The following is a 72089-nucleotide window of genomic DNA, read 5'->3' as shown; positions in this document are numbered from 1 at the left end:
TGAACAAGTGGTTGTAGCTAAAGGAGCTCAAGTGTTTCGATTAGTTTGCTATAACAAGTTTGTAAAGTTGTATAAATAGCTCACTTAGATTTATTGGGTTGTAATTATTGGGATTTTTGTAAGCCTTAACACTCGACAAGTTGTTGAGTGTGGCGGTAATACCTCCGATTTAGGTGTATGCTTCCGCAAATTTTATTTAAAGATCGTTTATTTTCCTTAAATTCTTGTTTATTATTAATTAGTAAATCGGGGGTGTTACAATTGGATTTGTGCAATCCAAACAGGATTATTCTTAGTTCACCAGAAGATTAGATGGTGAATTTCTGGTTATTTTGGTTTATGTTGATGACATGTTGCTGACTGGAACTTCAAGTGTTCAGATAAATGGTGTGAAGAAGGTGCTTGATGATGCTTTCACTATCAAGAACTTGGGAGAACTGAAATATTTTCTTGGGATAGAAATTTCCAGGTCTTCTAAAGGTACTTTTTTGTCCCAAAGAAAGTACATAAAGGATATCCTCACAGATGTTGGTATGGAGGAATGTGAACCTGCTGTTACTCCTTTATCTACTAGTTTGAAATCGTCAGCTGATGTAGGGGATGTTCTGGATGAACCTGATGTTTACAGAAGATTGGTTGGCAGGTTACTATATCTTGGAATTACAAGGCCAGATTTGTCATATGTTGTTCAACATTTGAGTCAATTTATGCATAATCCAAGAGCTACACACCTTAGAGCTGCTTTACATGTACTAAGATATTTGAAGGGTTCTATGGACTCAGGCCTATGGTATACTGCAGACACAGATCTAAATTTGTTAGCCTATAGTGATGCAGACTGGAGTGGTTGTCAGTTTAGCAGCAGATCCCTAAGTGCATACACAATCTTTCTTAATTTGGTTTCTTGGAAGACTAAGAAGCAGATATCAGTGAGTCACTCTTTTGCTGAAGCAGAGTATAGAAGCATGACTGTCACTACTTGTGAACTTGTTTGGTTGCATAGATTATTAGAAGATTTGCAAATACAAGTTCAACTACCTATTTCTCTGATATGTGATAATGTTTCAGCTGAACATTTAGCACAAAATACTATGTTTCATGATAAGACTAAGCACCTAAAGAGATATATGCATTATGTAAGGGAACAAGTTGAAGAAGGCTTCATAAAGATTGTACATGTTTCTTCAGAGAATCAGTTAGCAGACTTACTTACAAAGCCTCTGGTTTCTCATCGACATCAGACACTTTGTTCCAAGCTTGGACTTCTCTCATCGTGTCCAGCTTGAAGGGGGTGTATTAAATATATTATTTTCATTTATGATGTCAGGTAGTTAGTTGTAACTAACTTGTATATAAATAGCTTAGTCTTCATTTATTCTGACTTTTGTACAATACAATTCTAATACTTCAATATACAATTTTTCTCTCGTTTTCCTCACATTCTCTCTACATTTCTATAGCAACACTACCAATTTTCCAATCTTCACTTACTCCTTTATTTCTCTGAATAAAACTTTCTATCGGTAAATATTTAACATGTTATCACCACCAGTTCTAGTCAGGCATATTTATACCTACTTCTAAAAATCTATAACAATTAATATTATCTACTTTTAAATGTTTTGAGGTGTATTGCTCTATAGTTATTATTTTTCTTACTTTTACATACTTTTGTATTTCTTTCTGTTTTCGAACCTATGATCTTTTTTAGATATTAGGGCTCTCAGACCACTTTGACTTGCATTCCCATTGTGATAACCTTGTACAATTATAAATATATATATTTGGACTATAATTTTTGTCAGTATATTAGATTATTATATGATATTTTTACAGGTGTATACAATAGTAACGGATAAACCTACCTCTATAAAAGGCAGATTTTCCCCCCAATTTCACCACAAATCTCTTATCCCTTCCTACCTTTATCCAAAAATCACCTAAAATCACCCCTTCTTCTCCGATATGTTCTACGACACCAAAACACTCACACCTTCACTTTTGAGGAATATTTAATGAAGATAAAACAATAATTCCTTTTAATTACGGCGCTTATAGCTTTATTAGTAGCAATATTAATTTTTATCATTATGTAGAAGTAAAACTCACTTATTTTGTCGTTTTAATTAGTAGATTAAAAGCTTGCTTTTGTTTTATTATGTTGGCTTGTTGTTATTAATCATCATTGTATAATATTACCGTTATCATTATAATTACTGATTAGGGGATTTTTATCCACCAATCACCGTCTGACAAGTGGATCAACCAGGTTCCGCCACGTGTCCTTCACGTAGGCCAATAGGAGCTTGCCACGTGTCAATCACAGATATGTCCTCTACGGACCAATTGAGACACGCCACGTGTCCACCCATGCCAAATGGGAAAACCGGCCACCAAGGCCCAATCCTGTTATGAGGCCCAGTCAGCCCTAGGTTTACCCTAAACCTAGATACTGGCACGCTTCCCGAGGATATAAATACTCCTCTTAATCCTCATTAAGAAAAAGGACTCGAATAACACACGGATTATACATTAAACACTCTCACCTAGAGAGACAATCACTTTAATTTCCGCACTTATTACTCCTTAAACAAGTACTAACTTGACCGTTGGAGGCGGAGCTCCCAGGAGTCTCCGTTATTTTGCAGGTACAGGCGGCCGGTTCCAGTCTCGGTGTTGTAACTCTCCCGCAGGACATCAGAAAACCCCGAAACATTTGGCGCCGTCTGTGGGGAGAGTACTTCAGAGATGGCATCCAAGTCTGTACCGACTCCTGAAGAGAGGCGTCCCATAAACGACCCTCAAGTTCAGTCGGACCATGACACCGAAAGTGAATTTGAAGTTGAAACTCATACAGCTTCAGACGGGACCCTAAGGGCCCGACGTACCCGTCATACCGAAAGGAGGGAACGGGAGCATCTTCAAACAGGAAGCGAGCCGGCAGGCGCACCGCCTGTTCGGCAACAGCCGACTGATGGGTCTGCTCCCATCACAAGGAACGAACTCATAACCTTCATGAGGGACTTCAAGGGAGAGATTCAAGAGTTGCTTAATAAGAAGCCTGTTCCGGCCAAGGAACAGTCGGCTAAGAAACCATCCACTTCACTGAAAAAGAAGCCAGTTCAAGGGCGGGAGGCGACTCCTCATCCTAAATCAAGGAAGCAGGAGCCGCCTGCTCTTGATTTCACAAAATTCCGTTTTCCTACAGGAAGTAGGAAACCTGTTCGTCACATTCAGGCGGACGGGTCGAAGAAAACATATACAGACGCTCGTCTGCTGTTAGAACAGAAGAAGAGTGACCGACTGTCAGAGTCGGCCTCTACTTCAAATTTTCAAGAAAGTTTACAAAATACCTCGATGAGGCATACCCAGTCGTATCATGAGAGTCAGTCAGGCGGCACCTCCCGTCAGTCAGGCTTTCAGAGCGACCAGGCGGTATCAAACCTACCGTTTGTACCACAGCAACAGTATTTTATGCAGCCACCTCCGTTTGGTGGACACGCAGCTAAAAATGTCCAACCTTTGGACTGGCAGCTACGGTTGCTTAGACTTGGTGAACAGCCGTCGGCCTTCTCCAAAGAAATCACTGAAGCCGCTCAGCCGGCCAAAGTGAAAAATGTGTTAGTAGGCGCCTATGATGGCACTACTAACCCAGAAGATCATCTGATGGCATTCTCCAACCTAATGTACCTTCAGGGGTTGGATGATCCCACTTGGTGCAAGTGTTTTCCAGCGACTCTCAAAGGAATTGCACAACAATGGTTCGGCAACCTGCCGACTGGTTGTGTAAACAACTTCAGGACGCTTGCTTACTTGTTCACCTCCAACTTTGCCATGAACATCCCTGCGAAGAAAACGACCCTTGATTTGGGAACAATTCAGCAGGGCGAGAAGGAGGGGCTTCGTTCTTACATCAGGCGGTTTAACCTGATGAGAATACAGATTCAAGGGTTACCAGATGAGGTAGCTTATACTGACTTTTTCAGGGGTCTCAAAGACGGGTCGACCTTCAAATTTGATCTGGTTCGAAAGAGGGTGGCGACTCTTCAGGAGGCTTTGATTGAAGCAGAAGCCTATATACAGGCAACTGATCTTTGTAGTACAGTGAAACAGTCGGACGGGAAAAAGTTCGACAGAAAAGAAGGACGACAGATACAGTCGTCAAACAAAGAAAAGAAGAGAAAAGAGGTCTGGGCGGCTGATTCCTCTAAACAGCCGGCCCAGAAGAAGAAAAAAGAATTCAAACCATACTCCCCAAAGTATGCGTTTATCAAGGATAACCAGTTTATCCTAAAAGAAATCAAGGGACGAATCTCTATTGAGAAGCCGGTCCCCATGAAGGGTTCTGCAAGCAACCGGAACCAAGATAAATTCTGTGATTATCATGAAGACGTTGGTCATCACACCAACGAATGCATCAGTCTCATGCGGTACCTAGACCGCCTGGCTGAGCAAGGTGATCTTGACTCTTTTGTCAAGAAATCCAAGGGGAGCACTTCCTCGAAAAAACAGTCGGCCAAAAAGTATCAACAGGCCGACAGCTCTGATACAGATGATGCAGTCGTCTACACTATTGCAGGCGGCTTCTCAGGAGGCGGTCCCACTATTAGGGGCAACAAAGATAATATAAGGCGGTTAGATGTAAATTCCGTTCACCAAGAACGACCGTCCAATTATACATTTCCTGAGATTGTCATCACTGAAGAAGATCTAGGAGGGGTAAGGGGGCCGCATGACGACCCTCTCGTTATTGAATGTAAAGTGGCCAACCAGAGAGTTGGCCGAATCCTCATAGATACTGGGAGCTCCTCAGATCTCATCAGCAGCAAATGTCTGTCGAAATTGAAATATCAGACAGACTGCATACATCCGGCCTCCCACCCTTTAATAGGGTTTGGAGGAGGAGTCGTCCACCCACTGGGACGAGTGGATCTACCCATTCGCCTGGGCGAAAAAGGGGAAGGACGACACATGGTAGTCCGGTTCCTAGTAATAGAGGAACTCTCGGCCTACAACATGATTCTGGGTCGACCAACCCTGAATAATTCCAAGGCTGTTATAATCCCATCTCTTATGTTGCTCAAGTTTGAGAGGGACAATGGAACAGTCGGCTCCCTAAGGGGAGATCAGAGGATGGCCCGAGAGTGCTATCTCTTGGATATCAAGCCCACCGTTATGGCCACTGGGTCAAGCGGTGAAAAAACAGACCCTGACAATGTCAAGGACAGTGCGCCTGTTCAAAAAGCAGGCGGCAAGAAAAGAAAGGCATCCCAGATGGGGGCCGCAAGAAAAGATAAAAAATAGCAATCATTGGCAGAGGAGCGGTCAGATGAATTCCGCCCTCAGCCGGATGGTGAGCATACGGACCTGATCCTAGATGTCTCCCGTCCTGACAGAACAGTCAAAGTTGGGACGACTGCTCTGGGGGTCCTAGGTGCTGACTTTCACAATCTGTTGAAAGAATACAAGGACATCTTTGCATTTGAAGTCCATGAAATGCCAGGAATTAATCATGATCTGGCGGTACATAAACTCGCCGTGGATCCAAAAAAGAAGCCGGTACGGCAAAAGAAGCGGAACCATGGTGAAGAAAGAAGTCAGGCGGCAGCCGCCGAAGTTAAAAAATTACTTGATGCAGGATTCATTCGGCAATGTTACTTCCCAGACTGGGTTGCAAATGTTGTGCTTGTTAAAAAGCTGAATGGTACCTGGCGAATGTGTGTAGACTACACAGACTTGAATAAGGCGTGCCCCAAAGACAGTTACCCTCTGCCTAAAATTGATAGCCTGGTCGACTCAACAGCCGGCCATGCTTTGATGAGCTTTATGGACGCCTACTCTGGTTTCCATCAAATTCCTTTATGGAAGAAAGATCAGGAAAAGACGGCCTTCGTCACTGATCAGGGGTTATACTGTTACACGGTCATGCCGTTTGGTCTTAAGAATGCCCCGGCTACCTTCCAGCGAATGATAAACACTGTGTTCTTTGATCAGATTGGGAGAAACGTCGAGGCATACATTGATGATATGATTTTCAAGACTAAACTTCAGAAATATCATCTGTCGGACCTCCGAGAAACTTTCGCCACACTCAGGCGGCACCATGTCATGCTCAATCCCAAGAAATGTGTATTTGGAGTTGAGTCTGGGAAATTTCTCGGATTCCTTATCAATCAGAGAGGAATAGAGGCGAACCCTGAGAAGGTGCAGGCGGTCATTGACATGCAGTCGCCTCGTACCATCCGAGAGGTTCAGAAGTTAACAGGTTGTCTGGCGGCCTTAGGAAGATTTCTAAGCCGATCAGGCGACAAATGCCTATACTTTTTCCAGGCAATCAAGAAAAAGGCGAGGTTTGTATGGGGGACGGATGCTGAGGCCGCCTTCCAGAAATTGAAAATTCACTTGCATTCCTTGCCGAGGCTGGTCAGCCCTTTGCCCAAAGAAGTACTCTACATGTACCTGGCCGTCTCTGATCATGCGTTAAGCGCTGTTCTCCTTGCTGAGAGAGACGGCTGTCAGCTCCCGGTCTACTTTGTCAGTCACGTACTGAAAAATGCCGAGTTGAGGTATCCCCTAGTGGAGAAATTTGGTCTTGCACTCTTCATGGCTGTTAAAAAATTGAAGCCCTACTTTTTGGCACATGCAGTCGTCGTGTATACAGACCAACCTATCAAGCGACCACTGACCATCATGGAGTCGTCAGGCCGAATGATCAAATGGGCTATAGAAATACAGAGCCTCGAAGTTACCTTCGAGCCTAGAAAAGCAGTGAAGGGGCAAGCCTTTGCTGACTTTATTGTTGAGATGACTCGTCCTCCTGACTCTCAAGTTCCAGACCAAGTCTGGAAGGTATATGTGGACGGAAGCTCTACTTCAAATGGTTGTGGAGCAGGCGTCATATGTCAGTCGCCAGAAGGCGACAGGTACGAGTATGCTCTACGCTTCAGTTTTCAGGCTTCAAACAATGAGGCAGAATATGAAGCTTTACTAGCTGGAATCTGCATGTGCAAGGCGGCAGGGGCAAGAAAAATAGACGCCTGTTCCGATTCACAATTAATAGTGAGTCAGTACAATGGCGAATACGAAGCGACCCATCCGGCCATGATCAAGTATTTACAGGCGGTCCGTCAAGCAGTCGGCTCCCTTGAGGATTTCCATCTGGCCCAAGTGCCGAGATCAGAGAATAACCAAGCGGATGCACTTTCAAAATTAGCATCATCCGCCTCCTGTGATACTCCTCGAACCGTTTTTTGGGAAGTAGTGGAGAAGAGAAGCATTGAGGGAGACCCTATTGGAATCTTAGACAGAAGCCCAACCTGGATGGATCCAATCAGGGCATATCTGACAAACAGTACCCTGCCGGATGATCATCAACAGGCGGCCGTTCTGAAAAGACGAGCCACCAATTTTGAAATGATAAAGGGAGAACTTCACAAAAGGGGGTACCTACAACCCTTCTTAAAGTGCGTTACTCCAGAAAAGGGACGAGAGATACTAGACGATCTCCACTCTGGTTACTGTGCTTCACATATAGGTGGAAGGACGCTTGCTCAACGGGCAAGGCGCCAGGGCTACTTCTGGCCTACCTTAGAAGCTGATGCTATGGAGATGGTGAAAAAGTGTGACAAGTGCCAAAGGTTTGGCAAACTAATTCACCGTCCGGCTACTGACCTCACTACTATTCACAGCCCACTACCGTTTGCTAAGTGGGGCATGGACATTCTGGGTCCATATACGCCTGCTACAGGCGGCAGGAGGTACATACTTGTTGCCGTCGACTACTTCACTAAATGGGTAGAGGCGGAGGCTGTAAAGGGAATCAAGACGAAAGATGTAATTTCATTCATTTGGAAAAATGTCATCACTCGGTTCGGGGTTCCCATGTCTATGGTTTTTGATAATGGTCCCCAATTTGAGACGCCTGTTCTCAAAAGCTGGTTGGGTGACCAAGGAATTGCAAGCTACTTTGCATCTGTCGGCCGTCCACAAGCAAACGGCCAGGTAGAAGCCTTTAATAAAATCATCTCAGACGGTCTCAAGAAAAAGATTGAACGAGCAGGCGGCCTATGGGCGGATGAACTACCACATGTTCTCTGGTCCATTAGGACGACTGAAAAAGGAGCGACTGGAGAAACTCCATTCCTCCTAACTTATGGTGCGGAAGCTGTTCTTCCAATAGAGCACTACGAGCCGACTCTTCGAGTAATGCTATATGACGAAGAGGCAAACTGGGAAGCCATGCGCCTGGCGTTAGACTCCCTCCCTGAAAAGAGAGGCAATGCTGTCTTACGCCATGAGATTTACCGCCTGAGAATGACTAGATCATACAACAAAAAAGTACACAGGCGTCCACTCAAAGTAGGGGACTTTGTACTTAGAAAAATGGAAGCAGTTGGTAGGGCTAATGAGTCTGGCAAACTAACTCCAAACTGGGAAGGACCCTACCGAATCTATGAGGAAGTCAGGGACGGTACCTATCGTCTGGAAACACCAGACGGCCAGCCGTTACCTCGAACTTGGAACATAGATAATCTTAAGAAATATTTCTTTTGAAAAAATGTAAAGTCAAGGACTAATATTCAATCTTGTATCAAGAGGGGCATGCCAACTGACCAACAGTCGGCTACTCTCCATTTTTATATTCATTTTTATTTTAAGAGGGGCATGCCAACTGACCAACAGTCGGCTACTCTCCATTTTTACATTTTTATTTAAAGAGGGGCATGCCGTCTGTACCTTTACGGTCGGCTACTCTCCATTGAGTTTTACACTCTATCTTCAGAGGGGCATGCCGTCTGTACCTTTACAGTCGGCTACTCTCCATTGAGTATTTCACTCACAATAGGGGCATGTCGCCTGGACATATAGTCGGCTACTCTCCATAAGAAGATGGCCGACTGGTTCCAAGCACATAGCCACCCCCCTAATACTTAGCTAAAAAGATTAGGGCCTGGCCGACCCTGTGCCTAACAGGCGGCTACCCTTCTTTTACTTAGCACCTACGTTCACCAAGAACTTACCAAGGACACAGGCCGAATGATCAGACCAGGCGCCAAGCCAACTGATCAAATCTACAAAACTAATACGACCTGTCCCAACATCATAGCAGGCGTCCGACGGCATCCCTCCGGATGAAATTCGTCGCAGAGAGCAGCTCCCTTTTGGGTGGAACATTGTTCTATAAACTAATTACACGGCACCTATACGACTGTCCCCAAGGGCAACCACGTAGCCGTTTTTGAGACAAGGATAACTTTATCACTAACCAAACTTGTGGCAACAGTTGACATCTGAGTCGGATTACCGCCTGTATTACTTGGGATAAATGCAGGGGGTACCTCTTGAGTTAATAGCCAACAAACATTGGCGAATCAAAAGGTTCAGCCGGCCTCCGCCGCCTGGTACCTTTACTACTCAAGCAGGAGTGACGGCGACTGAGTAACACCAAAGTTAACTCATAGTCACTCTCTCAAACTTAGTATGGAGCCTAAAGGGTATGAGTCGTCCGCCTGTTTCTAGCAAACAGGGGCTCTCAACCACTACTCCTGCTAGGTTAACAACTTTTGAGTTAATAGCCAACAAACATTGGCGAATCAAGGGGTCCAGCCGGCATCTGCCGCTTGATACCTCTACTACTCAATCTAGAATGAGGACGACTGAGTAACACCAACGTTAACTTACAGTCTCTCTCCCAAACTTGGTATGGAACCTAAAAAGTTTGAATAGACCACCTGTTTTTTGGCAAACAAGGGCATTCAAACTACTATTCCTACCAGGTTTCCCTTCGAGTTAATAGCCAACAAACATTGGCGAATAAAGGGGAACAAACGGTGCCCACCGCTTGATACCTCTACTACTCAATCACTCGGCGATTAGGACCGCCTGCCTAAGGGTAATCCAGTCATAGACTGCCTACAAGTCTAAGTAAGAAAACCCTTTGGTTAATTTTACTAATAACAGGACCGCCTGCCTAAAGGTAATCCAATCTTTTAAACGGGAACAATACCGATTCATTAAATGGCCGACTGATCGCCCAGCTTGGAAACAGACAACCAGTCGTCCAGGGGCATAGGCGGACCATCCGTACCTGTCTACAATCGGCCATGCAAAACAGTCGATATAGTGTACAATGCAATATCAAATATTCAAAGCCTAGACAAATTTCTGGCAAAAAATGATTTCATTAATGAAGTTAAAAATATTCAGAACCCCGGCCCCCTGGCCGGGTAAATACAAAGCAAACGGCACGCAGGCCGTGGAAAGAATACATTAAGCTTAAGAAGGGGGCAGTTCGGTATTAGCAGCTGCCGCCTGGTCAGCACTCTTCTTGCTAGACTCGGCTTCAGCTGCATCCTTTTTTGATGCCTTACCCCCAAGTGGCACAAGCGCCACAACTGGTTCCTCCTCCTCCTCCAACGCTTCTCCCAACGCCTCTTCTTCAGCAGCCGCCAGGATCTCTTGATTATATGTTTCCGAACACTGGCGGTACGTTCTTTCCCAAGAGGCAAAGTCGGCACTGGGGAAGAGGCGGCTCCAGGTCATGCGCTGGATCTGGGAAGAGTCTTCAATCATCTCTCGGACGAGCTCTCTCTTCTCTTGCTCAGCCTTCTCCGAGAGCTCTTTAGTTAGACTCTTCTCCTGGGTCACCAGGCGTTCCTTCACATTAGCAAGGATTTCCATGCATCGTATGAGAGTATCTTTTGGCGGAGAGGTTTAAGCTCGGCCTTGAGATTGGAGACGGTCGCCTCCAGCTCGCTGTTCCTCTTCTGGGCCGCCTCTAACTGAGCCCGAACAACGGCGGTAGCCTGCGCCTGATAATAAAGAATATCAATGGTCAGTACTTCATTTCGGGCAATTTGAAACATTGCCTTATCACAGTCAGAGGCGGCCATAGCTTTTGCAGCCTTTACCTCCTTGTTCTTCCGATCAATCGGCTTGCGAAGGCCGTTAACTCGGAGCATGGCCTAAGTAAAAAAATAGGCGTCAGTTTCCAAACAAAAAAGATGACAGGCGTCCTGTAATTCAAATACTCAAAAATATGCCAAGTATACCTCAGCAAGGACCCCTGCAATCCCATCAAGGTCAAGGGTGCCGACACCCCTGACCGCCTCCTTTTCAGAAGGAGGAACTGCTTTGATCATGGACTTGGCTACCTCTACCAAGTCAGGCTCCTGAGGGCCGGCTGCATCAAGCGTAAAAAAGCAAGTTAGACCTACTCAAGAAGGAAGCAAGTGAGTTTTTACAAGTAATTGTCCATACTTCTAGGCGGCCCCGCCGGAGTTTTAGAAGAAGTGGCCGGCTGCTTCTCAGCCGCCACTGTTTTCCTGGAAGACCCAGGAGAGCTTGCAACAGTCGTCCTCCGGGCCTTGGGGTCCGGCTGTTGCGAGGAAGAAGCTCTTGGAGTGCCCGACTGAAAAAAAAAAAAAAAAAAAAAAAAAAAAAAGAGTTAGTATATGCATAAGACAACAACTCCTAAAAGAGGAAGAGTTTCGAGGCCTACCAAGGATGCCCCCTTGTTGGGGGAGTCGGTACAGGACTGTTGCATGAGAGAGGCCCGCAACATGGCCGCCGCAGTCTTGGATGCTGTTATTTTACTCATGGCGTCAGCTGCAAAAAATAAACAGCAAAGTTAGTAAAAATCCCAAGTAAACAAGGCGTGAAAAAAGTATTTGTCAGGCCGGCTACCTCTAGAGCACCGACTGCTGAGGCCACAGGCGGCCAAAAAGTACTCGTCATAGAGCCACTTGAAGCTCGGGACGCAGTTCAGGGGTACTTGCTCTCGTACCCCTGAAGTAGAGTTCACCCTAGTCTCTACTTTGAAGAGTCCTTTGTCTAGGATCTCTTTTTTAGCCTTTGGGGGAACAGGCGGCATGCTGCGGCCGCCTGCGAGAAGAGGCGGATCCCTATTCCACTTGTTAAAGCGTTTGTTCAGCTCCGTGTCTGAACCCTCGATGATAAGGAAGGTGTTCCGCCAATCCTTCCATTTGTTCGCCTTACCTCTCGTCATGAGGTAGCCCCTATGGCTTGTTAATTGATACCAGCCGGTACCTCCCGACTTAGGGGTCCGGCTGAGATAGTTCATGTGGGCGAAAGCCTCAAAGTTTGGCTCCACCCCGTACATTTCGCACCCGGCCACATAGCCGAGTACGTTTACCCAAGAGTTGGGGGCTAACTGCCATAACCCCAAATCATACCCATCTAAAATCCGCTGAACAGCCGGATGTAATGGGAAGCGCAGTCCAGCTTTGATGGCCGCCTCATAGCAGCCAAAGCAGCCGCCATCATAGCTGGTACCAGCCGGCCAGACAACAGTGTCTTCTGGATCCGGCACGAACAGTAAAAATCCGGGGCCCATTCTGTGGTTAGCTATAAAGCTCTCCACTTTGTCTTTCATGGCCGCGATCCGGCCCCGGGGTACCGTGCAGTAGTAGGGGGTGTTTTCCTCTCTGTAAGAGGCGGACGGCTCCGCCCAATTGCTCCCCTTCTCAACTGCATGAGAAAGCCTCGCCTCTTGTAGGCGGCTGTTTCTTTCTTCTGAGCCTGGAGAATCGTGGCCAGAAGAGCTGGACTCGGACTCATCCTCTGACGAGTCCGAAGAGGACGACTCCTCCCCTCTCCCAGAGGGGCCCGCCTCCTCTCCCTTAGAAGGAGCGGGAGAAAAGTTAGACATATCAACGGTAAAACGGGAAGGGACCGCCTTGCCCCCTCCCACAGAACTGTCGGCTTGGCAGCCGCCTTGTTTCCTTTCTACATCTGGCGCTTGGTCAGATGTTTCACTAATGGGCACCCTTTGGGAGGAGCCGTCCGAGTTTGAGATCCTAGCAGTCTTCTTTGTTCTGGCCATCACGTTCTGCATAGACACAGATACAGTCGGACTTTGTATAAAGGGCAAAGATGGGTCCAGAAAAGGGCAGGCGGCACTCCTAGTCCTAGATTCAGCCGTCCCCGGTGACCGGCTGATCACTAACTTAGGTCGTGTCGTGTGCTTCCATGGTGCCATTTCAAAAAATAATAATAAGAAAAAAAAATTAAGAATAAGAGAACCGACGGTTACCTGAACGAGTGACGACTGATGAAGTTCTGAAATCCCTTGCAAACGGCTTGTCAGAGCAGGCGGTAGGCAACAAAAGTGTCAGAGCAAGTTCAGGGGTCCGAATGTTCTCGCAAAGTTCTCAAATGTGAAAATGACCGAAGTCAGCACCTCCTTATATAGGCAAAGTGAGAAGGCGAAGGGTCGCTTCCAAATTCAAAATTTGGGCGGGAAAATCTCTCGGCCATTTGCAAGGTGACACCTGTAGCAGGCCGTCGCCTGTCATCGTGCGGCACCTGTCACAGGTGACACGTGACCAGTCACGTGCCACCTGTGAGGGGCAAATGATTAGGGGATTTTTATCCACCAATCACCGTCTGACAAGTGGACCAACCAGGTTCCGCCACGTGTCCTTCACGTAGGCCAATAGGAGCTTGCCACGTGTCAATCACAGATACGTCCTCTACGGACCAATTGAGACACGCCACGTGTCCACCCATGCCAAATGGGAAAACCGGCCACCAAGGCCCAATCTTGTTATGAGGCCCAGTCAGCCCTAGGTTTACCCTAAACCTAGATACTGGCACGCTTCCCGAGGATATAAATACTCCTCTTAATCCTCATTAAGAAAAAGGACTCGAATAACACACGGATTATACATTAAACACTCTCACCTAGAGAGACAATCACTTTAATTTCCGCACTTATTACTCCTTAAACAAGTACTAACTTGACCGTTGGAGGCGGAGCTCCCAGGAGTCTCCGTTATTTTGCAGGTACAGGCGGCCGGTTCCAGTCTCGGTGTTGTAACTCTCCCGCAGGACATCAGAAAACCCCGAAACAATTACTATTACAACTGTTATTGTTGTCATTTTGCTTTTTTTTTTCAACTAACATGATTAATTTTTGCTTAATCATATAATTACTTACATTTATAAACCAAGGGGGAGAAAAGAACTATATTATTTATGGTTTATTATTGTTAAATTTAATTATTACTTATTTTATTAACCTAACTATAATTATGGAAGGACTAAACATAAGTGTTGTACATAAAATTTATTATTATAAAATAATTATCACTTAATTTGTTGTAGCTAAAATGGGAGACCTTATGAAAAGACAGTTCAACATCTTAGATTTATCTGGAAAGAAATTTCTGGAATGGAAAGTGGATGCAACGATGAATTTGAAAGCTCAAGGCTTGGAGCACACGATTAAAGAAAATAAAAGTCCTTCTGGTCAAACAACTGATACTACCACTTCTGCAATGACAATTGTAAAACCTGTTACTGAACAAGATAAGGCAAAAGCCTTAGTGTTGTTAAGACGCCATTTACATGAAGGCCTTAAAACTGAGTACATGATGGTTGAAGATCCCAAAGAATTATGGATTGCCTTAATGAAAGATTTGGACACCACAAAAGGGTGCTCCTTCCTAAGGCATTATTTGACTGGACAAATTTACGATTCTAGGATTTCAAATTTGTAATTGATTATAATTCAACTATACATGAGATAGTATCTATATTGAGATACTGTGATCATCCAGTCACGGATGAATAGATGATTGAAAAACACTCACTACCTTTCATGCAAACAACATACTGTTGCAAGAACAGTATCGTGAAAGAGGTTTCAAAAAGTTTAATGAATTAATGAGTGTATTGCTTGTTGCGGAACACAAAAGTAAAATTTTGTTGAAAAATCATAATGTTAGACCAACAGAGTCTTTGGCCACTCATCATTAGGCAAATGCAACAAATTCTTATCCACCCAAGTCAAATGCTACACGAAGAGGTGGACGTGGAAATTACAACGGTTGTGGAAGATGCCGTGGAAATTATTGCGGTTGTGGCCATGGTCGTGGCAAAAACAATTTTCAGAGAAACAATACTTTTAAAAATTTTGAAAAAAGAAGGGACAGTCATCTGGAAGCCACAAACAAACTCCTTCAAAAGGAAAAGACATATGTTATAGATGTGGCCTGACAGGGCAATGGGGACGTACTTGTCATACGACCAAACATTTGGTGGACCTTTATCAGGCTTTTATAAAAGGCAAAGAGAAAAATGCAGAAGCAAATTATGTTAACTAAGAAAATGCTCCTTGTCCCAGCCTTGACGTATTTGATTATTTCATGGATAATGCTGAAATTGGAAATGATTTCATCCTTGGAGAAAATAACAATGCTTAGGCTTCCCATCTACTAATGTAACATATATTATGTTTTAATGTATTTTCTTTACGTCTTGTATTTTAAACTTCTAGTCATGTACTTTTAATCCCTATCACAATAAAATTTTGTATGATACTATTCTAAACTAATCTCAAATTTATTTTATGAAGATATGGATCTGCCTGAAGTTAGTTCCGGATATCTATGCCTTTTGGACAGTAGAACAACACATACTATCTTGAAGGATAGCAAATATTTTTCACAATTAAAGTTGTTTCAAGTGTAAACAGCTAAATTAATTGAAGGATTTGGAAAGGCTTGTATAATGCTTCCAAATGGAACAAAATTGATAATCAATAATGCTTTATATTCGAGTAAATCTCGAAGAAATCTCATAAGCTTTAAATATGTACGCCAAAATGGCTATCATCTAGAAACAATGACAACAGATCAAAAAGAGTATATATGCCTTATGGCAGAAAAACATGGCAAGAAACATATATATGAGAAATTGTCAGCATATTCTTTGGGGTTATATTGTATAAACATACGACCCGTGGAAATCAATGTGGTATCTAACCAGAAGTCAGATGACAAAAATTTGATTATTTTATGGCATGATCGTTTGGGGCATCCAGCAACTGGGATGATGCAAAGAATAATAGCACATTCAGTTGGACATTCAATAAGAAATGTCAAAATTCCTCGATAAGATGAATTAACATGCTCTGCATCTTCACTTGGCAAATTAATAATAAGGCCATCTATGAACAAAATTGCTACCGAATCTCCAAAATTCTTGGAAAGAATTCAGGGAGATATATGTGGGCCAATTAATCCGGCATGCAGACCATTTCGATATTTCATGGTTTTAATTGATGCTTCTACACGATGGTCACATGCCAGTCTGCTTTCAAGTAGAAATGTTGCCTTTGCAAAATTACTTGCCCAAATTATTAATTAAGATCACAATTCCCAGACCATACAATAAAGAAAAAAAGACTTGACAATGCTGGGGAATTTGCATCCCAAACATTTAAATATTTAATGATTATTGTATGTTAATTGGAATTGGTGTTGAACACCCATTAGCTCATGTTCTTACACAAAATGGTCTAGCTGAATCACTAATTAAGAGATTACAATTGATTGCAAGACCATTATTAATGAGGTCAAAATTGTCATCATCTGCTTGGGGACATGCTATAATACATGAAGCAGTGCTAATTAGATTGAGACCTACAACTTATCATATATTCTCACCACTACAACTTGTTTGTGGTCGAGAACCAAGTATCTCACATCTAAAAATCTTTGGTTGCACTGTATATGTTCCCATTGCTCCACCCCAACGAACAAAAATGGGTCCACAAAGAAGGATGGGAATTTATGTCGGGTTTAAATCCTCCTCTATAATTAAATATCTTGAACCATTGACTGGTGACTTATTCACGGCTAGATTTGCCGACTGTCACTTTAATCAAACAGTATTCTCAGCCTTAGGGGGAGAGAAAGTGGACCCACGTATGAAAGAAATTGAACTTATTTGGAACACAACACAACTGTAGATGTTAGACCCACAAACAAATATGTGTGAACAAGAAGTTAAGAAAATTGTTCATTTAAAAAGTGTTTCAAATCAATTGCTAATGCATTTGTAGACACAAAGAAGGTGACAAAATCACATATGCCAACAGAAAATGCCCCTACACGTATTGAAATCCCGACTGGTAATAAGGCCATTGAAAATGAATCTCAAGCACGCAGAAAGCGTAGGAGACCACGTGGTTCAAAAGATTCTAAGCCATAAAAATTGAAAAGATTGGATGGAATAGAAAATGAGACTAATGATGTTCCCTCGTCAGAAGGTCAAGAAAGACCAAATGTGGATGAAAGTAAAGAAAATAATGAAAATCCAAAGGCGCACGAACAAGATGACAAACCTACGGGGAATGAACAAGATGTTCAAAACATCAATAACAATGAAATTTCAATGAATTGCGTCTCTACCAAGACATAGTGGAATAGGAAAGATGTTATCGTGGATGATATATTTGCAAATTCCATCGCAATCGACATTGTGTCTGATGAAAATGATGTTAAACCTAGAACAGTAGAAGAATGTCGACGTAGGACTGATTGGCCAAAGTGGAAGGAGGCAATACTGGCTGAGTTAAAGTCACTTGAACAACAAGAAGTATTTGGAAAAATAACCCTTACACCAGCAGGTGTAAAGCTCGTTGGATACAAATGATTATTTGTGAGAAAAAGTAATGAGAAAAATGAGATAGTTAGATACAAGGCAAGACTTGTAGCCCAAGGATTTTCTCAAATTCCAGGGATTGATAAGAAGAAACATATTCTCCAGTAGTTGATGTAACTACATTAAGATTTCTGGTAGTTTGTCAGTCACAAAGGAACTACAAATGCGATTAATGGATGTAGTGACTGCGTATTTGTATGGGTCACTCGATACAGACATTTACATGAAAGTCCCCGAAGGACTAAAACTACCAGAAAACCAAAAGCCTAAAACTAAAACGATTTCTTTCCATAATACTAAAAAGGTCACTTTATGGATTGAAACAATCTGGAAGGATGTGGTAGAACCGTCTAAGTGAATACCTTATGAGAGAAGGATTCAAGAACAACCAAGTTAGTCCCTGTGTTTTCATAAAGCAATCACAATCACGATTCGCTATCATTGCAATTTATGTTGATGATTTGAATATCATTGGAACCCCTAATGAACTCGAGAAAACTACAAAATACTTGATGAAAGAATTTGAGATGAAAGACCTTGGGAAAACTAAATTTTGCCTTAGACTACAAATTGAGCACTTGAGTCATGGTATTTTTATCCATCAATCAGACTATACAGAAAGAGTTTTGAAAAGATTCTTCATGGACAAAGCAACTCCAACCAACTTCCCAATGGTTGTTGTTCTTTGAATATGAAAAATGATCCATTCAGACACCGAGAAGAAAATGAAAATATTCTGGGTCCAGAAGTACCATACTTAAGTTCAATCGGAACCTTAATATACTTAGCTAACAACACTAGACCCGACATATCTTTCTCTGTGAAGTTGTTAGCCAGGCACAACAATGCACCAACATATAGGTATTGGAAGGGAGTTCGACACTTACTCCGGTACCTACGAGGGACACAAGACCTTGGTTTATATTATCAACCGAAACAAGATGCTGCTCTCATTGGGTACGCAGACGCTGGATACTTATTGGATCCTCAAAATGCCAAGTCACAAAATGGATATGTGTTCACTTATGGCGGCATTGCAATATCATGGAAATCAACAAAGCATACATTGACTGCGACATCCCAAATCATGCAAAATTGATAGCCCTTTATGAAGCAGGATAAGAATGTGTATGGCTGAGGTCGATAATCAGTAATATCCAAAAGGAGTGTGGAATGAACACAATAATAAAAGACCCAACCATCATATTTGAAGACAATACATCATGCATTGCTCAAGTAACTGAAGGATATATTAAGGGAGATAAAACAAATTAAACATATTGCCTCAAAACTATTCTTCACACATCATCTGCAAAAGGACGAGGAAATAGATATCCAGCAAATTTTTGTGACAATCTTGCCGACCTGTTCACCAAATCGCTTCCTTCGAAGAAATTTGAGCAGTTAGTTCACGAAATTGGAATGCGACATCTTCGCAAACTATGCTGAAATCAGGGGGGGTATTATATGTACTGCACTCTTTTTCCCTTCGATCAGGTTTTTATCCCACTGGGTTTTTCCTGAGAAGGTTTTTAACGAGGCAGTACCAAAGCATATAATACAATATTGCTGTACTCCTTTTGCCTAGCTATGGTTTTTATCCCATAAGGTTTTACCTAGCAAGGTTTTTAATGAGGCAACAAATACCTTTTTATGTATAAGTATGGGCATTCAAGGGGGAGTGTTAGAAGATAATGTGAATGCCTATTATTGATTTAACGTTACAATGCTCATATGAGTCCAAACCCTTGTGAACTCATATGGCTATATGTATGTAATTATTGTACTCCTCGTTGAACACTCATGGCTATATAAAGAGTGTCATGCAAGTGTAAATGGCACAAGAAAATTTACCGGAGCAACACTACTAATTTCCTCGATCATCTTCACTTACTCCTTTATTTATCTGAATAAAACTCTCTATCGGTAAATATTTAACAATAGAAATATATTGACCTTTAAGCGGTCTTCCACAAATATAACAACCTTTGGATTATCCCACAATATTACGATCTTTGACTATGAGCTTTCATAAACAGGACGTAACCGATTGGTGACCTACTAAAGGGGTTAAGAGTGACACGTGTCACTTTTTAATTAGTCAGTTACTTTTTTTGTAACTTTACAATTTTCTTAATTAAAAATTGTGATTTTAATAATAAAAGGGTTTTTCTACATTATAACCCTGTAACTTTCCGTTTTCTACAATATGCCCCCCTTTTTGAGAAATCCACATTGTAACCCCAAAATACATTCAGTGTCTATACGGTAACCTTGTCGTTAACAAATTCCGTTAGTGGCCCACTCACCACTTAATAATTATTTTTTATCGATTTGCGCGTTAAAAATTGTTCTGTTAAAGGTTTGGGGGGCTATTTTGGCCTTAAAAGGTCCAAATTGAGCTCAGATTCTTGTCCGTTGGGATCATCAATTGGACTACATCTGATGGTGGGGAAAACATGTGTGAGTTCCTTTGGTGTTGCATCTTGTACCACTGTCTCTACTTCCTCTTGCAATACTTCTTTGTTCTTCTGTACAAATTCTGTCAAAGGGTCAGTATTCAAGTATTCCTTCCCTGGCTTATTTTTTGGAAACAAAAAATTGTGTAGCTTCCTTTAAATTTTCTAGGTTCGTTATTGGTTCAAGTGGCTTGGAATTTTGGGTAACACTTTTGGTAGCTTTGGCAGCCTCTTTTTTCTTGAAAATTTAATTACTTCCCAAACGCTTTTCTTGACCTGTTTTACCAAAATTAAAAGATTTTGAATTGGTAGAATTACCAATATTATTTTGGGAATTATCTCCCAAATTTATTGTGGGAATATTTATCTCACTACTAATATGGGAAGATAAATTCAAATCTTTCTCAATTTCTTCTGTTCCCAAATTTATAGCCCCTTGAAATTTATCATTTGAATTCGAATTGCCCAAAATATTATCTTCGACATCACCTTGCCCCGCAAGCATCTCAAAACTCGATTTTGTTTCCACAGTACCACCCGTTGATTTAGCTTGATTTTTGGGCAAGTGTTGACTTGTGTTCTTGCTCTGATTTTGACCTTCCTTCCCATGGTTCAACCCACCCTTATCCAATTTTGGGTTACGTTTACGACCCGATTTTTTTAACCATAATCCAATCACCATAGCTAGTAGTTTCCTCAGGCTTAGCAATTGGAGCTTTCTTCTTCACTTCAACAGCATTTTGATGTAAATTAAATCAATGTCATTGAATTTGTTATTAACCTGTTCAAATAACCATATTATCAGTATTATTCCTTGAAGCACTGGTCTTCAACATGACCAAGCATGCCACACTTATAGCAAAGAATTTTAATGCCCTTATACTGTATTCTCCATATACGACCTTTCAGCCAAAATATAGATGATAATGGCTTCGATAAATCTATCTCCACACTTAGCCTTGTGAATTGTCCTCTCTCTGCATATGCTGTAGATTTATCTACTCGAATAACTCTGCCAATTTTAGCTCCAACCTTCCTTAGGAAGTCCTAATCAAAATATTCCACTGATAAATTTGGAATTCTTACCCACGCAGTTAGAACATTCAAGGAGGCCTCTTTAGGAATGAAGTTAGGAGTCCAATTGTGAATAGTAAGGTATTTGTCATCAATTAACCATAGACCTTGTGTCAGCACATAATTATAATCGTCTACATTGTTGAACCTAGCAATGAAATATTTGCATCCAATATCTGTTAGGATGAGTTCTCCTTTCAATTGCCATTTTCTTTTTAGACGTTTCATGAGTCCCATATAGCCCAGGCTACCATCGAACATCCTGTTAATCAGAGTATGTCTCCATGGTTTTTGCACATGGCATGTTTTTCCTCTCTTGTGAGCAGAATAACAGGACATCTCTCATCATCTTCCATCCCTTCTGGAGCTTCATCATCATCAGAGACATCATCATCATCAATCTCAATCGGATTTTCCATATCCGCAGTAGATGCCAATTGAGTGTCTCTAAGCAGGTCCCTAAAGGATTTGGAGTTTGCTCCAAGAACTGGAGGGGGTTGAGGGGGATTATGAAAATTAGGATTAATGCCCCCCATTTTCAACTTCCATCGCAGCATCTCCTTGCAACATCTCAGAATCTTCCTCTCTATTAAAGATTAAGTAGATGTAAGCCCGTACGATGCACGGTTCTAGTAATCATTTTATTTAATTTAAAATTGTGTATATTTATGAAGATTATTCATTAAATATATGGATAAAATTCGTAATATCATAAGATAATTTTTTTAATTTTAACTCTAAATTTATCTTTTGTTATTTTATTTATTTTATGTGACGCTTGGATTTAAAATCACAAACCTTATTCACTAATTTTGCTTATGTTACAATTTAAAATTTTAATTCAAAAAAGAAATGATAAATCTCGTTTTTTTAATAATCAAAATAAGTCTTTTGCCTATGCGTTTATATAATATACTCGTTCAGTTTAAAATATTAGTCTCATTTATAATCGTTTAACTATAAAATATTATGGAAAATTAGTCATAAAATTTAGTTTTATTCGTTTCGATGAGTACATTATTAAAATCAAACTTTTACAATATTTTATAGGGAGAGATTAAAGATATTTGCGATTAAAAATTTACATTCATATATGTAAAAAAGATAATTATAACTTTTTTTTTTTTAAGAGAAGGTAATTATTGGTTTTTAAAAGTAATTTAAATTTTAATTATTCTCTATTCGTTGTTTTTACCTATGTGTCAAAATTCTTAAATTTTATTCGTTACTTTTGCTTAGGTGACGAGTAAATTTTTTAATTCTAAAATAAATTATTAATCTAATTTTTCATTGGACAAAATAATATCTTTTCTTATGTGGCGCGTCATATGCTCCCGAAAAATGCATACTTTATTTATATATATATTAGATTGTGTAATTTTTCTTTTTGGTTTCTTGTTAGATCGAAACAATTGATCATTCATTTCAGGGGATTTCGGGTGCATAAGGTGATTGCTCATTCTAGAGAGATTTTTTTTACTAGTCTACAATTGTACGTTATAATTAGTTGGTGAGTCATCAACATCTATTGTTTGATAAAAGCTTCATGTTTTTTGTTGTGAAGGTAACCCTCTCATTCATCTTCAACAATTATGTTATGCAACATGATACAAACTATCATATTTTTTCTCACAATTTATATTTCTAAGTATTGAGTTTTGAAATATATCAAATCTTGTTTATGGAACTTCAAAAGGCAAACTCAACATCTTTCATCCTCAAACCTGGTATTGTGAGAACAATTTCGCCTTTAGAAGTCAAAATGGGTGCACAAAAGTTGCCCATTTGAGATATAAGATTATTCGCTAGATAATACAATTCCTATTCAACAGCTAAAAATGTTACACTTCGTCTTAGTACTTGTCTCTTGCTACATACTCTATAATTAACATACATGTTTCGGGTGAAAACAATGGGACCTTGCCGAAGGTCCGATGAAGTGGGGAAGACTGGATTCGGTCCAAGTGATGTTGGGCCGAAGGTTTCCTGCACAACAAACACACGTAAACTAGCCTCGGGGGTGTTGCCGAGGAAGGCCCCTCCGATGCTAAAGTCAGTACAGTGTGTAGAGAGAGAAAGCTATGCAAGAGAATTAATTGCTTGAGACTTTGTTTGAATAAATGTACCAATGTAATATTGATGGTTTTTATACCTTTGTATATATAGAGAATGTGGTCCTTGGCCCAATTGACTTGCCTTGTGGACTGATCTTGACTTTAGCACAATTAGAGAGTTGAACCTTGACCTTGGGCTTTTAATTGGATCATTTAATGACTAGGCCCAATTGGACTAAATTGGACCCAAACAATACATATTTTTTTAATTTTAAAAATATGTACTGTAGCATATTTGATATCAACCTTTTTCTAGTATAATACTTGTAATAAGAACATAAAATAAGGTGAACTAAATAGTAAATATAGTTGGTACAATTTTGAGTTGTGGCAATAAGGTAGGGGTACTCCTTTAGGAAAAACAACACGTATCACATACTACTCACACGAGGAACTCAACATCTTCGTGCTGATTAATGTACCAAAAAAGTCAAATCAACCTTTTATTCTATTCTACAAAGACTCACATTTATTTTCTTACTAAAACCATCAAAATTCAGAGCAACAATATTTCTAATACAATAAATATATACCGTAGATCAGAAAACGTCAATGTCAGAAGTAAAATCTCCTGTTAATGTGAATATCTTAGATTCTGAAGAAGTTGTAGCTTCAGAATTGGCAAAATACGTCGCTGATTTGTCTGATAAGTTTGTCAGAGAGAGGGGCGTTTTTACTGTTGTTCTTTCTGGGGGATATCTTATACAAAATCTCAGGTATGAAATCTTTTTTTTTTTTTTTCATGTATTTTTAAATTTGGTTGATTGGGTTTTTAATATTTAAATAATTATTGGAAATAATTCAGGAAATTGGTGGAACCACCCTATTCAAATTCAATTGATTGGTCAAAATGGCATGTGTTCTGGCTTGATGAAAGAGTTGTTCCCAGAGATCATCCTGATAGTAATTATAAGCTTGCCTTTGATGGTTTCTTGTCTAAGGTATATTTTTTTCTAATTTTATTGATTATACTTAAATTTATCTCTTTACTGTTACGATCAACAATTCCAATAATTTACTTAATATTTAGTGAGGCCGCCCCAGTTATCACGGAGTAATGCCACTAAGTAGCAGTTTTAAACTTGTTTATTACGAGGATTAACTTGTATGAGAGTGAAGGGCATTGATTTTGGCACACCCTAAATTGATTTAGACACACCTCTATGTGAGAAGAGCATAGAAAACTGTGCTCTCACATAGGGGTGTGCCAAAATTAATTTAGAGTGTGCCAAAATCATTTCCTGAGAGTGAAGGATGACTCAAGTGATCAGAGCTTCCCTCTCGGCTCTAAGAGATCCTTGGATCGATTATCACCACCGCCCTTGTGGCTCTCTTCACACCTTAAAAAAAAAACGTAGATAATAGATGGATCGCTTTGAATTTTCACTATTCATATATAGCAACTTTAACAAATGTTATTATGCAGATTTGTGTTGGTTTGTTGGATTAGTAATAGTGTATATTTTCATAATATCAATTTTATTTTTTAATTTAGACAATTAGAGACAAGTGTGTAGTGACTGATGCATTTCTAATGAAGTAGACGAGTAAGGTTTTGTATTAGCCAAATTTAAAATCTATGTATCGAGTACAGATAATGATAAAAATCTGTTTTTGAGATTAGTTTAACATTCTTGTTAATTCTTTAAATACTACTTACTCTGAAAACTGTGACAGAAAAATCTAGAGGACAATTAGACTGATACATTGAAGAATTTGATGCATATTTTTCATATGACTATATATCACATGTTACACTTCCTAATTATACCAGGTACCTATCCTAATTGGGCAAGTTTATGCCATCAATGATGCACTCTCCCCAGAAGGGGCAGCTGAAGATTACGAAACCCGTATCAGAAAACTCGTCGACAGCAATGTGATAGCAACATCACAAGCTACAGGCTTCCCAAAATTCGACCTTATGCTTTTAGGCATGGGTCCAGATGGACATGTCGCGTCTTTGTTTCCTGGTCATCCTCTCCTTAAGGAGCATAAGAAATGGGTTACCTTTATTAAGGACTCGCCAAAACCACCACCAGAGCGAATCACTTTCACCTTTCCTGTAATCAACTCTTCTGCTTACATTGCTCTTGTGGTTTGTGGATATGGCGAGGTCAATGCAGTGAAGAAGGTGCTCGGTGACAAGAGTACTACTGATGTTCTGCCAGCTCAAATGGTTTCGCCGGAAGATGAGATGACTTGGTTTCTAGACAAAGAAGCAGCCTCGTTGCTGTAGATCATATCTCATGCTTCTAGATGCATCAATATGTACCTCCTATTGTGAGGACTTGTATGACTTTGATTGTATGTTTACTACTAAATAAACTTGATGTCATGAACTTCATGAACTATGACTTGTACTAAAAAAATAAGAAGTGAAGTTACCCAGCAGTAATTGGGTTAGCTCTATAACATAATTGCTTTGCTAATCAGGTACATTTAACAGCACATCATGTTTTTATTATGTGTTAAACGGTATGATTATCTATCCTACTTTATTACATAAGTCTTAAGTCATATGGTTTTTATATAGAGACATTTGTTTGGAAGGAAGGCCAAGTATCATGTGATTATCTTTTAATATATTTGTTTCTTTGTCTCTAAAAGATTGTCTCATACCTCTACTTTTTAAAAGGAAGTCTGTGAAATAATGCATTTCTATGCATATGGCCATATGGGAGGATACAATTATTGATGAGGAGAGGGATAGAACGAGAGAGCAAGTCGAGAGGTAAGTGGAAAAGCTTACCAATTAAAGTGTAGAGTAAATCTTTGTAAAGACTTTACACATATGTATAGGACAATCTTTTAGGAACGAAAGAAGTAATTTTAACATGTGAAAGTGGTAAATACTAAATAGTGGAAGAAATCCTAAATTTGATACTAGTATTTGTATTACGCAACTAAAACAAAAATATCCACTTCGTAATATTTCTCCACAAGTATTGTTGAATTTATTTATTTTTTTTTTTTTTTTACTGAAGTAACAATAAAATAGAGAAGTCTTTTTGTTTCAAAAAAAAAAAGAGAGAGAGAGAGAGAGAAGCCAGCTATATACTTATTTCTCCAAATTGCTATGGATTTGAAAATCTATATATATATATATATATATATATATATATATATATATATATATATATATATATTTTTTTTTTTTATTGGTGCAAACGAGGGGCTATGTCCCGAAAAAAAAAAAAAAAAAAGAAGGGGGAACAAAACATGGCATAGCCACCCCCACTACATCATAATACATAAATCTTCCTAAAGCTAAAGGAGGGACTTGAAATTTTGAATCGTTCAGGCTAACGCCTTGATTTGCCAACCAATCCGCAACACGGTTTGCTTCTCGGTAGATGTGATGCACCTCAATAGTCCAGCTGCTGTCCTCCAACATCTTCTTGCATCTAGTAATGATATGCACACATTCTCCATTATACGGCATAGGTATTGTTAAGCACCATCACCAAGGCTTGACTATCAAGTTGAACTTGCAGCTTCTCATTTCTCATTCTTACAGCTAATTCAAGCCCATACTCAAAAGCACGAGCCTCTGCCATAAAGGCCCTACAAGCACCCAACTTCAGAGAGAAAGCACACCATCTGCCCCATATAATCCCGGATTACACCCCCACCTCCAGCAGGCCCCGGAGCTCCCTTAGCTGCTCCATCGGTGTTCAGCAGCATGCACCCTTGAGGGGGAGCAATCCATCTTATAAAAGCCTCGGTCCTCCCCCATAGCTCTCCATGTTTCTTCAAAGCGATTTAGCAGGAATTGTTTAACATCAATTGGGTTTTCATTCTCTTCCCAAAAGCCACAATGTTCCTCCACCTCCATATCCACCAAAGAACCATAGCAAAATAAGTAGGCCAAATTTCGGGGGACATATCGTTTCTCTCCTGAAACTTGAGGTTGCCTACTATCCATTGCTGTAAAGTTCCTGGTTTGAAATTACTTGTGTTAGCCGAGCCACCTACTTGCCTCCATAATTCTCTAGCCATTCTACAATCTCTTAACACATGAAGTGAAGTTTCATCACAAGTAACTCATGATTTGCATTTAAGATCCTCGGCTAAGTTTTTCTTGAAACAATATTGGTCATTATGCGATCATGGAGAACCAGCCTTATGGAAAACTCTATAATTGTAATAATCTTTTATTCTTTAAAAATGCACTGGCTTAGATAACTCAGATTATTTAGAGGCATTATTGATTAAATTAGACATAAAGGTAAAAAAATATGTGCAGAAAGTAATCCGAAGTAATGCAAATCCGAATCACGAGCACAGATCTTTTCAATACAAACTCTCGAAAATTAAACATACTACCTCCGTTACACGTTATGCGCAACGATTTGACATAAAGTAGAGAGAGAAAATGTCTAATTGTTGCACATAACCTGTAATGGAGGTAGTAGTAAAAAAGGGATAATAATTAGATAAATTCCTAATATATAATGATAAGCTGTACCTATGTTCAACCAACTCCGATCAAAGTTTGTAGATTCCTGTCAAAAGCCTTCAGTACTTTCCACAAATTAGGGAAAAGAAAAAAATTATTGTCAGTCAATAGGGAACGGAGTTGATTAGACTACTGTTCAGTAATTCTCTCGTGAAGAATCAAAATTCGGAGGTTGATATCAACCCCATTAAGGAAGAGACCTAGATTAACAGAAAAGCGAATAATACAGTTGACAATGTATAACAGAGATGCGTGTACTCTTTAAGACAAAACCATTCCTTTTAAAGAAAAGCAAAGCAATAGTAGACAAAATTTAGATCAATGTCATTAACAAATCAATAAGGTTGGTTGCAATATGGTACATTAATTCTCTTTTCATAATCGAGAAGGTATCAACAGGACAGCAGTAGCAGAGGTTAGACTTGGATCGTACAAAACAGAACCCATCAACAACTGCCTCAAGATTCGCAATAAAGTTCAGAATCGTTCAAGGGCCTTTCCTTTGGAGCTACAGCTCCGGTCAAGGTTTTCCCTGCACAATAAAAGAATGCATCGAATCCCACACCATCCTACCCAACATCAGATCGAGCAACAGACAAGATTTTTAGAGTATAATAAGAAATTTAGAATGGTTAGGTTTGGAAGAAAGTTTTGCTCCAGCACAGAGTAGTTTCCTACCTGGATGAACCAATTACAGCCGCTTTTGAAGGTTTAGGAGAGGATAAAGGTTGTTTGCTCGGTTTTAAGTCTGTACTGATAGCAATACTCCCCATGCCTTTCTCCATCGCTTCTCTATCATCCTTTTCTTTCTCCGTTTTATCTAGAGCAGTAGAATCCACTGCCTGACTTTCAGGTGGCGAAGGCTCTACACGAGGAATGCCTCCAGCAATCCATGGATGAGAAAGGCATTGACCAGCAGAAGGACGCTTATCAGGGACAAAATCAAGAATGGGAACTAGAAATTCTGCAAGTTCATTTGCATCTTGTTCATTGAACTCATACTTCTCAACAAGGACCTTGTTTAATGGCCAAAATCGAAGCCGACGTATGTGTCGCAAGTCTCCATATCTGTTGAAGAAGTCCCGAGAATAACGTCCCCCTAATGCAATCTGGAAATGATTCATGGTAAAATTCACAGCTTAGGAGCAAATGCCTTGAAAAATTTACTTTAAAACATTCCCTGAAAACACTAAAATATATTCTAACCTTGCGCGGCATCATTCCCAAGAGCTCCATCATTAAAGCTAAGTGATCCTGAAGAAAAATGAGTCAAGACTAGCTCATACTTATGTATCAACTCATTAGATATATGAAGAGTAAAAACTACGGGCATCACCAGTGTTAAAGATGTGCGCACGAGGTATAATAAATAAGAATTATTTTACAATAACCACAAATATGTTTTAAAATGTTGAGAAGAATTCACAAGGGATGCACATCTATTAATATTGGGATACCTTACTGATATTTGTAAACACTTTAATTACAAGTGTGCTAAACAGCACTCACGCACTAGCACACTCACACTTGCTAGCTTAAACTTAAGTCACTCATACATATATCACAACTACTAACACTTGCTTAGCTGTACTTATACAGTGCTAATCTACTAAAGTCAGCTAAGGCTTTGTAGTGACACCCAACAACTAATCAAAAACACGTCTACCTATTAAACGCATGCTATCTAGATTTTTCTAAAGCTAGCCACATGCCAACCTAATGACAGTAAGATGAATGTGGCCTCTATATATATTCTTTCAAGACTTGCGGAGGTGAGCAGCTTATTTGCTGCTTAGGTAGATTATTCTAGATTTTCTTTCTCACTCTTTTCTATTACTTTCGAACATGCTCAGCAAAATATCAAAACCTATCACTACAAAAACTGCAGTGGTTAGTGAGTACTATTACCACACAACAATATCAATTATCAAGTAAAAAAAATTAAAAGGGACAGGTAGTTAAATATTGTGTGTAGATTATTTCATAACAGAAAGCCTGCAAATTAACATATGTATTTCACTAATCTATAAAAAGTGGAGAAGAATAAAGCCTAAGAACCAACAATAACCAGCTAAGATGAGAAATGAGGTTTTGGCCTTTGGGGATATGCAAGGACCTTAACCAGTTAGGCAACTACAACAATTGAGATAAAACTTTCCAGAAATTCAACTAACCAATAACTTGTTAAAAATTATTTTAAAATTACTACAGGGGCAACTCATGGCACGTAGGCATCCCTTAAATGATATAATTATTACTCATGGTCCTGTTTATAATTGTTACTTAAAAATTATCAACTTATGGTCCTGTTTATAATTATCAACTCATGGTCCTGTTTATAATTGTTACTTAAAAATTACTTATATTGTGTATAATTATATTGAAGATGGAGAGCTCTCAATCCAAAAGGTCTGCTGCATTTTCTCAACAAATGTCACAGCCACTTCCTGAAAAGGATATGGAAGAATTGCAATCTACTTTGCCTCCGGATAAGAAGCTAAAAGCGGGGCGGAAGCATTTGAGACTTAGAGACTTTATGTAATTTTATGAATTATTTGTTATATGTAATTTATGTAGTTTTTGTGATTGATATTTTCAGATTTTATGTAATAATTAAATTATGCAACACAAAACAGGTCCATGTGCAGGTCCATATGCATCCAACAGGTTATTTATTAAAAAAAAAAAAATGCACAAAACAGGTCTTTTTCGGTCTAGACCTGACTCGGACCTGATTGCTCAGGTCTGGACCTGACCCGAACCTGTAGAATCAGGTCCGGTCTCCAGTCCTTGAAATTTGCTGATTCAGGTCCCGGTCCAACAGGTCCGGTCCGGTTTTGGACCGGTGTACAGCCCTACTTGCACGCATAGGCATTAAGGCCAAGGTTTAAACCCACAAAATGGTCCTGCTTATAAAATCATTTTGTCAATAAGCAACTAACGGAATCCGTTTGACAACGCCTCATAGCGCAAGTGTTGCAACTTCGCACGAGTCAATCAAATTGAAGTGAATAAATCAAATCCACAAGGTTATCAATCCAAAGTTACACGCAAACAAGAAAGCTCGTCCATTTCTCTAAAAGCATCCACCTCAAAAAAAGAAAATCTAGAAGAAAAGGCTATTAAGGACAAAAACTAGATTAACAGAAAATTGACCATATGCAAAAAGCTAATCTTTAGTCTTAATTGTTCTTACAAGAGGATCCTATAAAGTATCTGACAGCAGGAACCTATGTTAATCAAACATATCATTTCACTTCAATCACCCATAATTTAGGAGCAAATGCATGGAACTTTTTTCTGACACTTGTGACAAACTAGACAAACCCCCACACTATGTACCCAAGTCTGAGACTGAATAACAAAGGGTCACCCATAATTTAGGAGCAAATGCATGGAACTTTTTTCTGACACTTGTGACAAACTAGACAAACCCCCACATCTATGTACCCAAGTCTGAGACTGAATAACAAAGGCTGGAAGTGACCCTGATACATTAGTAAAGCAGGATACCCAATGACTTGTTAGAATTTGAAAGACCACCCTTGACAACACAAAGTCTACGCTCCAGGCCACTATGAGAGTAAAATTTTACGTTAATCATTTGTCCCAGCCATTTTCCCGAAAAAGAAAATGAAACACCAGTGCAATGATACAGTGGAAACTGAATCAATCCTTAGTCAAATTATGAAAAGTTCCTGTACTGCAGCCACAAGCAGCAAACTACATTAACCTTTTGTATTAGAGACAATGATCGGACCACCCAAACGACCAATATGCTTTATCAGAGAAAGGGGAAGCAAGCCAAACAACCAGCCACACCACAGGTGGAGGAGACACAAGTGGCACAAGAGGACAAACCAAATTAATGTTCTGATTTTCTGAACAGAAGGGTGCAAACAAGTAGCGGAGCAGCATTGGAATATGGAATGAGACAAAAACAATTAAATGTCGGTTAGCTTTTGTAGTCTTGCTTTGTGTATATAAGGAATGTTTTGATAGTTGGAGAGACATGTGATTAGACTAGTGTATTTGAGATTTTACCCACAGGATACTTCTTTGGAGAGTTGTAACCTAAAGTTACTAAATCAGTCAATCAAACTACAGTCTTTTGCTGGCTGAATCTCTTTGTTCTCTTTTATATTTGTGTGTTTGTGTTGTGGGTTGTTGAGTCTGTGACGCTTTTACCGTTTTAGAAAGCAGTTGGCCCAGATGAAATTCCTACTAAGGTTGAGGGATGTCTCGGGTAGGTTGGAACTAATTGGCTAGCAGATCTATTCAACAAAGATCTGGAGGCAAGATTAGAGAAAGAGCACCTTATACTAATTTATTAAAAAAAAAAAAGGGGGATGATTAGGTCTACTCAATCTGTTGAAGCAATTAAGCTTATGCACCATACCATGAAGTTGTGGGAGAGAGTGATAGAGCATAAATTGAGAAGATGTAAAGTATTTTAGAGAACCAATCAGGTTGTATACCAGAGCATTGTACCATGGAAGCTTTACATTTGATAAGGAAAATGAAGATATTACTTTAGGTTGAGGAAGAAAGATTTATAGAAGATTCTCATTGACCAGGAGAGGGCTTATGATAAGGTGCTAAGTGACGTTATCTGGTGGGCATTGATTAAGAAGCCTTATTTCTTGTAAATATGTTTGGAGAAGTGAAAACAAATTCAAGGGCTTTTGCTGGAATTATGAAGGAGTTTCCTATCACCATTGAACTACATCAAAGAACCTACACAAGCCCCTTCTTCTTTACAGCAATTTTAGTATTCTCCCTCTCTCCAAAAAATGATTTTACAATTTCTTTTTCATTCACTCCAAATTAAAGTTTTTTACACTTTTATTTTGAAAAATGCCTCACTGTTATTTTAATACATCTCTTTCCACTTAAAGAAATTTAGGGCTTCACTCTCGCTCACATTCAATAATAATAAAAAAAAATTAAAAAACAAAAAAAAACCTTCTATCTACTATAAAATTTAATTTTCAATAAAATAATACCCCATTAGCTTCCTTCATGTCGACTTTTCCAATAAATAACAATTGATAACCAAAAATTTAGGAAAAATTAGAAAAAAATAATCCCAACTTTCATAAATTTTGCTAGAATAATTGGGATTATTATGGAATAATCCGAACTTTGGGGGGTCTTCTTTTTCTTCAATCCCAAACCGGTCAACAAAAGTCAATGACCTATTATATCATATCAATTGACACGTGTCAAGCCCTTGATTGGTCCCAAAAAAAATTAACAAAAAAAAAAAAACAAAAAACTCAAAAATCACCAACCACCAGCCAGCCTCCCCTTCCCCCACCGCAACCCTAACCACCACCTCAACGCCCATCCTGCCACCCCTTTTTCGCCGGCCAGCCGCTTGAAGCAACCTCCACCGCGTCGCCGCCTTCCTCCCTCCCCGAAACACCAGCCATTCCCCACGAAACCACCACTTCGAAACCCCAAATCCACCAACGAAACTCCTCCCTAATGCCAAAAACCCCCAATCATTCCTCCCACCACCCAGAAACCTAAGCGGCTAGGGTTTTCGACGGTGGGGATGAGTTTTAGGGGGTTTTCGGGAGTGGGAGAGGAGTTTTTAGGGGTTTTAAGCGGCTATTTTCGAAAACGCAGGGAGGAAAGGGAAGGGGAAACCGACGAGTTGGGAATGAGAAACCGGTGTAGGGGGAGAGGGAAGGGGAAACCAGCGCAGGGGAAGGGGAATTAGCGCCGCCATTTAGGGTTAGGCGAGTGGTTGTTGGGGTTGGCCGGTGGTTTTAGGGGTTTGCTGGTGGCTGGGATTTTGGGTTTGGTTGGGTTTTTTAAAAAAAAATTATAAATTGTTTTAGCCAATTCAGTTATGACATGTGTCACTTTAAAAAAAATAACCCTTTCAACCGGTCATCGGTTTTTGGGATTGAAGAAAAAGAGAAACCCCTAAAATTCAGATTATTTCAAAATAATCCAAAGTTGGGATTATTCTAGCAAAATTGATGGAAGTTGGGATTTTTATTTCTAATTTTTCCAAAAATTTATCACCTACAACTGTGTGTTGTGATAAGTGCCAAAACTAATCTAAAATAGAAGAAATAGATGAATCAACAACCATGGTGTATGTTGGTTGCAGATGAAATAGTATTAGTGGACAAGAATAGAATTGGGATTAATTCTAAATGAGAGCTATGGAGGCAAAAGATGGAATCTTAAAAGTTTAAGTAGGAGCAAAGCTGAGTATATGGAATGTCTTTTTACATCGAGTCATGTAAGGATGCAGTAACATTGGATGGTAAGGAATTGTCAAGAGAGAATGTTTAAAGTTAGATTCTACGGAGGAATGGATGTATATACTAGATGTGACTCACAATGGTCTAGATGGCACAAATGGAGAGGGTGTTGAGTAACCTTAATATACCTTTAAGGATAAATAATATTCAATAGATTAGTATGAGTCACTAGAAGGGATCATATTAATAAGATGGGACTCATGGGAGTGGTTGAAATACTTATGTTGCACAGAGACACCTAAAGGGATTAAATTAGGACAAATATATTCATAAGAAAGTTGGATTAGCATTGAAAATAAATCCAGGGAGAACAAAGATGACTTTGAAGGAGTAAAATGAAAAAATTGGACTATAAGCATAAAGCACTTGATACAGGTCATGGAAGGAGAGGATCTTGGTTAACAATAGCAAGAGACGAATTCTTGGTTCATGTAGCCAACGCCTTAATTGAGATTAAGGCTCTAATACTGTTATTGTTGTATATGTTTATAATAGATATAATTTTTTTACTTTGGAATATGAGGTTTAAATAACCATAATAAAGTTTCAAATTCCCCCTTATTCGGAAGAAAACTACTGCTCGCAAGGCAACAGCAACAATAAGTATCAACCATATCTAACAAGCAATAAAATCATTGCATGCTCAATGGAGCCACAAAGAACACAATAGTACAACAATTAAAGTTGCTGTATAACCCAGTGTTTGAAAAAGCGCGCCTAAGGTGCTGAGACGCAAGGCGTTAGAGGTCATGCGCTTTTTATGGTCTAGGCGAGGCAACTTCAATGAGGCACAGCTAAGGCGCGCCAAGGTGCAGCCTGAGGCGCACAAAGAGTTTTTTTTCAGAATTTTTGTATTGCTTATTATATGCACCTCACTTCAATGAGACGCACCGAGGCAAACCTTAGGCGCAAGGTACTTAGAAACACCTTGGTGCGCCTTGAGCCTTTTTATACATTGGTATATCCAAGTCAGAAAGCATCTCCAAGGATCAATATGTGGATAAATATTTAATAAAAACCACCCTCTCCAAACAGATTTTAGGCAAGAATCAAGAGTGAGCCCTTTCAATTCCCTCCTTGGGATGAAGCATTGATCCCCCCCCCCCCCCCCAAGTGGGACACTTGAGGAAAGGAATAAAATATCTAATAATTAAATCACGAAAAACAATCATTCGTACCCATCAAAACACACCATAAGATCGCCCAAAATTATTCTCATACAAGCTCCATACTCCCTATCCTTCTTTGAACCAGTATATTCAGGATGCTCCACATTGAAATTCAAATTTCTTCTCTTAAAAAAAAAAAAACCAAGTTTTCTCATATAATAAGTTGCAGCTTACAGATAGGATAGTTTGCATATTTAAGTGGCTTAAGTCACCTATACACATTAAGCATACTATGTGCAATAACATTATTTGGCAATCAAATATAAAAGTATCCATGTACAGAAATCCAAATATGAGCCTTCATCTAATGAGAGACTTAAATATGAGGTATCAACTATCCTTGTATAAGTAACAACTACCATGAGGTATCAAGTGTCCCTATACAGAAATCTAAATATGAGCCTTCATCTAATGAGAGACTCTACCAAGCAATCTGATTTTGCATTGTTCCTTATTCCCAACAAAAGAGAACATCCTTAAATTTGTCATTATCATAAAAATAAATAAATAAATAAATAAATAAATAAATAAAAATAAAAAATAAAATAAAATAACCAACATATAGAAGATATCTAAACTGGGAATGAATGAAGCACTACAACCACATGTGAATAATTTTGGCTTACCCAATGTAATAAAAGCCTCTAGGAGCAATGAGGCGATACTGTGCCTCTTTGAAATGAGGCACACAATATAAAACCAATTACGTTCGCCTCTTTGAATGCACCTCGCCTAGAAAAAAAGGTGTTATACCCTAATCGCCTAGCACCTCATGCGCTCCTTTTCATACACTACCCAGACAGCTCCTTCTAGAAAATTCAAAGAGTTTCTAGGGGGGGGGGGGACTACCCTTTCCCCATATCCATAAGATTTCCGAGGTAAGTTAAACCCTGCAATCTTATTAAATAGGAAAAATGTAAACTAATAATCCCACCTTTAGTCGGTCTTCCACAAACAATCCCACCTTTTGAAATTCCAGAAATAATCCCACCTTTTGCTCCAATCTTCCATTAACAGTCCCTGACCGGGATTGATCTGGTAACCGATTTTCTTAAGTTAAAAGACACGTGTAGGTTTTTAATAGGTTTAGTCCGATTTTTAATAATTAAAAAAAAAAACAAATCTAATTAAAAAAAATAAAGAAGAAAACCCCCAGCCCCGCCACTAGCCCAGCCTGCCACTGCACTCCTCTCCCCATCCCCGCCCTTGCATTCTCCGGCAACCACCACCCTGAAAACACCACCAGTCGCACACCCCTTCCACAACCATCAATTTCGCACAATCCCGGAGTTCAACGATGATGTAATTCGAACACACGGAGTTTTGAGATTTTTCGTGGGGGTGGGATTTCGTCGGGGTGGTACTTGGGTTTTGTGGGGCTGTAGGCGTGGGTTTTGTGGGGGTGGTGGGTTTTGTATAGGTGGGTTTCATGGGGTGGTTTTTATGGAGTTTTTCAGGCTAAGGGTTGAGTTTTTAGGGCCAAGAGGAGTTATTTGGGGCTGTGGGTGGTGTTTTCGGGGTTATCATTGGTGTTTTTGGGGCTGTGGGCGGTGTTTTCGGGGGTGTTAGTGGTTTAGGGGGCTGTGGATGGTGTTTATTTTGGAGCTGTCAGTGGTGTTTTCGGGGTTGTGGGTGTTTTCGGGGCTGTGGATGGTGTTTTTGGGGTTGTGGGTGGTGTTTTCGGGGCTGTGGGTGGTGTTTTCGGGGGCTTTCGATGGTGTTTTTGGGGCTGTGGATGGTGTTTTCGGGGGCAGTCAGTGGTGTTTTCGAGGTTGTGGGTGGTGTAATTTGAGTGAGGCTCGGGTTTTGGGGGTGGTGATGGTATTTCGGCGTGGTTGGGGGTTTCGTAGTGGCCTAATGGATGGAGGTGGCGGTAAAGGGTGAGGGTTGGGGTGACCACGGTGGTGGCTGGTGGTCGTAGAAGAGATTAAGTTTTAAAAATAAAGGGAATTTTTTTTTTAACCTGTTTAACAGGTTGTAGGTCAAAGGGATTGTTAGTGGAAGATCCCTATCAAAGGTGGGATTATTTCTGGAATTTCAAAAGGTGGGATTGTTTGTGGAAGACCGACTAAAGGTGGGATTATTAGTTTACATTCTTCCTATTAAATATGGCTAGGATAGTGATCCTAGAATACTAGATGTCAGGCAAGAACCAAATTTCAAATACTATTGTTCCCATGCATTATAGGAAAAGGAAATTGAAGCCTAAGAAATACTAAGTAAGCAACTTAAGTGCAAGCGTACCACTTTGAAATACTTCAATAAATTATTAATCAAAACTGCATTTCCTGTCTTCTTTTTAAGAATACTGATTTCTTAACATGACGTTTCCTTCCTACTTCCTCAGATTTAATTTACTTGACCTATAGCCTTTTGGCACCCAGCTAAAGGAAGGGATTGATAAAAAATAAACATACTCTTAATTAAAATAAATTAACACCATAAAACCCCCAATATATCCCTTTTATTGGTGTTTTTTTTTTTTTTTTTTTTTTTTTTTGTGTGTGTGTGTGTGTGTGTGTATTAAGAACATTGTTTATCTTTTCTCTAATTTCTTCCTTAAATTGTGTGCCATATAGATCAAGTAAAAAGACACAAAGGAAGTACATGATATACTTATATTCAATCCCTTAACTTCACTAACACTAATAACTTTCTGCCCTCTATTTCACTATATTCTTTGCTAAATTCACATCCCTTACCTTCACTAAAGTTAACACTATTATGCCTTCTATTTCACTATATTCATTGCCTTCCCCTAATCTTCTCCTAGATTTCGGCCCACTCACTGCATAGTGTACTATGGGTACACATTTCCTAAAAAGTTACAAGTCTAATAACTGCCCCAAAAGAAGGCAAACCACCTTAATTATTAAAAATGAAAAAAATAAATAAAGAGAGGCTACTATGTATAGCTAACATAGTGTAAGAGGTGAGAAGAAAAAACTACATACACAATATAAGGTAAGTTTTTTTTTGAAGAGGTGCAAGAAAACCATCCCATAGGGTGCGTAGTTAGTAGATTCTGGATACGATTCTAAACATTGAGCAAATGGGTAAAACAGAATTGAATTTTAGATATTGTGTTTTTGGTGTTTCTAGTATTGTTACATGAAGCCATCAACTGATCAACTACCTTACCTCAAAAAGAAGGAAGAAGATAAAGAACTGCAGGGGGAGGGGTGGGGGGTAAGCAGTATCTTAATGGTGGAAACCAAATAGAAAACAAAGAAATGAGAGGTTATTTATTATAATAGTTACTGAGTTAGTACAACATCCATGGATAATATTCATAGAATGAGCATAAAGAGCACTTCAAACATATTCACAGGCCTCTAATCAACCATGATGAGATTGATGACACTAACACAAGGATACCATCATTGAAGCTCTCACAACTCCACTATGTTTTAACAAGATTCAGATTCTCTCTTGTGGTATCAAGTAAGAAGTACAAGATAAAATCCAGAGACTTCATAAGGGAAGCGAATAGTGGTCTACTAGCAATGTGGCAAGGTGCAGAACTTGTGGCAAAAGAGAGCGGAAAAGGAAAAGATGACTAGAAATCATAATTACAAGGAACAGATCCAAAAATTGGGCATAGAAGATAGAAAGAAACCAGAAACAAAGTTATATAAGGAAGGAAGATATAGCCATAAGCAATTACAGGTGGGTGCAAGTCAGATGCTAGAAAACGAGGATTGTACTAGGTTACGACAGCATAACACAGAGTTAACTCAATCCCAAAATAATACATACAATACATGTTTACAAGCCAGGAACTATATGATAGACAGGCTATATGGCTTATCACATACCTTCTTATGTCCTCTAACAAAGTTATCATCAGATTAACTAGACCAAACACATGTGTACACAATCAACTTTATGATTTTAATCTAATATCAATCTGCTAGATGTAGGAATGCAGAGTAAATATTGGTTGTTAATGACTACTGACCTAAACAATACAGAATTGGAATCATGAAACAACCACTCTTTAATGTAGGAAATGCAGAAAGAGTTTAAAAATACAAATATTATTAGACACTATGCAACGAGCCCACAGCCACCTCCAGTGACTCTAAATATTTTCTAAATAATATTAAGAATACATTTGTCATAGTTTATATAATCATTCTCTAGTAGCCATAATTGATAAAGCAGCAAAGATATAATGATATAAAGTAAAAAAAGAAACATACCTCGTCTCTGTCGTAATTGTCACCGCTATGAGGATCAAAGAGAACATCACCAGTTGCGAGCTCAAAACAAATGCAAGCAAAGGACCACATGTCAGCAAAGGTAGAATATTTTGATCCAAGGATCACTTCAGGACACCTGTACTGCCTGGTCTGAATATCATTTGTAAACTGTTTGTAAGTCCAGCAAGCATTTCCAAAGTCGACCAATTTGCATTTGAGTTCCACAGACTCCAAAAGTTTCCGCCTTGTTGATCGGCTCCCTCTCTTATGAACTGAACTTCCTCCACTTGTCCTCTTCACACCATCGACATCTGATGATCTAACCACAGTGTTAGAATATTCAATTGAACTTTCATGCAATCCCTATTTGAAACTTTTACAATGATTAGATCTATACACCACCTGATGCATCAGGATCTTGCTCGGATTCAGCAGCAGCTTCCTTCCCAGCACACCCTTGAGCTGCACGTTTCGCCTTTCTCCGAATCTTTTTCTTTTGATTCTTTGTCAAATCTCCATTTGACAACTTACTATCCTTTGTGCTACTAGACTCATAAATAGTTTTGTCCTTGGTATTAGGAAGAATAAGAGGAGCACCAGTTTTTCTAGGGTCCTTAGATGAGTCTATCACCGACAACAACAAAATGTTTTCTGGCTTTAAATCAGTGTGTATGATAGACAGCTGCTTATGCAAATAATCCAAGCCAACTAGAATATGATAACATATCTCTTTCACCTTAGCTAGAGGCATCCCACGATAGTCTGAATACTTAATTAGTGTCAAAAGATTGTCCCCCAAATACTCAAACACCATACACACATGCTGTCCATTTGGACCGGAATGTTTGAAGTGATCCAAAAGCTTCACAACACACTTCTTATCATCTGGATCACCATCAGCAATCTGTTTCAAAATCGTTATCTCATCCATTGCTGCTTCTGTGTAATGTTGCGCACTCTTTTGCACTTTCAATGCTACATATCGCTAATTCATTCAAACAAACAAAAAAATGAAAACAAAGCAAAGAAGAAAACAGAATAACATAAACCTCCCCAGCATTTTCAATAAAATTTGAGTGTTAACATAATGTAGACAGAAGGAATGGAAATCAGTACATAACAATAATCCCAACAAACTTACAGACAACATTTCAAAAGAAACCTAATGGTAACTACCACAGCCTAATCTTCCGTCAACAGTAATAACGACAACAGAATACATTCCACTCTTCTTTTCAAACTCAACTTTCTCGTACTTGTGATACTCCCATTGACCACACACCGACAGTGCATTCATGAACTACTCAGAAAACAGACAACACAAAGTACAGAAGCTTACACAAACAAACCGCGTCAATAAAATAGTATACAGGTGCAAAACCTACATCCTCATTACATTTATCAACGGTTTTTGCTAGAACTATAACATAATTTCAAAATCAACCAAAAAAAAATTAAAAATCGAAATTACTAATAAGATAGCCAAAAAGGGAAAAATACAAACCTCCTCAGTCGAACAATTTTTACAAATATTTTCCCAAACATTTCACAGAAAACAAACGAATACACCATACTGAGTCCCATAACATTATCAATAAGATAATGCAAGCTTCCACAAACAAATTAATCAACAAAATCATCAATCAAACACCAAAAACAAGGTCAAAAACTCAAATTCAAACAAAAACAATCCAGATCAAAAAATCTTAATTAATTTTGCAATCAAAAATAGAAATTAATCAACACAACAAAAAATTGGAGAAATACCGAGTGTTTGGTATCCCAAGCAAGCCAAACGGTGGAGAAATGGCCCCAACCAAGCTTACTCTGAACAACATAAGCTCCATTTTTGAAGGAATCGCCGATTCGAACAGCATGATAACCTCCTCTTCTATAATCATCTTTACCTTCGTCTTCCGACGTATAATCGCTTCCACTTTCGCTTACTTCATCTTCTTCCTCTTCTTCAACCGCCGGTTCTTTCTCTCTCAGCTCCGCTTTCTCCGCCGTGACCGCCACCGTGGATTTTCGCCGGCTGTCCATTTCCGGTGAGTTTTCCGATCTGAAGGGAGGTAAGGTATATAGTCTTTGTTTGTCAGAGAGGATGGGAAAAAAGAATGAATTAGTTGTTGAACCTTTTGACCCTTTTGATGATTGGTTTTTTTTTTTTTTTGTTGTTCTTTCGGGTTTATTTGTTCTTTATCATATCATACTTCCTCAATTCTTTGTTACTTAACCTGTTTCTTTTATCACGCTTGCCAATATAAAATTTTAACGATCAATAATTTAAATTCTCCATAAGTAAATTATAAAAGTTATATATTATGATAGTACTTATTGAGACGAATCCAAAAAGATCATATATGAATATATTTTTCCTTACATATTATTCACAAAAGACGGTCTAAGGATGGGTGGTGAATAGTGGAAAAGTCAAAGCGGGTCAAGTAATAAAGAACGGAGAAAGTATGTTTTTTTTTCTTTTTTTGTGAAAAATATAATATGGTAAATAGATAATTCGTTGATATAATTGATTAATAATACTCCCTCCATTTTCTTTTATTTGTCACATTTGAAATTTATTGTAATATGGTAAATTTTTTATACTTTAAAATATAATCATAATCACCTGCGGTCTTAATAAATCCGTCTTGATTTTTAGTTTCTAACTAGAGAAAATTGTGAAAAAGGACCTTTTAAATGGTCGACTTTTTGAAAAAGGACATTTTAAGTGAAAACTTGTGAAAAGGGACCTTTTAAGTTGTATTTTGTTTATATGGGGGTACTTGGCCGAGCTTACGACCTTACGTGGTGGTCAATGCCGGAGCTCCGACGTTGACTATCACGTGTTAGTCACGTGACTTTTTTTAAAAAAAAAACCCCAAATTTTCCTCCTTTCCCGGCCTAATCAATGAAAGAGTTAGGTCGGGAAAGGAGGGAAATTTGGGGGTTTTTTTGTTTTAAAAAAAAAAAAGTCACGTGACTCTCACGTGATAGTCAACGCCGGAGCTCCAACATTGACCACCATGGAAGGTCACCCAAGTATCCCATACAAACAAAATGCAACTTAAAAGGTCATTTGTCACAAGTTTTAACTTAAAAGATCCTTTTTCAAAAAGTCGACCACTTAAAAGGTCATTTTTCACAATTTTCTCTTCTAACTACTAGCGAAAATGCATTCTTTAAACAATTGCAAATCCATACAAGGTTTCACATTTTTCACTTGCTTGGAGTGGGAATCAAACTCATCTCATAAGAATAGAAGGAGGACTTTCAAGCTCGAGCAATGCTTTGAATTTTTACTTTGATAGAATCACTTACGGGGTTTATGTTTAACAACGGATTTGAACTCTAAACTAGAGTGACATTTAAAAAAGCTTAAGAGACAGTTGGATAACCAACTAGCTACACTTAATTGCTTGTCATAAAGCTGCTTGTAATGAAAAATTTAATAAGATTGCACCAAGGAATTATATAGTGAGGAATTTCAACAAAATTCTAATTGGTCTCAAGTTTAATTCTCACTAATAACTTAACAAGAGCAGTGAAACCATCTTATCTCCAAATTGTCAGGTTTATTGTCGTTGCCTGGAATAAATTGCAAATGACAACCTTCCAACACCGGTAGTCTGGTAGATCATTTAATTAAGTTCCACCCACCTGCAATCTTGTGAAGATTTGATCCGAAGGCCTAAGCTTACTGGCCACCGATCAACTCAAATTTGGAAGGAAAAAAAAGATTAAAACCTCACTAACAAAATCAAATGAGATGTCATACTAAAACTAACTGAAAATAGGAGAATTATTAGTCCACTTCGGTTTAAAGTGAAAACACTTTACGTAATATTTTATTTTTAACATGGGGCATATAATACTCACATATACTTGAACTTGACACAGTCAATCATAATTCGTAATACTCTAGTCTATAGATTGAGCAAAATATCCAAAGTAGATTTGGTAAGAACATCATCATGTTATAGTAATGAAGCTCTCAATTACTAGTAGTACATACATACAAAAGCACCCAAAATACTAGTTGCACCACTAATCAACATATCTTGCTTAATAATTTTTCTAATAAAAGTTAGATTATATAATTAAAATTTAAAACATAAGGTGTGATCAATCATGCAAGAGAACCCCAATAAGAAGGTGATGAAATTGCGTTGTAGTTGTCAACATTGAAGAGAAAGTGACCCTCTTTGTTGTGCTCACGACCAATACTTTTGTTTTGGTTTGCAACTGCAGCTGACGTACTCTCAACGGTCTCTTCACATGAGGCTTCTGTATAGCTGCTGTAGACTTGCTTCTTTGTAGCTTGTTCCTTTAGCATAGACTTTAATTTTTGTACCTGTTCATTCATTTTATTTTTAACTATTAATTGATTGATGTTTAAAACTTGTACGGAGTATAGCATAGCATATACACGTCGAAAACCTCATTTAATTGACGGCCATTAGGCTTTAGATATTAGAAGTAACCTTTTACATGCAATTGAATTTGCGTACTAATAATTCGTATAAATATACCAGGTTATCTAAAGCTAACTAGACTTCAACTAATCCGAATTCGAACGGATCAAGCCCCAATCAGTGGAATAAGCTCTCCCAAACTAAATTGGAATAACACCCTTATCAACTTATCCAATCTCTTAGCCAGTTGATAATATATGTACTAGTACCATTTTTCGTCATCATAATCATTGCTACCTTTGTCTCAAATAATTTGTCACAAGTAGATTCACAATGTGATTTCAAATTAAATTAACAATCTCCAAACTTATTTTAGTTATTAACAGTGTGACATTTATTATAAACATGACAATTAACAGTAAAATGATGTTATATGTTAATGGTATTTATAATCCTTATCATTGGAAAAGAAAATCATGCAAAACTAAAATAACACATACATGTAAACTCTTAGGGCCTTAGTCTCTAATAGAAAGATGGATAGATGCTAACCTCCTCTTGGAGCTTCTGCTTCTCTTTGGTCACAACTTCAAACTCAAGCTTAAGAGCATCATACAAATGCTCAAGCTTCTTAGCCTTCCACCTTGCTCTCCTATTCTGAAACCAAACCGCGACTTGCCGAGGTTGAAGGCCGAGCTCTCTAGCAAGCCTCATCTTTCTATCAGGGTCTAGTTTCCTCTCTTCATGGAAACTACTCTCCAGTGACTCTAGTTGATTTGTCGTTAGCCGCCTTTTCATCTTTTCTTGATTGCCAAAGCTCATCATAACCATGTCTCTTTCCATATTTGATGGAATAACATTTGCTGTCATCATCTCAACTGCACCATGATGCTTCATCACCTCCAAACCTTGGGGAATATAAATAATGAGCTAGCTAATATAAGCTTTATAATGGTGCATATATGTTTAGCGTATGAAATATTTATACTCATAGTTGTTATACAAGATTATGAACATCACATAAGCTAGGGTTTGTTCGGTATCACTATTTGTACTGTTATAAAGATGAGTATAATAAAAGTAGTAATGGGAACTTAATATTATTGGACAAACTCATAAATAATAATATTTTTATTATTTTGACATATCCATGCTTAATCAACCTATTACAAACTACAAAGCTAAACAGTAACAAAAGCTAAAATTTTCATGTTAATAACACCAAAGGCAAAATAAAGGAGTTTGTTTAAAGCAAGGAATCAAGCTCCTCTAAACCTAATACTTCGTACTTCATAATAATAAGATATTTCAGGCCACATGATAGCTCATAAACTGATGACTATAATAAGATATTTCAGGCCTTACGATAATTCATAAACAGGTGACTATTAGAAGCTTGATTCAAACCAAACTTGTTAAACTAAAGAAGAATCGGAGAAAATGGCTTACCTTGTACTGATATTCACAAACATATACTTTGTATGTAGTACAAACTAAGGTTACCTAAAACTCCTAAAAGATATTTATCAAAGATAACAATACGGAGCAGAATATTAACATAATAACCAACCGACTTCTAATACTTGTTTTATTGAGAAAAAAAAATAAAAATCCCAACAATAGCATAAAAACATGACTTATTCAATATGCTTGAAATACCTTAAAGATTATATGATCTACAAAAATGTTAACAAAATGAGAATATATACATAAATGTAACAGTTAAAACTCACCAGAAAAACGATCATATTGATTACAAGAATTGTAAAGTGAGTTGGTGGAAGAGATCTCGGGAGTGCTCCTTAAGATTTTAGTATTCCAATCCATATTTGGTTACTTTCGACTTAAAACTATCCCAAAATATTTGGGTAACTTATCATTCAATTGTTTATTTAAATCGTTTGACAATAAAAAAAAAGGACAACAATATAAAGAAAGGGACTTCACTCTAATAAGTTCAAGAAATGTTGGCTTAAAGTTTAGGATGTGAAAAATTTCTCTTTTTAAAAAGGACTTTCTCTGATAATGGTAGGCTAAAATTGCTACTGTAATAATTAATACTTTTAGCTAGCTAGGGATTGATGCCTCTCATAACTTTGTTTTATGTGCTAGATTTTTCTAGTCGCGAATTCAAGTTGTTCAAAATTAATTGTCACGTTGTTAGTTTTGTTACAACCTGTGATTTTGTGAAGCATGACGTGCATGGTGCATCATATTTTGGTAAAATGTTGTTCAATTACCTGTTGTTTTTGCGCATGCCTCTCCTATTGCCTTATTCTTTTGCGTAGTCTCTTTTAAGTTATGTGACAGTTTAAGACTGCTAGCAGCAACTTTGCATAGATGATTTAACAAGGCTGGTAGATAAAGAATGGTGTTATCATGTATAATACTATGAATTTAAGCACAATATATTCTTTGTAATAGAAGAGATTGTTGAACTTTCTCTCCATCACCTATTTAAACAAGGTTGAAGCCACAATAAAAAAATTAGTAAAGTATTTGACTCTTTATCCTTATTTAATTTTTCTAGAATTTAGTTTTATGATAGCAAAATCTCTTAATAATTTGTGTTACTCTCAAACATAGATAAATAAATAAATAAATAAAAATATTTCAAACCTTTGATTTGATTTTGACATAAATCATTATAAAAAAATCACTAAATAGCCGAGTTGGATAATTGAGTACGTATTCTCCTAAGTCTAAGCAATACAAAATAGGTTTACTTTGATTTTAGGGTACTTTTTCGATTACTCTCATCTTTGTGAAACTAACCAGTAATAACCTAGACACCTAGTGAAATTTAAAAAATCAATCATAAAGTTTTGGTTACATCATCTTTTCACAACATAAACTAAACTGAAAGAGGAATAAATTTTGAAAGGGCATTACTACAAAATAGAGAGCCTGTTTGGATGGCATCAAAAGTCACCATCAGGTCCCCAAATTCTGGTCTTAATTAAAACAGACAGCCTATGAATTCCTCTTCTCACGCCTTCACAGCCAAACAGAGCTCTAGCAGTTAACAGAGAAATAAAAACATAGCATAAGACAATTTAATGGAAGGTTGCTAGTATGTGAAGCATATAATGAGTAGATGTTACCTGCAATTTTTTTTTTTTTTTTGCTTTAAAATATTTTTTCATAACTGTTAATAGAAAAAACAAAATTGAGAAAGAGATAGTTGAAGAATGCAGAGTACTGTATACTGTGTTTTCATCAATCCCGAGTCATTTGCTGCTTAAATACAGTGTAAACCCCTAATTCACTTGCAGTGTTAACAGAAAGTTGTCTCCTATACTTCTACTTGTATGTTACACGTATGTCATACTTGATACTTGTATGAGTGACAGACTCGGCTATTTTACATAAAGAAACAAAAAAGGATAATATTATTTAATTTTTACGCATAAGTATTGAGAATCTAACAAGAATACTTGAGGTAAAAAAAAGAGTTTATATAAAAGTAACAAATGTTCTCTTAATCTTTCATTGTTGAATTTAGGGCTGTGCACCGGTCCAAAACCGGACCGGACCGGGACTGGAACCCGGAATTGAATTTTTTTGGGGACCGGACCGTAATAAACCGGTCTGGGTTCCGATCCAGACCTGTTTATTCCGCTCCGGTCCGGTTTTGGACCAGTTACATTATTTTTTTATTTTTCTTTTTCATTTTAGTATCTTAATATATACATATATTTTTAACGTCTTGTTTTTGTTTGCGTGTTTTCCTATTTTACACCTAGAATTTATAAATTACAAGTTTTGTACCTAAATATTTTAGAAATTTAAGCATAAAATTTAAAATTTTCACCCAAAAAATTACAAAAATACACATTCCGGGTTTTACCCGGACCGGACCGTAAACCCGGAATCCCCAATTTGTGAGGACCGAAGACCGGACCGGAATCAACGGTCCGGTCCGGTCCGGTCCGGTCCGATCCCGATCGGTTTTCCGATCCAGGTCCATTTCTGCACACCCCTAGTTGAATTGGTTATATTTGGGTATTAGTTTTGGGGTTTATTGCAATCAATGAAAAGTGTCAGGAGTTCTGATCTGCTGAATTGCTGGATATTCGAGTAGAGGGATAACTGCTACTCTTCTAGGGAGTCAAGATTGTTGTAGAACTGCCCTTGTGTAAATTTAATTTTGAGTGATTGTGATATGTCATTGCGTTATCTCTAGACTTTAGCATGAATTATACTCCTTCGTCCACAAATAATCTTCTTGTACGACTATTTCTTAAAATATCTACAAATACCTTCTTGTTACTTATATTGACATTTTTTTTACTCATCAGCTTATATGAAGTGGATCCTAAAACTAACACACTTCACACACACGCTTTAACCTTATCCTACTAAATTTATTTATATGCATGTTGATGGATGTGTGAGTAAATAACAAGGTTACATACTTTAACTAATAAGGTATTAAGACTCTTATACAGATTTACAACGAGTTTTCTTGAAAGGAAAATCATTTCTAACGAAACTATAAATTTACTACCTTTTCTAATTTGTGAATTGGAATATATTGAAAAAAAATTGTTACTCCGTACAATACTAGTTTTGATTACATTTTATTTTTATGATAAGGAGGCTCATTTGAGAGGGGATTAGAAAAATCCCTTATACAATCCCATGAAATTTGATCCCTAACCTTTAAGCCTCACGGATATAAGATGAGGAACGATATCACTACTCCACTAGATCCACTACCTCAACCTCAACAATTTATCTTTTTGTGGGTTTCAAAAACTTGTCTAACCATCTTGTGATAACTCCTAACTTCAGCTCTTTATATGGCACTAGTCTCTTTCATTAGAGAATTTGTTATATATAAGAGTACAAGGTATTTTTCGGCTTATTTTATCTAAATTCATCTACTGTATAACTAATAGTACAGTACAATTTATGTATGAAATACGCCTATTATGCTTGAAAAAAAAAATAACAAATCACTCCTCTAGTTTGAATTTAAGCTAATAAAAACTTACAAAGGGTCGAATTTAATGAATGATGACATCTCTCTTTAAGATAACCATTTTCAGAACTTTAAATATACAATCTATAATAAATAGCCAAGTTTACATAACTACAAACAGATGGTTGTCATCATATCAGCAAGGAAATGGCATCAGTAGTAGTTACTGATGGCACTGATTGCTGCAGCACAGTTGCAGCGGGGAAAGTTGCTCTATGTGATAGGCCACCCTCCCCTTGAAAAGTTACTGTCTACAGTTTTAAATCTTACCATTCAAGAGTGATAAGTAAAAAAAACTGGCTGTATGCACAGCCCACAGCCAACCAGGAGGCCTCATGCCGGGTTTTGCATCCAATGGGTTCATGCTAGCAGCAAGCTAAGCCAACATGGCTCACTGCCATCATTTTCTAGGTTCATACAATGCAAGGGCAGGAAACTAGAGCATTTGTTCACCAACATGCTAGACTGAAGATGGGTGTTGGCATTCTACCCACTAACCAAGACTTTAATGTATATCTCTACGAAACCTATCTATCATCTCTTTGTAAAAGTTCGAGTTCAAGGTGTTGGCAATAATGTACAGAAAGGTGAACTTATAGAAGTAAACCAAATAAATGATGGTCAGCTAAGATACTTTGCAAAGTTACAATCCTTTCAAGACATCGGTATAACGAATGTGGTGATAAAAAATGCAACAAATAATTTACATGCTCAAAATGCACATCAGAGCAAACCCCAGTTTATCACAAGCTCATCAAGCATTTGAGCAAACAAAAGCAGTATATATTCCTACATTCTTCCTCTGTAAATTTGTGTGTAAAATAAAGCAAAATAAGGCGACCTATTTCAGTGAAGATTACAGAACCATATAAATACGATATTCCTCATGCAGCAAAATTATTATAAGGTAAGCAGAGCATGATAGATACCAAGTTCCAGACAGCTAACTTTATAATAGGCATGGTGATTTGTTTGATATAGCTAATTTGAAAGCAATCTTCTTCTCTCTCTTAAATCACTAGGAATGATAGATACTGAATCTACACAAAGACCACCTTTGGAATGCGTGCAATCAATCTGCTTCATGGAGAACCTGACTTCAGGTACAGGATCTGTATCTGTGACAATAAATTCACCAACTTTGTACTCTATCCAACACCCACGCTTCAGGCTTTCCTTCATCTCATCCGATTCTGAATCATCCAAATAACACTCAGAAGTAGCATGCTGATTATCCGAAGTGGTAAGCTCAAATCGGACTGGCTTTATATCCCAACCATGTGTGTGTTCAAAGTTAGATGTGCGACGTCCTAGTCTCTTTGAAAACTTCCCCAAATGTAACCTGAAGGAAAGAGTGTAGATATCAGGAGGTAAAGGGAATTGTACAGCACCATCAACTTCAAACCACCATATTTGCTGAAGATAAGCTATCACCTGGAACCTGGAAAGGAAATCATAGATGATAATTAATATAAAGAAGCTACCAACAAGAAAGATTGAAAGAAGTCGCTGCTTTAAGACCACAGTAAAAATACTAATTAAAGTATCAACATTAGACCGTTCAAAAGAGGCAAAATGAAAATGAGCTGACTGAAAGACCCATTTAGTTCAGTATCAATTATTGGAAGGAAGAGTAAAAAGGATATACTTCTGGAATATAATATTAGAACAACATTGCATATAGGTATAGGTTACCTATATAAAGGTGTTGCAATATTTGTGAAAACTTATTAAAAGGCAATCTTTGCAATACTTATTAAAAGGCAATCTTTGCAATACTTGTTAAAAGGTAATCTTTGCAAACCTATTAAAAGGCAATCTTTGCAATATGCAAGTAATATTGCACACCATACTTGTGTCCTTAATCTTCATCTCGTTAGTTAGACCAGTAGAAGAGAGGAGTTTAGATTGTATACCATATAGCTTGACATATGCAGTCCAGAACATAAGGATAGCAGACAAATAAATAACCCAATCATAAAAACCAAATGAGAAGAAATGCCTAAATGAAAATATTCATGCTGATGGTCACTAGATACTATGACCTAAGAAGAGGTTTTACTCTTCTTTGAAACTCCAAAATTTGCTTACCCACCATAAAACTGGGCTTATACTTGCGTGCTAAGTTTAACTAGCCCAATTTATAACCAAGGTAAAGGAATAGCATATTCAGCATCTTGAAGGTCAACTTTTTATCATGAGCAGGAAGACATGCACCTGCTAACTTAGCTAAGTTGGTTAAGCAGGCACCTGATATTAAAACCAATAGGGAAATTCTCTGTATTGAAAAACAAAGGAAACTGTTTGAGTCAAATAGTTAGATTGCATTCTAAAGTAAGGTAGGCAGAAGAAAAGAGAGGTGAAAATGGGGTTTGAACTAAGAAGAGTAAGAAGTAAAATTTTCAATAGCTAAATAATATGAAGTACAAAGGAAGTAGAATTTTCATTACCTAAATAATACCAAGGGTTTCTCTATTCCCCGCCAAAGACGAGATCAAGACACCAAATATACTTGATATAATAAGGCTCTAGGCTCTACCTCTCTGATCCAATCAAAAAAATTCTTTTCAGATCCCCTGAAACCATAGCTGCCTGATGTTCAAGGCAATGAAACATGGTTTGCAATATTACTAAACAGTCACTTGACTCATGAATTTACAGATAACTCCATGTGCTTTACTAAACAATTTGGGGCAACAATTTAACTCAAAAAAGACTTTCATAAGGCAAATTCAATTTGCTATCAAGATTGCTAAATTTCCGATCAAATGCTTAGGATGATATGTTCCATGTTCCACACAGGCGGTCAAACCCAATCTTTAGCAGAAGTTTTAAAATTTAAAATCTTCTACTTTTGACTGAAAAAAGGATCCTAGGATCCAACATTCTGATGCTGCAATGTTTGTTATCTCATAATCACTTTTTTAATACATCCATTTTCCTCATTTGAACTAAAAGTAATGTTTATTATCTCATAATCACTTTCTTAATACATCCATTTTCCTCATTTAAACTAAAAGTATGCTACACTTCTCATATCATCATTAAAATATGACATCGAATCACAGTATGGAAACTAAAAAGCAAGTTTTAGTATTTGTTTACATCACTTACAAGAAATTCTAAACACAATGGAGTTTCAATAGTCATTATTAAGGAATTGAGTATACATAGATCTTATAGCTTTGTGATTAATCCTACAATCAAGCATCCAACCCTGTATACCTTCAATAAACCAAAACAGAATATTCATCCTAGCTACTGTTTGGCTAACCAAAAAGGAAAGGAATTTGCCCGTTAATTCAGTAAACGTACATCTAGCCCATTAGTCCATTTATCATCTAAAATTAATGTAACACAATTTATAAAGGCCTTTATATTCACAGTCTCATTCCTGTTTACCTAAAGCATCCAATTGTATTCCTATTAAAAAACAAAAACTTTTTAAGTACACAGAAGACCACCATCTCAAAATGCTAACTTATTCGGCATCCTATAAACATTGAAAACAATATAACCTCTGTTTCTTCTTGAGGAATGTAGAAGCCCATTTGAATTGACAGGGCATGTCCAATATTTCTCTGGCATTCATTCATGGATGTCCTAGATGATAGACATCTGCCCTTCTTGCAGCTAAAAAATTAGCTTCCAAGTCCCCAACAAAGACATAGAACAGGGAAACTGCTACATATGTTACAATACCTTATATTTTATGTTCTCAACAGCAGCATTTCCACATGTTGCAAGAGTTCTGGTTCCCCCAAAAAGTTTGACACCTGCCCTTATTGGACTAAAAAATTAGATCCCAAGTCCCCAAGAAAGACATAAAATGAGAACACTACACCATTTATGTTCCCATACCTCATTTTTCATGTTCTCAAGTGTCAGAATTCCCACATGATTGCAGAAACCCCATTCTACCATCTGCAGATCTCTTGGAAGGAAAAGGATTTACGACATAGAGAGATGAGTAGATAACATTATTACACTATTAAGGTCTGATTAAACATTAGGGACAAATTACCAATCAAATCCTAATGAAAGCATGCCTTCACAATTGCAAACATGTCATATGACTCCATCCACATCTAACACTACCCCTAGCCCACTATGGTGGAAGGGAGCCAGATAATAGATTTTCATTGTTATTAGTAGCAAGTGACACACACAACGAGTAAGCCAAAAAGTTATAATTATGACATGGTTCCAAATATTGCCAAAGTCATTAATATAGAACTGAATCAAAGAACAAAAGAGTGATAGGTGAAAAAGAAGTAATTAAGGCTTTGTTTGGTTCATTGTTAGTAAAGGAAAAGAAGAGAAAGGAAAGGAGGGGAAAAGAAAGGAAGAGAAGGGAAAAGAAGAGATTTTATTTCCAATGTTTGGTAAATGAAATGTTATGAAGGGAAGAGAAAGGAAATATGCTTTTATTTTCTCTTTTAAGTTAAATTCCTCCAAATTTGGGACGAAAGGAAAGCTGAAAATTTGTAAAGAGACTTTCCTTTCACTTCCCTTCCTTTCCTTTAAATTTTCATGTCATTCAATCAAACCAAACATGAGAATATATTAAAATCTTTTCCTTTCTTTTCTTTTCCCGCCAAATCCCTTCAACCAAAAAGGGCCTAACAAAATAACAATAATAATAGCATAGGTAAAATAACTTAACAGGTTATAGTAAGGGATGGGTGTGACAATTTTTATATACTAAGAGGTACTTCCTCCGTTCTTTTATGTTCTGCTCAGTCAATGTATATACGCAATTAAGAAAATCATGAAAAAGGTGAGTGCCGTAAAATAAATTAAAAGAGAGAAATGAAAAGGTGGGTGGATGTAAGAAAAAGATGAATAAAGAGAGGGTGTGTGGAAAGGTGTAGTTATCATGGATAAAAAGCATACGATATTAAAGAGGGTAGGCCTAAAATAAAACAAAGCAATGTGAGTATAACAAAAAAAGAAAAAGAAAGGAGGGAGTACAAATGGCCCTACCCAGTAAAATCGATGCCACAATCAACAAAGATAATAAACACTCACTCCCATAGTACAATCTTTACAAAATAGTGAATACCAGTCAATTGAGCACAAAAGGTCATCCATATGGCTGATAGAATCAATATGCACCTCACTTAAGTATATAGTAGTAGACTAGTAGCCATTAACTAAACATAAGACGAATAAGAGGTAGAGCTATAATCCATTTACATTTAAAAAAAAATTAATAAAAATAGAAGCTAAATTAATAAAAAATTAAAGATCATAGAACAAGACATGCGCATAATTTGATAGGAAAGTCTTAATTGTATATCTATATGATATATAAAAGAATAGGTAATGAATTACTACAGAATTCAAGACCAATCATATTTGATGAAGTTGGAGGACAAAATAGACTAAGGAAATTGCAGAAGGAAAAAAAAATGAGTACAAAGGTGAAAATAAGGACATTGCCGCAATTAAATTTTTCAGAGATATCAACCATACAAATATTAAAAGTTTATTAACAACATTGTAAGTTGTATTCTATAAAGAGACCCTTAAATCTATTAGTGGTCCCTTGGGAAAAAAAAAATGTTAATAGAAAACTCCACTTACATAGGTGTCCTCAGTAAACTCCTCCAATTCTGTAAAGCATAACTTCCTATGTTCTGCCAACCAAACAACTCTCCATTCTTCAAATTCTTAGGAACTCCTACTTCCTATGTTTATTTGTGTCGACCAAACAAGCACTTGAATCATACTATCAAATTATTCATCATCACTTCAATAATTTGAAGCTAAACAAGTGACATACAAGTTCGGGGGGCATCAAGAAACGAAAAGGCAATTAGAATCCCCCTTTCCACTCTTCTCTAATTTAAAGTTCCAACACAAAACGTTAAAGGTTCCCTTTCCTTTCCAATAAAAATTGGAGGAATTTTGTTTCCCCACCCTCCCTACCCCTCTCCTCAGGCCTCAAATTTTTTTAGCTCAAAATTACCACCATGAATCTATGGCCTAGCACTTCCACTCTCTTAACAGCTTCTTCCCCACTCAAAACCCAAAAATATCACTTTCCTTTCATAACAAAATTGGAAGAATATCGAAAGAAAAGAAAGTTTTAAAATAATCAATCGAATTAGGCTTGGTTGGAGCTTTAGCTTTACTTCCCTATTTTTCTAATTGTTAGATGATATTAATAAGTTACCAATTCCCTCCCTTCTTTTTCCTTTTCCTTCCCTTCCTTTCAAAATTCTTTACACTTCAATAATAATATTTAAATTTATCAAAAAAAAAAAAAAACCCCAAACAAGGTGTTATAGAATACAGCACAAAATGTGAATTAATAAACTTTATATTTCATCAAAATACACCTTTAAAAAATTTTAAAAACTCGTAAAGTTGTAATTTGCTGCAATGGGGTTTAATTGCTGCAAAATCATGCATTATAGGCACATACAACTCCACTAGAACAATCTTCCATTCTAGACCCTATGTTTCATTTTTACCAATATTTAATATTCGATTTCGATTTATATTGTTTAGTTTGATTGGTTTGGTCTTTCATGGATTCCAATAATTATTGGAATGCTTTCATTAATTAATTCGTTAGGATAGTTGGAGTAAGGAGCAAGACCACTTTAATTATCGACGGAGACCTAGGGTCACAAAATCACAAATTTAGGGGATTAGTTTTTGGGTTTCAAATTCAAGAAAATTTGGATTGAGTTTAGTTTTTCAGTAATTAGAGATTTGGAGTAGAGAATTTTCAACTAGAATTCACTTAAAACTAATCCATTTCACAGACCAGATTTAAGATTCCTTGGCCTTCCTCCTAAATACAATTGCTCTAATCCATATCTGTCAATAAGGCCTTTATTTCATAGCTCTGTTCATCTTTGGCTCATCGAGATCCATATCATATTTTGCCCTCAAACACCACAAAAAAACAGTTATCCAACTACCCTCTTAGCATTATACAGTCAAGTCATCTTTTACTTGATTCAAAAGACAGTCAATATACTGTTCACCAGTCACCACTACAGAGTCTACCAAACTTCAACAAACCACAAATACCTAAGCACCACCAACGCCTTCTCATAATTTAACAGAAAGGCCTGACCTCAAAATCAAATTTCCAATAAAATGGTGGCTAGTAACCCAATACTACCTTCTTACATATATATTTATACACCTTGAATGTCAATGGCTCATCCCACTTCCACAAGTTTTTCTACCAAATTCTTAACTTTTAAGAGTTTTGACCGAAAATCCACAAGAGAATTCCACCAAATGGGTTCATTTACAATCCCAAAAGAAGTTCAAAAATGAATAAAAGAAACAGTAGAAAAACAAAGCCCATTAGTTTACCTGGATTCTTCAGTAGGAATCCAACTCCAATACCTCCTATCTTCAATCCCAGTTATCGACATTGATCTCGTCGATATAGATAAGCACACCCTCCCTGTCACTTTATCCACCCACGCTTGCTGCTCAATGAAGACAGAACAACAAAATTAATCCAATTAAAAAAAAAAAAAAAAAAAAAAAAAAAAAAAAAAAAAAAACAACTCTTCACCACCAATAAAAAAAATAACCATAATTGCTAAGACCTATAGAATTAACACACATAATTATAATTAGCATTGATCAAAATCCCCAATTACATGAAAATCCCAACAGATAAGCGTTAAACAAAGATCAAAAAATTCTCAGAATCACATAAACTACTATTCCCTGTAAACTCATGAATCAATCACAATTTTCTCAATCCATAAAACAAAAAAACATTAAAAAAAAAATGGAAACCCAGAATCCCAAAAGTAAAATTAAAAATAAAAATAAAAAATAAAAAAATGATTATCTCAATTAAACCCAATTTACCCAAAATGAAAACCCTGATCAACCTTAATCAGAAAATTCCACAAATTGATATAATACAACAAAAAAAATGCACAACCAGATTACCTTGGTGTTGTCATCAAAAGGGGTAGATCTTGCAAAAAGGGCAAAAATGTCTTTTTTAGGAAGATCCTGGTAACGATCAAGAGGCAGGAGAAGAGCAAGCAGATCTTGATAATTAGGGGGAAGCTTCGATTCCCAAACATTATCAGACGAAGCAGCCCCACGAAAGGCACGATTAAGGCGAGCAAGGTTACAAATTTCCAGCGGAGTAAGATACATGAATACACAAGCTATACAGGCCTCCGGTATGTCACCAAGGCCAGGGCCATATTCTCCGCCATTAGCGCCGCCCTCGGCTGAATTCGAGAGCGACGCTCCCATTTGATTGTAAGAATTGGATCAAAAGAACAAAGGAAAAGGGCTGAATTTGAAATGGGGTGTTTTAGGTTTGATGGGTCGCCATTGAAGGGGAGGAGAGAGAAATTGAAGAAAAGGGGAAGGATTATAAATGGAGATTAATGGGGAAAATGGGATTAGGAAGAAAAGAGAGAGGAGAAGAGGAAGAAGAAGAAGAAGAAGAGTGAGAGGAATATGAAAAGGGGAGAAAGGATTTTGGTGGTGGTGATTGCATTGTTTTGTTTGTTGGTTTTGGGTTTTTGGGGATCTTTGAATTTGGGAAAGAAAGAAAAGTAAAGTATATCTTCTTTGTAAGAAGTGCCTGTCAAAATGGCAATAAGGAATGTTTTTTCTCTACACATTTTACTTTTCTACATCCTTGGTATTTAAGGATAATGGTCTTCTTTAGCAAACTGCGGTTAGTGGTTCACTTGACTTGTTTGACCAGTTGGAATGTTTGGCTGTATATAATGGTTGTTTAAGAGTATCTCCAATGGTTTACTTGTAAGGACTTGCTTGCAATATAAATAAAATTTCTAGCTACATGCTTACGATTGGAGAACAAAAAATTGAGCAACATGTTAGCAATTGTAGCCTGAACAAGCTACATGCTTGATTGAAAAGGAGACAAAGAAACTCCACTTATATTGTAACATGTGTATAATTATTTATTTATTTTTTGAAATTTATTTTTTACAAACTAAAAAATGTTGTAGCTTACCATTGGAACACTTTGTTGCTAAAAAGTGTTGTAGCTTAAAAATTAATGTGGAAAAGCAAGCTACAAAGCATTGTAGCTTGCCATTGGAGATGCTCTAACTTGGTTGTTTATAGAAGTGTTTGATAAATTTAATCGTTGGTTGTTTTGTTAATTAGATAACTAGGTTAACCCCGTGCAATGCAAGGTTTTATAATAAGAATTGAATTATAAACTTTTAACACATATTGAAAGAAAATAACTACTTCCTCCGTTTTCCTAATTAATTTTTAATTAAATATGAATGTACAATTCCCAAAAGTGCATAATTTTTATATTTAATTAGGAAATTTCAATTAAATTATATTATTAACTATTGTTAACAACTTATAAATAACTAAATAGCATAATATGTGTAGAAAACCCAAAATTTAAAAATTCAAATGGAACTTAATTTTCAAAGCAATGTTAAATAGGATAGCTTAAAAAGGAAAAAATATGACATCAACCTTGCATTTAGAGGGAAAAAATTAAATAAGAAAGTGACACGTAAGCAGAATTGATGTCACCGGTTCTTATTTTAGTTTATATATAGATAGATAAATTTGTGGGTCAACAAGCCAAAAGCCAACAAAAAACCTTCTCATACCAGTTTTTTCATTTTGGCTTAAAAGCCAACTTTTTTGCTGGCTTACCAAACACTTTTTTTTAACTGTTTGACCACATAAAAAAGGCAAAAGCCAAAAGATATCCAAAAAGTCATTTACCAAACATGGCCAATATACTTTTTTCATTTCTTATGTTACATCGTTTAAATTATTACTCGTAAACATTTTTCCTTACACTTTATACCTAATCGTTGTATATAATTTGAACAGAAGTAGTACATATATTATTTTTGATTGAATTTCTACAATTTTTGAAGTAGAGATTAAAGAGAAAATATATATATATATATATATATATATATATATATATATATATATATATATATATATATATATATATATATATATAAAAGGGCTGGAATTAGTCAAAAAGTAAGGTGATGATCTAATGATGTATCTAATAATCAAATAAAGTAAGATTCTATTTAACTTTTTTATAAGGTAAACAAAATTATTCCAATCATCTCATCGAGAGTAATTCAATTAAGGGTAGCAATGTACAGGGTCTAGTATACTTGAACTCCGACCTTAAATTTAGGAAATTTTGAATTTGCTACCTTGAAAATGGATGTAATTGAATTTTCGCACTCGTTTAAACTTTTTTTTTTTTGGTACCCATTAAATGTAAAAAATATAGGTTTTAATACCTCCGTTCATGTTCCGTTAAGTTTTCTGTTAGTGAGGTCTTGCCACCTTCGAGCCACCCCTTAGCCACCTTTCAGCCACCCCTTAGCCACATAGCAACCAAGCACGCAGCCACCTCGTCGTGCCACCACACCACCACCAAAACTACCCTTAGAGTCGCTCCCTCTATTACATTACTAGCCCCTCGCTCCAATTCGCACCAATGCCGCTCCATCACACCACCACCACCAAAACTATTGTAACACCATAGAAATTTCCTTACTTTAAAATACATGTATTACCTTTTTTAAAATACGAAATAGGAATTTCTAAAACATTACCGCCACCGTGATAACATCTAATCTTTATGAAAGATACACAGCGGAAGACATTGTCAAAAATCATTTAAAAACAAACCAAGTTCAAAAGTCCCACCAAACAAAAGTAAAGTCAAACAAGGTCCAACTTACAATTTGGAACCATTATAGGCCCTTTCAAAACAAACGGTATTAAAATACATTAGTTTCATCAAGCAATAACAATAATCCAACATTAAATAATAATAATAATAATGCATATTCAAAACAAAACTAGAATATGACTTGCTCTTCACTCAAACCCCAACATGAATATGCCGCTTCACCTAGACTTCTCTTAAAACTGTCCCCACTATTCGCCATTAGAAATTTGTCGTCGTAGGAGAAAAATAAAGACAAGGCCAAACAAATATACAAACACACAATCAGCAATGCTAAGTACATAAGCGTAATCGAAACACACTATCATGCATGCAACCTGGACACTTACAAACTTACCTCGAGCCCTGAGTTCAACATGAAACCAATAATGCAAACACAAGACAATTAATCATTTATTTAATTTGATTACACATCGAATGGGCTCCCCCCTAACTTGCCTTAATAAAGGGGTACTAACATGGGAGATAATAACCACGTGTAAGTGGCGGAATTCCTACGCATAATAAAAAAGAAAATACAGCGTCCTGTACTCCCAATAGAAGTTATGGTCAAATATAAAGTCGCATAACTCCCCCCATATGTTCATACTCAAGGTATATACATTCCAAGAGTTTTGGTGCGTAATCTCTTTCACTTTACGTTATTTACATATTACTTAACTTGGTGATGGGTGACTCACGAACCATAGCAATAACAATAATCAATACCATTCAAGTAAACAAGTATACAAATTTAATTCTTGAGTGATTAGCAACCACATAATCTTTAATGTTGAATTCTTTTTAATTTAACTCGGTGTCAAAGACATCTTAAACGTATAATGCGCCATAAATCCTATTCTCTCGGTGTTGAAAACACCTTAAGTGCACTTAGGCACTAAAATGTAATTTAACCCTCGTATACATAGACACTTAAATAGCTCTTTCCTCATGCTTATAGCATCAATAAAATTTATATGAACCATAAAAAAATTTCCTTTCAATATTCCAAACCAAATTAAACATATAGTTTAATTAAACATGCATTCACTCATGCTAACAATAAAAGTTTGGTTCATATCCAACATGCTAACATATATAATTAATTCCAATCATCAATTCACCATAAATAATCCATACTTCAAAATTCAATCACCAATATTAAACTAATCAACAATTCCAATCAATACCTATCATGATACTACTTGGAAGTAATAAATTAAAGCATAGCATGCTTCTACATATTCAAATAATTACTAAGTACATGAAAGTACCTCAATCAAGCCCTTAAGGTGGCCGAAGATACTACAACACTTCTCGAACCAAGTCTCCTACATAAAGGGAAAATTGACCCTATATAAATTACCCTAGTATACACAATTTCCAGCAACTTAATCTCACTTTAAACAACTTATAATAATCTGAAAATTATTTAAATACTCTTATTTAGTCTCTATTTTAATGGGTAATTTAATTAAACCCTTTTATCAAAATTACAATACTACTACTTTACACAAAATTCTAGCAATGATACTTTGTTAATAATCAAAATTATATTTTTATACTTGGTTAATAATCAAAATCAATGGGTATTCAAAACCCCCAAATTAATTGATAAAAGAACCCCCAAAAAAAAAAGTTATTATAAACTTTAAAACCCTAACTTAATGAATTATAAAATCTGAAAATTAAAACCAAACTAAATAATATGAAATTACACTTTTTAATCATTAAAACATGATTTTGATAATAATTACACCAATTTTGAACAATAAAAACCAAGACCAAACCTAAATAACAAAGTAAGAAAATAAAGAGGAGGGGGAGAGAGAGGGGGGGGGGGGGGGGGGGGGAGGGGAGAGAGAGAGAGAGAGAGAGAGAGGGAGAGAGAGAGAGAGAGAAGTAGGGTGTCATGATTGTGGTCGGTTGGTGGATGTCGGCTGCTAGCTGGAGGTCGTTAGCATGGTGACATGGCGGCAGTAGGAGGTGGGGGCAGCAACAACAATTCCTCCATGAAACCCCCCCCCCCCTTGGCTTTCACATAAAAAATAAAAGGGTTTTTCTAAGCTATGCCCTCAAGGTTGTTGAGTTTCTAAGGTGTGCCCATGCTTTTTCAAAATTACAAGTTGTGCCCTCCAATTTAAGTTGTTTAATTAACCGTACCCTCTGACGTAAACTCGACGTTAGAATTGTAAATAAATAGGAAGTAATGAGAAGTGGATGAGAAAAAAGAATAAGAAATACACCGAGAGGTTGACATATCAATGGTTGCTTTTAGAAGAAAGAAGAAAAAGCAGATGAGAAAATTTGGAAAAAAAAATGTTAAATGTTAACCTACTTATATAACTCTAACTCAATTTGGGCATGAAATTTCTCTCCAAAGTGTGGTAATGAACCGTTAACACAACTACAAACATTGGATTAACGTTATAGGGTACGGTTGAATAAACACCTTAAGTTGGAGGGTATTTCTTGTAATTTTAAAAAAGCATGGGCACACCTTAGAAACTCAATAACCTTGAGGGTATAGCTTAGAAAAACCTAAAATAAAAAAATAAAAAAATAAAGGAAAAGGAAAGTAAAGGGAAAAAATAAGAAAAGAAAAAGGAATAAGAAAAGGAAAATTAAGAGAAAACTAACCCTTCTTGACTTGTTGACTTTTGTGTGTGGAAAATTTTGGGGATTAAAGTAGTATTTATAGTGTAGAGTAGGTTAGGGTAGATTTGGGCTTCATAAAAATGATGGTCATGGGTAATAAAGTATGAGGCCCAAGTATATGGCATATTCTTACATGTATCCTCATGCATGTAGAATAGGTGAAACACCAGCCCAAACTCAAATCAATCAACACAGCTCTTTGTTTCCTTTTTTTTTTCAATTTTTTTGTTTCCTTCTTCCAAATTCTCTCTCTTTTGTTTTCTTTCTTATAATAATTTTGATCCAAATTATCATCAAATTCTTCAATATAATTTTCTTTTCCTTTGTTTTTCTCCTTTTCATTTTCTCTCTCCTCTGTTTTTTATTATTATTTTTCACTTTTATTCACTTTTTTTTATTGAATTTGTTTCTTACAACATGAAACTAGTTGTTATTTCCAAAGAGATCGTCAATACATATTAGTGTTTTGTTTTGTTGATTTGTAATTATGTTTTTTTTTCCGGTTTTTTCACCACATGCCCCTGAGTTTTTTGTTTATTCACCATATACCCATGAAAATGTTCAAATTCACCATATACCCCTAAGTTATTTCCAAAATTCACTATATACCCCTAATGAAAATAAGATGAATGGGTTGGTTAATTATACATCGAAATCACCTTAGATCTCTCCCCTCATCCCCAAAATCACTCCTCTTCTTTTTCCAACCCCTAAAACCACTCAAAATCTCCATAACCATATTTGTATGATTGATTTTGAGGATGAGAAAAGGAATTTATGGGTGATTTTTTGCATCGAAAAAAAGAATGTGGGTAGTTTCGGAGGTAGGGGAATGTATTTAGGATAGTTTCGGTTCATAATTAGCTTTAATGATTGAGAAAATTAAAAATCATTAACCATCAAGGGTATATGGTGTATTTTTGAAAAAACTCGGGGGTATTTGATGAATTTACAAAAGTTCAGGGGTATATGGTGAATAAACAAAAAACTCGGGGGCATAAGATGAAAAACCCTTTTTTTTTTTTTGGTTAGCTTCGATCAATTTTGATTTATTATGTATGAAATTTGTGTAAATTTCGTTCTTTGTGTTTTTTCCGTGCATAAATTTTAGGATTTTTTTGTAAATTACCACCCCAAAATGTACCATGTATTGAAATAACCACCCATTTTTTTAAAATTAAAAATAACCACCCATATTTTACAAAACATGTAGGTTTTACTACCCGACCTATAATCCGACCAGTTTTCCGAGCATGGGCCCCACATAACGGCTGTTTTTTTATTTTTATAAAAGTTGTTTCTCGATTTATTTCCTCCATTGTTTCACAAACTACTCCCAAACTTAAATTTCTTCATTTTTCCACAAATTCTACCATTTTTTACTCCAAGTTTTGCAAATTGACAAGCGAATCCTTTGAAGAACGCACTTAAATTTTTTACACCAATTGGTATAGCAAGGTAATTGAAGAACGCACTTATTTTTTTTTATAGTTATTTTGCAATGTTTAATGAAGTAGAATAATTCAAGTTATACGATATTTGTTGTTTGGAATGTGTTTTATTAGGAATTTAATGATGTAATCATTGTTTGGTTCATTCAATTTGACTTGAATTGGAAATTAGGGTTCTTCATAATGAAATTGTGGGACACATGCTCGGAAAATTGGCCGGAGTATAGTTAGGGGGGTAAAACCTACAGTTTTGTAAAATATCGGTGGTTATTTTTAATTTCAACAAAAATGGGTGGTTATTTCAACACATGTTAAATTTTAGGGTGGCAATTTACAAAAAATCCTAAATTTTATGTATGAATTTCGATTTATTATGTGGTGATTTCGTGCTTAATTACGATTGATTAGGTTTTATCTGATTTTTTGAATTCATATGATTTGCATTTTGTTAGCTTCAATGAATTTGATCCGTGTATGAATTTCGATTATAAATATGAACATGCATAAAAAATATGAATATGCATTAAAAATATGAATACATGCATTTTAGAAAATGAATGTACACATTCAAAATATGAACATTTGCATTGGTTCATTTTTGAATGCGTATGAATATAAGCATTTCAGAAGGTGAACATATACATATAAAAAAAAATATAAACATATGGATTTCTGAAAGTGAACATATTTCAGAAAGGTTACAAAAGCATTTTAGAAAGTTTACATAAGCATTCAAAATATGAACATAAGCATTTAAGAAAGTGAACTTGTGCATAAGAAATATAAACATGTGCATTTCAGAAAGTGAACATAGGCATAAAATATATGAACACATGCATTTCAGAATATATATATATATATATATATATATATATATATATATATATTATATATATATATATATATACATATATATATATATATATGAACATAGACATGCTTTTCAGAAAGTGAACATAAGCATAAAATATATGAACACATGCATTTCAAAAAGTGAACATAACCATTCAAAATATGAACATATTAATTGTTTTCCATAGTGAATGCATAAAGAATATGAATAGAAAATTTCACTAATTAACAGAAAATTTCGAAGAACAGAGTTTTGAAAAATTCAGATAAAAATTCACATAAATTTGGACAAAATTCAGTGAAAATTTACCTTTTCTTGGGATAATCCTGTTGATTTTGCATCTCTTCTAGTATATCCATTATTGATTTTTCAGTTTTTAATGAAGTAAAATCATGTAAAGGAGAGAGAATGAAGTTTAGAGTGAGAAAATTAGAGAAATTAATTGCATGAATTTTTGAAAAATTAATGAGAGAGAAGTAAAATGTTTTTTTTTAAAAAAAAAAAAATTGAAAATCCAAAATATGGCGGTTGGGAAGTGATTAGGGGATTTTGCTCCCACCAATCGGAATGCGCCACGTGGACCAATCAGGTCCTGCCAAGTGTCCCCCAGTTGGAACAGTTAGGGCTTCCCACGTGGCACGCGCTTATTCGTCCACCTTGGACCTGTTATGTCAAGACATGTGGCATACTCCATGACTAATGGAGAAACCGGCCACCCAGGCCCAACTTCCGAGGGAAGCCCAATCGGCCCTAGGTTTACCTAAACCTAGGATGGGCACGTTTCCCAAGGTTATAAATACCTCCCTTAATCCTCATTAAGGGGGATTACACAAAAAAAAAGAACACAGAAACATTACGGAAAAAACACATTAATTACACACAGTAATAACCGGCTGATCTCGCTAACAAAGCAGATTACCTACATTAAACACTCTCACCTAGAGAGACCTAATCACTTTAATTTCCGCATTAATTACTCCTTAATCAAGTACTAACTTGACCGTTGGAGGCGGAGCTCCCAGGAGTCTCCGTTATTTTGCAGGTACAGGCGTCCGGTTCCAGTCTCGGAATTGTAACTCTCCCGCAGGACATCAGAAAACCCCGAAACATTTGGCGCCGTCTGTGGGGAGAGTACTTCTGAGATGGCATCAAGTCTGTACCGACTCCTGAAGAGAGGCGTCCCCTAGACGACCCTCAAGTTCAGTCGGACCATGATACCGAAAGTGAATTCGAAGTTGAAGCTCATACAGCTTCAGACGGGACCCTAAGGGCCCGACGTACCCGTCATACCGAAAGGAGGGAACGGGAGCATCTTCAAACAGGAAGCGAGCCAGCAGGCGCACCGCCTGTTCGGCAACAACCGACTGATGGGTCTGCTCCCATCACAAGGAACGAACTCATGACCTTCATGAGGGACTTCAAGGGAGAGATTCAAGAGTTGATCAACAAGAAGCCGCCTGCTCCAGTCAAGGAGCAGTCGGCCAAGAAACCCTCCACTTCACTGAAGAGGAAGCCAGTTCAAGGGCGAGAGGCAACTCCTCATCCTAAATCTAGGAAGCGGGAGCCACCTGCCCTTGATTTCACAAAATTCCATTTTCCTACAGGAAATAGGAAACCTGTTCGTCATATTCAGGCGGACGGGTCGAAGCAAACATTCACAGATGCTCGGCTACTGCTAGAGCAGAAGAAGAGTGACCGATTGTCAGAGTCGGCCTCTACTTCAAACTTTCAAGACAGTTTGCGAAATGCCTCGATGAGGCATACTCAGTCGTATCATGAGAGTCAGTCAGGCGGCACCTCCCGTCAGTCCGGCTTTCATAGCGACCAGGCGGTACCAAACTTACCATTTGTGCCGCAACAACAGTATTTTTTGCAGCCACCTCCGTTTGGTGGACCTGCAGCAAAAAACGTCCAACCTATGGACTGGCAGCTACGGTTGCTTAGACTTGGTGAACAGCCGTCGGCCTTCTCCAAGGAAATTACTGAAGCCGCTCAGCCGGCCAAAGTGAAAAATGTACTAGTAGGCGCCTATGACGGCACTACTAACCCAGAAGACCATCTGATGGCATTCACCAACCTGATGTACCTTCAAGGGTTGGATGATCCCACTTGGTGCAAGTGTTTCCCAGCGACTCTCAAAGGAATCGCACAACAATGGTTCGGCAACCTGCCGACTGGTTGTGTAAATAGCTTCAGGACGCTTGCTTACTTATTTGCCTCCAACTTCGCCATGAACATCCCTGCGAAGAAAACGACCCTTGATTTGGGAACAATTCAGCAGGGCGAGAAGGAGGGGCTTCGTTCTTACATCAGGCGATTTAACCTGATGAGAATACAGATTCAAGGGTTACCGGATGAGGTAGCTTATACTGACTTTTTCAGAGGTCTCAAAGACGGGTCTACCTTCAAATTTGATTTGGTTCGAAAAAGGGTGGCGACTCTTCAAGAGGCCTTGATTAAAGCAGAAGCCTATATACAGGCGACTGATCTTTGTACGATAAAACAATCGGATGGGAAAAGGTTCGACAAAAGAGAAGGACGACAGAAACAGTCGTCTAACAAAGATGAGAAAAGAAAAGAGGTCTGGGCGGCTGATTCCTCTAAACAGCCGGCCCAGAAAAAGAAAAAAGAATTCAAACCATACTCCCCAAAGTATGCGTTTAACAAGGATAACCAGTTTATCCTAAAAGAAATCAAGGGACGGATCTCAATTGAGAAGCCGGTCCCCATGAAGGGTTCTGCAAACAACCGGAACCAAGATAAATTCTGTGCTTATCATGATGATGTTGGTCATCACACCAATGACTGCATCAGTCTCATGCGGTATCTAGACCGCCTGGCTGAGCAAGGTGGTCTTGACACTTATGTCAAGAAATCTACGGGGAACACTTCCTCAAAAAAGCAGTCGGCCAAAAAGCATCAGCAGGCCGACAGCTCTGATACAGATGATGCAGTCGTCTACACCATTGCAGGCGGCTTCTCAGGAGGCGGCCCCACTATTAGGGGCAACAAAGACAATATCAGGCGGTTAGATGTAAATTCCGTTCACCAAGAACGGCCGTCCAAATATTCATTTCCTGAGATTGTCATCACTGAAGAAGATCTAGGAGGGGTAAGAGGGCCGCATGACGACCCTATCGTCATTGAATGTAAATTGGCCAACCAGAGAGTTGGCCGAATCCTCATAGATACCGGAAGCTCCTCATATCTCATCAGTAGCAAATGTCTGTCGAAACTGAAATATCAGACTGATTGCATACATCCGGCCTCCCACCCTTTAGTAGGGTTTGGAGGAGGAGTCGTCCACCCACTGGGACGAGTAGATTTACCTATCCGCCTGGGCGAAAAAGGGGAAGGACGAGACATGGTAGTCCGGTTCCTAGTAGTAGAGGAACTCTCGGCCTACAACATGATTCTGGGTCGACCAACCCTGAATAATTCCAAGGCTGTTATAATCCCATCTCTTATGTTACTCAAGTTTGAGAGGGATAATGGAACAGTCGGCTCCCTAAGAGGAGATCAGAGGATGGCCCGAGAGTGCTATCTCTCGGATGTCAAGCCCACTGTTATGGCCACTGGGTAAAGCGGTAAAAAAACAGACCTTGACAATGTCAAGGAGAGTGCGCCTGTTCAAGAAGCAGGCGGCAAAAAGAGAATGGCATCCCAGACAGGGGCCACAAGAAAAGAAAGAAAATAGCAATCATTGGCAGAGGAGCGGTCGGATGAGTTCCGCCCTCAGCCGGCTGGTGAGCATGCGGACCTTATCTTAGACGACTCACGTCCTGACCGAACAGTCAAAGTTGGGACGACTGCTCTGAGAAACCTTGGTGACAATTTTCACAAACTATTGAAAGAATACAAGGACATCTTTGCATTCGAAGTCCATGAAATGCCAGGAATTAGTCCTGATCTGGCGGTACATAAACTGGTCGTGGATCCGAAAAAGAAGCCGGTACGGCAAAAGAAGCGGAACCATGGCGAAGAAAGAAGTCAGGCGGCAGCCGCCGAAGTTAAAAAATTACTTGATGCAGGGTTCATTCGGCAATGTTACTTCCCAGACTGGGTTGCAAATGTGGTGCTTGTTAAAAAGCCGAATGGCACCTGGCGAATGTGTGTAGACTACACAGACTTAAACAAGGCGTGCCCCTAAGACAGTTACCCTCTGCCTAAAATTGATAACCTGGTCGACTCAATAGCCGGCCATGCCTTGATGAGTTTTATGGACGCCTATTCTGGTTTCCATTAAATTCCTTTATGGAAGAAAGATCAGGAGAAGACGGCCTTCGTCACTGATCAGGGGTTATACTGTTACACGGTCATGCCGTTTGGTCTTAAGAATGCCCCGGCTACCTTCCAACGAATGATAAACACTGTGTTCTTTGATCAGATTGGGAGAAACGTCGAGGCATACATTGATGATATGATTGTCAAGACTAAACTTCAGAAAGATCATCTGTCGGACCTCCGAGAAACTTTCGCCACACTCAGGCGGCACCATGTCATGCTCAATCCCAAGAAATGTGTATTTGGAGTTGAGTTTGGGAAATTTCTCGGATTCCTTATCAATCAGAGTGGAATAGAGGCGAACCCTGAGAAGGTGCAGGCGGTCATTGACATGCAGTCACCTCGTACCATCCGAGAGGTTCAGAAGTTAACTGGTTGTCTGGCGGCCTTGGGAAGATTTCTAAGCCGATCAGGCGACAAATGCCTATACTTTTTCCAGGCAATTAAGAAAAAGGCAAGGTTTGAATGGGGGCCGGATGCTGAGGCCGCCTTCCAGAAATTAAAAGTTCACTTGCATTCCTTGCCGAGACTGGTCAGCCCTTTGCCCAAAGAGGTTCTCTACATGTACCTGACCGTCTCTGATCATGCGTTAAGCGCTGTTCTCCTTGCTGAAAGGGACGGCTGTCAGCTCCCGGTCTACTTTGTCAGTCACGTACTGAAAAATGCCGAGTTGAGGTATCCCCTAGTGGAGAAATTTGGTCTTGCACTCTTCATGGCTGTTAAAAAATTGAAGCCCTACTTTTTGGCACATGCAGTCGTCGTGTATACAGACCAACCTATCAAGCGGCCACTGACCATCATGGAGTCGTCAGGCCGAATGATCAAATGGGCCATAGAAATACAGAGCCTCGAAGTTACATTCGAGCCTAGAAAAGCAGTGAAGGGGCAAGCCTTTGCTGATTTTATTGTAGAGATGACTCGTCCTCCTTACTCTCAAGTTCCAGACCAAGTATGGAAGGTATATGTGGACGGAAGCTCTACTTCAAATGGTTGTGGAGCAGGCGTCATATGTCAGTCGCCAGAGGGCGACAGGTACGAGTATGCTCTACGCTTCAGTTTTCAGGCTTCAAACAATGAGGCAGAATATGAAGCTTTACTAGCCGGGATCCGCATGTGCAAGGCGGCAGGGGCAAGAAAAATAGACGCCTGTTCCGATTCACAATTGATAGTGAGTCAGTACAATGGCGAATACGAAGCAACCCATCCGGCCATGATCAAGTATTTACAGGCGGTCCGACAAGCAGTCGGCTCCCTTGAGGATTTCCATCTAATCCAAGTGCCGAGATCAGAAAACAACCAGGCGGATGCACTGTCAAAATTAGCATCATCCGCCTCCTCTGATACTCCTCGAACTGTTTTTTGGTAAGTAATGGAGAAGAGAAGCATCGAGGAAAACCCTATTGGAATCCTAGACAGAAGCTCAACCTGGATGGATTCAATCAGGGCATATCTGACAAACGGTACACTGCCGGATGATCCTTAACAGGCGGCAGCACTGAAAAAACGAGCCACCTATTTTGAAATGATAAAGGGAGAACTTCACAAGAGGGGGTACCTTCAACCCTTCTTAAAGTGTGTTACTCCAGAAAAGGGATGAGAGATACTAGATGATCTTCACTCTGGTTACTGTGCTTCTCATATAGGCGGTAGGACGCTTGCTCAAAGGGCAAGGCGGCAGGGCTACTTTTGGCCTACTTTGGAAGCAGATGCAATGGAGATGGTGAAAAAATGTGACAAGTGCCAAAGGTTTGGCAAACTAATTCACCGTCCGGCTACTGACCTCACTACCATTCACAGCCCACTACCGTTTGCTAAGTGGGGCATGGACATTCTGGGTCCATATACGCCTGCTACAGGCGGAAGGAGGTACATACTTGTTGCCGTCGCCTACTTCACTAAATGGGTAGAGGCGGAGGCTGTAAAGGGAATCAAGACGAAAGATGTAATTTCATTCATTTGGAGAAATGTCATCACTCGGTTCGGGGTTCCCATGTCTATGGTTTTTGATAATGGTCCCCAATTTGAGACGCCTGTTCTCAAAAGCTGGTTGGGTGACCAAGGAATTGCAAACTACTTTGCATCTGTCGGCCGTCCACAAGCAAACGGCCAGGTAGAAGCCTTTAATAAAATCATCTCAGACGGTCTCAAGAAAAAGATTGAACGAGCAGGCGGCCTATGGGCGGATGAACTACCACATGTTCTCTGGGCCATTAGGACGACTGAAAAAGGGGCAACTGGAGAAACTCCATTCCTCCTAACTTACGGTGCGGAAGCTGTTCTTCCAATAGAACACTACGAGCCGACTCTTCGAGTAATGCTATATGACGAAGAGGCAAACTGGGAAGCCATGCGCCTGGCATTAGACTCACTTCCTGAAAAGAGGGGCAATGATGTCTTGCGCCATGAGATCTATTGCCTGAGAATGACTAGATCATACAACAAAAAAGTACACAGGCGTCCACTCAAAGTGGGGGACTTTGTACTTAGAAAAATGGAAGCAGTTGGTAGGGCTAATGAGTCTGGCAAACTAACTCCCAACTGGGAAGGACCCTACCGAATCTATGAGGAAGTCAGGGACGGTACCTACCGTCTGAAAACACCAGACGGACAACCGTTGCCTCGAACTTGGAATGTAGATAATCTTAAGAAATATTTCTTTTGAATGATGTAAAGTAAAGAGCTACTTAATAAAAGTTTGCACTTACTATTCAATTTTGTACTACGAGGGGCATGCCGTCTGTACCTTTACAGTCGGCTACTCTCCATTGAGTTTTTCACTCTATCTTCAGAGGGGCATGCCGTCTGTACCTTTACAGTCGGCTACTCTCCATTGAGTTTTTCACTCTATCTTCAGAGGGGCATGCCGTCTGTACCTTTACAGTCGGCTACTCTCCATTGAGTATCACTCACAATAGGGGCATGTCGTCTGGGCATATAGTCGGCTACTCTCCATAAGAAGATGGCCGACTGGTTCCAAACGCATAGCCACCCCCCTAATACTTAGCTAAAAAGATTAGGGCCTGGCCGACCCTGTGCCTAACAGGCGGCTACCCTCCTTTTACTTAGCACCTACGTTCACCAAGGACTTACCAAGGCCACAGGCCGAATGATCAGACCAGGCGCCAAGCCAACTGATCAAATCTACAAACCTAAAACGACCTGTCCCAACATCATAGCAGGCGTCCGACGGCATCCCCCCGGATGAAATTCGTCGCAGAGAGCAGCTCCCTTTTGGGTGGAACATTGTTCTATAAACTAATTACACGACACCTATACGATTGTCCCCAAGGGCAACCACGTAGCCGTTTTTGAGACAAGGATAACTCTATCACTAACCAAACCAGTGGTAGCAGTTGACATCTGAGTCAGATGACCGCCTGTATTACTTGGGATAAATGCAGGGGGTACCTCTTGAGTTAATAGCCAACAAACATTGGCGAATCAAGGGGTCTAGCCGGCCTACGCCGCTTGGTACCTCTACT

At 38.1% G+C, this 72089-nt stretch overlaps 4 protein-coding genes across 4 annotated transcripts; 1 reads left to right on the top strand and 3 right to left on the bottom strand.

Annotated features, from left to right (window-relative positions):
* Nucleotides 1–23499: 23499 nt before the first annotated feature.
* On the top strand, nt 23500–25586 carry LOC110709258 (probable 6-phosphogluconolactonase 4, chloroplastic). The gene is made up of 3 exons (XM_021887473.1): nt 23500–23835; nt 23925–24060; nt 24894–25586. The coding sequence occupies exons 1-3, from the start codon at nt 23672–23674 to the stop codon at nt 25356–25358; spliced, it is 765 nt and encodes a 254-aa protein (XP_021743165.1). The 5' UTR covers nt 23500–23671; the 3' UTR covers nt 25359–25586.
* Nucleotides 25587–27678: 2092 nt separating this feature from the next.
* On the bottom strand, nt 27679–41547 carry LOC110709257 (serine/threonine-protein kinase SRPK-like). The gene is made up of 6 exons (XM_021887472.1): nt 41007–41547; nt 39642–40224; nt 39240–39550; nt 28788–28835; nt 28260–28690; nt 27679–28113 (listed from the first exon to the last, which is right to left on the bottom strand). The coding sequence occupies exons 1-6, from the start codon at nt 41280–41282 to the stop codon at nt 28059–28061; spliced, it is 1704 nt and encodes a 567-aa protein (XP_021743164.1). The 5' UTR covers nt 41283–41547; the 3' UTR covers nt 27679–28058.
* A 1622-nt stretch (nt 41548–43169) lies between these two features.
* LOC110709279 (homeobox-leucine zipper protein ATHB-22-like) lies at nt 43170–45593 on the bottom strand. Its single transcript, XM_021887496.1, has 3 exons — nt 45388–45593; nt 44207–44562; nt 43170–43593 (listed from the first exon to the last, which is right to left on the bottom strand). The coding sequence occupies exons 1-3, from the start codon at nt 45479–45481 to the stop codon at nt 43369–43371; spliced, it is 675 nt and encodes a 224-aa protein (XP_021743188.1). The 5' UTR covers nt 45482–45593; the 3' UTR covers nt 43170–43368.
* A 3641-nt stretch (nt 45594–49234) lies between these two features.
* LOC110709256 (F-box protein PP2-A15-like) lies at nt 49235–57270 on the bottom strand. Its single transcript, XM_021887471.1, has 3 exons — nt 56583–57270; nt 55986–56104; nt 49235–50082 (listed from the first exon to the last, which is right to left on the bottom strand). The coding sequence occupies exons 1-3, from the start codon at nt 56898–56900 to the stop codon at nt 49623–49625; spliced, it is 897 nt and encodes a 298-aa protein (XP_021743163.1). The 5' UTR covers nt 56901–57270; the 3' UTR covers nt 49235–49622.
* Between the last annotated feature and the right edge of the window lie 14819 nt (nt 57271–72089).

The sequence above is a fragment of the Chenopodium quinoa genome, unplaced genomic scaffold, assembly GCF_001683475.1.
Source record: "Chenopodium quinoa cultivar QQ74 unplaced genomic scaffold, ASM168347v1, whole genome shotgun sequence".
NCBI lineage: Eukaryota > Viridiplantae > Streptophyta > Magnoliopsida > Caryophyllales > Amaranthaceae > Chenopodium > Chenopodium quinoa.
Note: the sequence above shows the minus strand (reverse complement) of the source record. Positions and strands in the feature narration are given on the sequence as shown.

Excerpts from the sequence above, each read along its gene's own strand:
- LOC110709258 (XM_021887473.1), top strand. The coding sequence starts at position 23,672 with ATGTCAGAAGTAAAATCTCCTGTTAATGTGAATATCTTAGATTCTGAA. Across the intron at positions 23,836-23,924 it reads TATCTTATACAAAATCTCAG|GAAATTGGTGGAACCACCCT; the intron begins GTATGAAATCTT and ends GAAATAATTCAG. Across the intron at positions 24,061-24,893 it reads TTGATGGTTTCTTGTCTAAG|GTACCTATCCTAATTGGGCA; the intron begins GTATATTTTTTT and ends TAATTATACCAG.
- LOC110709257 (XM_021887472.1), bottom strand. The coding sequence starts at position 41,282 with ATGGACAGCCGGCGAAAATCCACGGTGGCGGTCACGGCGGAGAAAGCG. Across the intron at positions 39,551-39,641 it reads GCAAGATCCTGATGCATCAG|ATGTCGATGGTGTGAAGAGG; the intron begins GTGGTGTATAGA and ends TTAGATCATCAG. Across the intron at positions 28,836-39,239 it reads ACAATTACGACAGAGACGAG|GATCACTTAGCTTTAATGAT; the intron begins GTATGTTTCTTT and ends ATTTTTCTTCAG.
- LOC110709279 (XM_021887496.1), bottom strand. The coding sequence starts at position 45,481 with ATGGATTGGAATACTAAAATCTTAAGGAGCACTCCCGAGATCTCTTCC. Across the intron at positions 44,563-45,387 it reads TCAATATGATCGTTTTTCTG|GTTTGGAGGTGATGAAGCAT; the intron begins GTGAGTTTTAAC and ends ATATTCCCCAAG. Across the intron at positions 43,594-44,206 it reads AGCAGAAGCTCCAAGAGGAG|GTACAAAAATTAAAGTCTAT; the intron begins GTTAGCATCTAT and ends ATGAATGAACAG.
- LOC110709256 (XM_021887471.1), bottom strand. The coding sequence starts at position 56,900 with ATGGGAGCGTCGCTCTCGAATTCAGCCGAGGGCGGCGCTAATGGCGGA. Across the intron at positions 56,105-56,582 it reads CTTTTGATGACAACACCAAG|CAAGCGTGGGTGGATAAAGT; the intron begins GTAATCTGGTTG and ends TTCATTGAGCAG. Across the intron at positions 50,083-55,985 it reads ATTCCTACTGAAGAATCCAG|GTTCCAGGTGATAGCTTATC; the intron begins GTAAACTAATGG and ends TTTCCTTTCCAG.